This window comes from Lupinus angustifolius, unplaced genomic scaffold, assembly GCF_001865875.1.
Source record: "Lupinus angustifolius cultivar Tanjil unplaced genomic scaffold, LupAngTanjil_v1.0 Scaffold_24_2, whole genome shotgun sequence".
In the NCBI taxonomy this organism is placed as follows: Eukaryota; Viridiplantae; Streptophyta; class Magnoliopsida; order Fabales; family Fabaceae; genus Lupinus; species Lupinus angustifolius.
In genome coordinates, this window is record NW_017719921.1 from 1 (window position 1) to 52684 (window position 52684).

General features: G+C 33.4%; 6 protein-coding genes across 9 annotated transcripts; 1 reads left to right on the forward strand and 5 right to left on the reverse strand.

Moving 5' to 3' along the window:
- Positions 1–383: 383 nt before the first annotated feature.
- LOC109338385 (pleiotropic drug resistance protein 3-like) lies at positions 384–4886 on the reverse strand. Its single transcript, XM_019575605.1, has 9 exons — positions 4763–4886; positions 4612–4685; positions 4186–4518; positions 3811–4101; positions 2242–2375; positions 1861–2088; positions 1574–1745; positions 1226–1480; positions 384–650 (listed from the first exon to the last, which is right to left on the reverse strand). The coding sequence occupies exons 1-9, from the start codon at positions 4884–4886 to the stop codon at positions 384–386; spliced, it is 1878 nt and encodes a 625-aa protein (XP_019431150.1).
- Positions 4887–4989: 103 nt separating this feature from the next.
- Positions 4990–16905, reverse strand: LOC109338388 (S-adenosylmethionine synthase). Of its 2 annotated transcripts, XM_019575612.1 has the most exons (4): positions 16813–16905; positions 15069–16253; positions 14512–14514; positions 4990–5001 (listed from the first exon to the last, which is right to left on the reverse strand). In XM_019575612.1, the coding sequence occupies exons 2-4, from the start codon at positions 16242–16244 to the stop codon at positions 4996–4998; spliced, it is 1185 nt and encodes a 394-aa protein (XP_019431157.1). In that variant the 5' UTR covers positions 16245–16253; positions 16813–16905; the 3' UTR covers positions 4990–4995. The 2 variants fall into 2 exon arrangements, with proteins under 2 accessions (XP_019431157.1, XP_019431156.1); XM_019575611.1 differs by lacking the exons at positions 4990–5001; positions 14512–14514 and adding an exon at positions 10511–10538.
- Positions 6647–9260, reverse strand: LOC109338389 (pleiotropic drug resistance protein 3-like). Its single transcript, XM_019575613.1, has 8 exons — positions 8747–9260; positions 8351–8474; positions 8160–8245; positions 7868–7952; positions 7516–7675; positions 7337–7413; positions 7204–7257; positions 6647–6764 (listed from the first exon to the last, which is right to left on the reverse strand). The coding sequence occupies exons 1-8, from the start codon at positions 9079–9081 to the stop codon at positions 6756–6758; spliced, it is 930 nt and encodes a 309-aa protein (XP_019431158.1). The 5' UTR covers positions 9082–9260; the 3' UTR covers positions 6647–6755.
- A 4872-nt stretch (positions 16906–21777) lies between the features above and the next one.
- On the forward strand, positions 21778–29230 carry LOC109338387 (calmodulin-binding transcription activator 3-like). Of its 2 annotated transcripts, XM_019575609.1 has the most exons (12): positions 21779–22072; positions 22510–22629; positions 23247–23362; positions 23571–23659; positions 23765–23810; positions 24122–24398; positions 25019–25287; positions 25972–26370; positions 26500–27188; positions 27454–28024; positions 28379–28675; positions 28768–29230. In XM_019575609.1, exons 1-12 carry the CDS (start codon positions 22027–22029, stop codon positions 28807–28809), a joined length of 2961 nt encoding a protein of 986 aa, XP_019431154.1. In that variant the 5' UTR covers positions 21779–22026; the 3' UTR covers positions 28810–29230. The 2 variants fall into 2 exon arrangements, with proteins under 2 accessions (XP_019431155.1, XP_019431154.1); XM_019575610.1 differs by lacking the exon at positions 23571–23659 and having other exon boundaries at positions 21778–22072; positions 23247–23385.
- Positions 29231–30197: 967 nt separating this feature from the next.
- LOC109338386 (kinesin-like protein KIN-12C) lies at positions 30198–42645 on the reverse strand. Of its 2 annotated transcripts, none has more exons than XM_019575607.1 (34): positions 42098–42645; positions 41867–42022; positions 41310–41393; positions 41085–41204; positions 40865–40978; positions 40671–40763; positions 40403–40563; positions 40235–40309; positions 40033–40120; positions 39857–39915; positions 39704–39767; positions 39500–39565; positions 39242–39403; positions 39011–39115; positions 38607–38842; positions 38451–38520; positions 38287–38340; positions 38144–38202; positions 37770–37821; positions 37606–37665; positions 35472–37155; positions 35267–35340; positions 33809–35101; positions 33609–33716; positions 33249–33409; positions 32812–32887; positions 32635–32709; positions 32301–32525; positions 31929–32027; positions 31767–31841; positions 31632–31690; positions 30808–30919; positions 30614–30721; positions 30198–30530 (listed from the first exon to the last, which is right to left on the reverse strand). In XM_019575607.1, exons 1-34 carry the CDS (start codon positions 42572–42574, stop codon positions 30402–30404), a joined length of 6633 nt encoding a protein of 2210 aa, XP_019431152.1. In that variant the 5' UTR covers positions 42575–42645; the 3' UTR covers positions 30198–30401. The 2 variants fall into 2 exon arrangements, with proteins under 2 accessions (XP_019431152.1, XP_019431153.1); XM_019575608.1 differs by having other exon boundaries at positions 30198–30514; positions 30613–30721; positions 42098–42644.
- A 1528-nt stretch (positions 42646–44173) lies between these two features.
- LOC109338384 lies at positions 44174–45726 on the reverse strand. Its single transcript, XM_019575604.1, is given in 3 exon segments — positions 44174–44288; positions 44913–45077; positions 45079–45726. Coding segments are annotated over 3 exon segments (795 nt in total). The 5' UTR covers positions 45694–45726; the 3' UTR covers positions 44174–44273.
- Positions 45727–52684: the final 6958 nt, after the last annotated feature.

The window sequence follows — 52684 nt, forward strand, 5'->3', positions numbered from 1 at the left end:
TATTACTCTGTGCCATGTTAATGAAATTATGGGTTTCTAACCTTTCCATTTTTATAACCCAATCTTCAATTTTTTAAATGTCAAAATTAGGCTAGTTACTCACTTTTCTCCTTGGGAGTTGGGATTAGTCATGGGCAAAAATACAAAAAAATAGTGTCTCATTTTTATTGCTCTATTAACTTGTACAACTTGCATACTCTTCATCACAATATACAGCTTAAAAAATCAAATCAAACAGAAGGAAGTAAAAAATTTGTAAAACAAAAAATATATTAACATCTTAGAAGAGAGGTCTTGCTCATTGTTGTAGCCATGCACTTGTATATTTCTATACATGAAAATTGTAGCCACCAACCATACTACAGAAGAAACAATTTGTATGTCTATCTCTTTTGGAAATTCATTTTCCCTATGCAATAAGCAAAGAGAGATGCATAAACAATTGGATAAGCAATAAGCACCACAGCCACAAGGCTTAATCTGTCATGCCTGAAACCATAGTAATCTTTTAGGAATATACCAACTTCTTTTTTCTCTCCAAATATGAGTATCTCTTTGTCCATGTCTCCATATTGTGAAGTTAGCAAACCATTCAAGGACCAAGCTGTTGGTGTAATCCAATAGCACCAAACCCACCATTTAGGAATTTTCTGCATGTAAAAAACATAGTCACACCTCACCAACCATATAAATTATGCTACTGGTATTATTTAAGATGAAGTTATGATCATGTTTGGAAGGCTTTAAGATGAAGTTATGATCATATAAATAATGTTTGGAAGTTATGATCAGACATATAAATAATGCTACTAGTTTGGATGGATTGCTGGTAAAAAAAAATCAAGCAATACTTATACATGGATATCCATTGGATATAATGGATGGATATCGGTGAATTATGTTTCGATCGAAAGTTGTTTGCTTTTGAATTTTAACGTTGATAGCAAGTATGATCCTTTATAGATGGAAGGGCAATAGTACTTTTGGGAAGTTTTTAACAGTAGATATTTATTTGATAGGGAATGGATTACTCAACAGATTTTTGTTCCCTCAATGATGAATGTAACTATTTCAAATCACTGGTCTTTGCATCAGTGTATGTTTTTCTCGACATACCAACTTTCGATCGAAACATAATTCAACTACAAATTCAAGCAGGCCTTTCAAGTGTTATGCTATGAAGACTAAACAACCAGAGAAAATCTTTCGGAGATGTGGAACTTACCGGTCCTGGCATGAGGAATCCAGAAAAGAGATTGAATATGGTGTAGACTGCAGTTGACAATACAGCAGCTATATCCAGATTTATGCTCAATGACATTATCAGCATACCGAGATATACAAAGTACAAGAATGTACAGAATGTGGAGTAGAAGTACCAAAACACTTTCTGAACTGACCAATGAAAACCTATCATTGGATATGTGATGGCCACATACAAAATTGATTGTAATAAGATATATGGTACTTCAATAGTCACCTACAACAACAAAATAATATGGATGAGTTCATAGTTTTACTGGTTTTCCAATCTAACTAATACCACTTGATTATGATTGAAGTAACCTCAAACCTGTGCAAATGAATAGGCCATGGAAGAATACATTCCAGCAAATTTTTCTCGGTACAAGACACTGCGTTCGGTTGACACATATGGTAGAATTGTTGAACAGTAATTTACACCCAGGAATATTACAGAAATATACATTGATCCAAGCACATTGAACAAATCCTGCTGATTGTTTCTTTAACAATAGAAAAAGTAAATGTCAGTACTTTCATCGGTACAACTTTGAGTTTAACACTACACTAGAATCATTGTTGAATGAAATATATGCAAGTATACGAAAGCGAACTTACATTTTGTCCCCTTTTTGCCAAAATACTGCCCCAAATATTACTGCTGCAGCAACCATGAATATGAAACGTGTTAAGTTATACTCGGGACTTCTCCAATAGGACAAGTGTTGCTTCCATAGGCATGCCATAAACTGTCCCAAGATATTTTGAGGGAACCGGGTTGAAAAGTGTAAGTCGCTTGAACCTGGCCATGGTTGACTTAATTCTCTCACCAACTCAAAGGTTTCCCTAGAATAAGAAATAGCAACTCAAAACTTGGAATAAGTGCTCTTTCAAATGTATGACTAAGTGCTCTTACAACTGAAACTAGTTAGTTATGCATGTAGAAATGGCAAAACTAAGTTGATATATTTGTTTGAAAATGAAATGCAGATTACTCACTGGTAAAGATTTGAGTCTTTATAGATTTTTGCAAAATCTACTTGAAGTTCTTCTTCTATTGATGCAGAGGTAGCTTCCAACATCCATGTTGCAGGATTATAATTGTCTTTGATCTTTGGAACTCCAGGTATACTCTGATAACAGTGAAATCACTTAGATACAAATTTAAAATACTTAAATGAAGAAGTGAGAGACAAAGGTAACACCAAAGAGCAGTGTTGATAATTTTGAGGCTTGAACAGTTTTTATTCTTTCTTTCTTTTTTGTATTTTTATATACTCCATTGTTAAGAAAATAAAATATGTATGTTATGATATTTATATGTTTCGGAATCATTTTCAATTTCATAAATGTGTTAAGCACTAAAATCTGAAGTAATTTGCTCTAACTAAAATATCGACGAATCTTCTATTCCCAACTGCCTGAATAAATAGAGATAACCAAACTTTGAAGGGAAGATCTACCAAGAATTATCTTCATTTACACATCATTGTTGCCTTTATCTTCCTCATACAATGTATATATCACTCATTTGATGCCAATTTATCAGTCACTCTCATCCTTAAGACTATTGTAAGCATAAGAAATTTGAAAATAAGATGAACATTGGTCTGTCCAGTTCTAGAATCTATAATGCTAAGTACTTTGTTTGATGGTTTGAGCATACCTGAAAATATTCAATCAGTTTGCTTGATTGATAGCCTAGCATTCCACTATAAATTATCCATCCTCCGGATTTCATTAGAATCAACTGCGTGAAAAATAAACTCATGCTTAGTTGTATGTTATCATTTATCAATATGACAAGGAAGATAACAGCACACATTTTATTTGATGATTTGCAAAAACAGGAAGTCAATTTTTGCTTCTTTCTGCTTACTTGTGATTCTAGAAGCGAGAAATCACGATATTTACTGAATCACAAAAAGCAGATGCAAACATGGATTAATTTCTAAGGTTTTAAAGTTCAGTTGTAAAATCATTTTGTAGTATCTTTATCTTATTATAGATGAAAGATAATAGTTAATAGTAGTATTCACCTCAATGAAATTTGAAAAGCATGTATCTAATAGTGGTTATACTTTATAAGTCTAGGATATAGTAAAAGTGACTTCTCCATTATTGACATCAATAATCCCTTCAGAGAAGATTGCTTACAATAGAAGTAAATGCTACTATGTTTACTAGAGTATTGCCAATATGACACTGATCTTCATAGTTACATTGGTAAAATAGGTTTCATGATGGGCAAAAAGTAGGTCTTATGAACCAACAATATGTTTAGTAAGACAATGGATAAAATAACACAAGAAAAACAGTACATGGGCAGCAAAATTTGAAGTCAAATGTTTGTGATACAAATAAAAATGACATGTCCCGTAGATATAATATCCCTATGGTCATTTCTGATATCAAATACTACTGATATTATTTTAGAAACAGACTCTCCGCTTGTGGGAGTAAAGTTATGTACATCTAGCCTCTCAAACCCTACTAGGTGGAGTCTCGTTTACTGGACTGTCATTTTTAGACTTATTATATGTTTTAAAATGCTGCAATTTTGAATACCTCATCAAAAGTCTCAAATATGTCAATGCTTGGTTGATGTATAGTGCAAACTGTGGTCCTTCCAGTGCCGACAACATTCTTCACTGCACGCATAACAACTGCAGCTGCTCGTGCATCCAAGCCTGATGTAGGTTCATCCATAAAGATTATTGATGGATTGGAAACAAGCTCCACTGCAATGGTTAGTCTTTTACGTTGTTCGGTAGATAAGCCACTTTGGCCAGGAATCCCAACTAAACAATCCTTTATATCATCAAGTTCAATTGTTTCAAGGACTTCATCAACAAATTTCTGCAATAGACATACAGAAAAAGTTAAAATACTTGTGGTGTCTGAGAAATAAATATCATGGTGCATGTGATAAGGATGTCATACCTTTTTCGTGACCGAATCAATCTCCCTTGGCAACCGCAACCAAGCTGAGTATGTGACAGATTCTTCAACTGTTATATATGGAGAATGTATGTCATTCTGCTCACAGTAACCTGAAACTCTTTCAAATGTCTTCTGCACTTTTGGGTATCCTGCAATTCTTATATCCCCTTCAATGACACCTCCAGTTTTTCTCCCGGAAAGGACATCCATGAGAGTTGTCTTTCCTGCTCCACTCACTCCCATCAGTGCAGTAAGAATTCCTGGCCTAAAGGCTCCCGTGATATCGCAGAGTAATTGTAGTTTTTTCTCATTTGAACCGTGTTTTCTCATCTCCTGTTCAGGAGGAAAAACTTTTAACATTATTAACTGACAACCATGTCAACAATATACTCGTAAAAATAATTACAATACAGTTGTGCCTATTACCGGAGGGGTGTCAACAAAGTACTGGACATCCTTAAATGCTATTGTCAGTGGCTCAAAGGGCAATACCATTTTCCCTGTATGGCAAATTACAGTTTGTTTAAAAGTAAGAACTCATCTTTAAGACAATTTATCATGAAATAGTTTTGTTCACCTGTGCTTTGAGTTCCCCTCGGTGTGTGCTTAATATCAACTTCAATTGATTTTAGTTCCACATTATTGCCTTTTTCTCCCCTCAGCTGAGAGAGCCTCTTTTTCGAAATTAAAGCTCGAGACATCTTAGGCTCTGAATGCATTTACCATCAATCAGTAATTGAGCAAAATACGATATTAGTTTGATGTTTTTTCCTTGCAAATTACTTCGATAGGACTTACGTTTCAAATAAGTTAAGGCTAAGATAAATCCAAAGTCAAAAAGTACTGTGAAAGTAAGTAAGGCTCCAACTGATATCCAATAGAAGCTAGCATGGAAGTCTAAACCATGATTAATTAGAACCTTCCTTCCAATGGTGATGCCTCCCTCTTCGATCTGCAAAGAATATAAAGCTTTAGATATATATAAAATATCGTATTGTTGTGACCTATCATGAAGCCAAAAAAATTATATTGTAAAGACACCTTTCGCCAGCGAGGAGCAAGAAATTCATTTAGTGTTATTCCTATTTCCCCATATGACATAGGAGAAAGCCAAAAACCCCACCTCAACCATGATGGTAGTGATGCTGCAATGAATGAACTCCATGAGTAACTTTGTAAATAGTATTATATCCTATCGAAAGATTAAAGACTGGCTTACGTCGAGGAAGAATGAAGCCTCCAAACAAGAACATCAATACTAACACTAAGGAACCAACAGTCGAAGCTGTAACATCAGTTTTGAAAATGGAGGCAAGGCAACGACACATGGAGGTTGATGACATATGCAAAACAACAAGTAAAAGAAACTGCCGGAAGAACCTAGTTCCATGTTAAGAAAAATAAAAGATCAGAGAAAAGCTTATAAAATAAACAGAGAAGTTGCCTATTTTTTGTGCATGGAACTAAAAAAGTTACTAACTGCTTGCCTTGATATTTCCGGGCTGTAGCCTATAACATAATATGTTACTGATGTCCATACAATACTATCAAGAACTGAGAATGGAATCTTCAGAATTGAAGCTGGAAGACAATAAGCCCATGCTGGATAAAGATAGAATGCTTTCTGCTTATCAACGACCGGGAGTCTGGTAATAGTCATGATAAGCTCAGCAACTCCATTAGTCATGAGGCGGACGAGCGTATAATACAATGAACCTAACAAATAGTTTGCGCTTATCAAGTCTACAGAAAATTGAGTACGTATGAAGACGGTCATTGTTATGATTGCAGTGATTGTAAGCTGCAGAATAAGATAAAAAGAAAAGAAAAAATAAGAATGAATCAATTGATTGAAGTGTTCAAGTTATAACTTAGCTAAGTTGAACATAACACAAACCTGTACAGTTTTGAATACGTAGATAAATGAGTTTCGTTTCATGAGAAGAACCTCCCTCTTCATACAAGCATTAAACAAATCCCACTTACCCAAGGAGTACTTGCTAAATGATAAAGCATTTTTATGGAATTGAGATTTATCAGATGGCTGTGAGAGCTCATCATATAACATTCTTCCCCAATAACTTTCTTTGAAGATCTCGGAGAACTGATCCACTGAAACATAGTTGTAAGGAATATCCATCCGGTACCAGTATTGGCTTTGATCCTTCTTCGAGATTACCTGAACATTGTTGAAATTTGAGACCGGAGAGTTGGGAGACTGTGAGCCTATGAGACTGGACTAAACTAAACAACGGCGAAATTCATTTGTTATCTTACCTCTTGAAGAAAGTCTGCCACTCCTTTTCTTTCTGGGCACCAGAAACCACAATCATTGAAGAATTGGAGTGCTTGGCTGCGGGGGCCGTGGTATACTATCTTCCCCTCTGCCATCAGTATAAGATCATCAAACAATTCAAAGGTTTCTGGTGCTGGTTGAAGGAGTGAAAGCACTGCAGTTGCGTCTGTGATATGCGCCAATTGCTGGAGACAGGTAACTATTTGAAAGGTTGTGGAGCTGTCTAAGCCGGTCGATATTTCATCCATGAAAAGAGCTTTAATGGGACCAACAATCATCTCTCCTGCATACGATTTGTAAAAACATTAGAATGAAGAGTTTGTTTTCAGCCCAAGCAGAAGTCTCATTACCCTTTAATTTGTCACTTGCCACTGTCTAGGAATATTGTTCGGCTTCTTATATACTTTCATCCAATCCATGACACATTCTTACAAGTAGAAATATAATATTTGATGCTTTGATTATTTTTTTAATTGCAACAATATGACAAAAAAACATTACTTGTTTTTCTGCATACCTGTAGTTAACCTTTTCTTTTGTCCACCTGAAATGCCTATTTCTAATGCATCACCAACCAGTGTGTCAGCACACATATCCAGTCCGAGAATCTATGATGTAAATAGTTTGTATTAACTTGTCAGAAACAATAGAAACATCTTAAGTGGGACACTAAATAACTACATACCCTAACTTAGCCCTGCAAGAAGTGGATGTGTATGTACCTTTAAAACATATTCTGTTTGAAGATTTTCGCTTTGCCCTTCAACTGAAATTGCCTGCAAAAGGTCTTGTTATTTTCTTTGTTAACTGTTTGCTTTCTCATTATGACATATAAGTCATCTTTACTAAGTTTACCTTCATATAGGTGTCAATATCTGGGTCAGGGATGATTCCGGCTTCTTTTTCTTTCCTGGTGATTTCAGCAACTATATCTACAATACAACCGACGAAAGTATATATGTGAATACCTATTGGTATTGTATTTGTTACAAAAATTGTTGATAATAAAGGCTTGAAAGGGTAAGAAACCTTACCAGCTCTACTTCCAACCCCCTGACAGCGTGCCGAAAAGTCAATTGTTTCCCTCACTGTCATCTCAGGAACATGCAGGTCATACTGGCTTATATAGGCTGATGATTTTTGAGGAACAAATTCATCTAGCTTGTAACCATTGTAAGAGATTTCTCCAGAAACCTGAAGACAATTAAAAGCAGCATGACATCACAAGGGCTATTGTATAGGGCAATTCAGCTGCTACTGCTAGTCATAGTGATCTTGATTACGTTGTGCTCAACCATATGTTCTATATGATTGTCACAAATCGAGAGACAAAAATTCACTTGAACTCAGTGATTTTGTCTAGTAAGTTCAATCTATATTACTGACCTTTAGAGATTGATCTAGTTTTCCAGCCAGTGCCATTAAGAAGGTTGTTTTCCCACAGCCAGGTGGACCAAGAAGAAGAGTAAGCCTACATTAGAACCATCTTTGATGACTTAGAAAATTGATCTCTTTTATTGTAAAAGTTACACATAGCATTGGTCCTAATTAGTTTCCCTTGATAGCTAGTCATGCACTCATATGCAAATGAATACTTAATTAATAATCATGCCAGTAACTATCTAAAAAACTTATCAACTCTTATTTAGTGCTACATAGATATAACATTTTCACTCACCTTGATGGTTTTATGATGCCACTAACATCATTCAGAATGCTTACATTGGCTCCTTGTGTATTACATGATACAGTCTTCACGAAACCCTGTTCGAGTGATACATTTAGCACATTTTTTCAAGAATAGGTGCCAATATCTCATGTTTTTGCATGATATTGGCATGTTTAGGTTCATGGAGGAAGCATACTTACTGAAAATGAGCTAGTAAAAGAGTTCCATAGAGTAGGTAGTGGCTTCCCTTGAACAACCTCACATTCTGCTTCTACATGCAGGTTCTTGTACTTCACCTCCACAGTAGGTAACTTCACATTCACTCTGAAAAACAACCACTTTGTCAATTCTTGAAAATAAAGTACCAAGGTTTCTACACTTTCAAAACTGAATGACAAGAATAAAGTGACCATGGTAAAAAAAAACTAGAGAAAACAAGGCTTCATGATTCATCCATCAAATTGAAAACAAGTCAAAAGAAATCTTAATTCAGAATTTGAAGGGTTGTCAAAAGTCCACTCTACAAATTGCTCTAACAATTTTGTAACATATAGAACATGAACTTTTGCAGCATGATCAAGTCTAGTGAAAGTTACCTTTCCATTCTTTCCCTGAGTTTCTGCAGCAACTGAAGGTTATCATTTTGAATGTGTTTGATGAGCTTATCGATAAACAAACGCTTTTCGACAGCACCAAGCTTAGTAACATCAACAACCCTTTTTCTATCTACTTCTTTGCTAGTACTTCCACCTTCCTCATCTTGATCAACAAAAGAAGTTTGAATCCTTTTGAAAGTTGGTAATTTCTCAATTGCAGCCCATTTTGATTGAAGCTCCTTATCTTCCTCCACATATGAATCTGCATCTCTATCAAAGGTTAACACATGGCCTTGAGTTCTTCCTCTTGGAGTTAACTTTGGAGTTAACTCCATTGTTATAGTTGTTGAACTGAGTTGTCCTTGAAACTTTTACAACTCCTAGCTTTTTCTAATGATTGTTACAAATATTGAGGGTTGCATGAAATGAAAAAGACCAATATCACACACAGAAAACTGTTATGTACTTTATTTTCTCCTTTACAACATGGAACAGGAAAGCACTTATGAAATTCCTAAAGCAGCCAGCTTTTGACTTTAGTGGCAGTGGCCCCTTAAGGGGGACACAATTTACAATCCACTCTGGTCAAATGATTGTCAAAGGTTCATTCAATATAAACATACATTTGATGTCTCATTTTAATAATAATAATAAAAAAATTAAGTTTTTAATTGATGATATGTTTTTATTAGCACACGACAACGTACATACAGAATTTGGGACAGCAGATTATTGCTCCACGCACATGTTTTGTTACAACAAGAGTAATAAGGGTAACTCTTGGTGACTATTTTGTCATCTCTTTACTCCTTCATTGACCAACACAGAAAGTCCTTGTGGAAGTTGATTTATTCTACATATAACCTTTTTTAAAATCAACATCTTTGAATAAAAGATTATTAAGGTAAGTGAATGTCTTTTACTTTCTAACATACATGTGAGTTGTTAGGTTGTCAAGTTATAGAGCAAGTCTTGCTCTTTTTTCATGTTTGTTGTCCTAAGCTTTTACCTACCATAGGATAGACATTACAATTTATGATACCAAGCTATAAACACTTTTGGCTTTATTATTGTGATGGAGTGGAGCCATGGATTTTAGATAAAGTTGATCAAGAAAGAGGAAGCAAAAAATCATGCATCTAAAAGAGAAAAATATTTGGTTTATTTTGACTAAGTACATTATATATTAAATCCTAATAAATAAAATTAACCAAGTGATGTTACAAATACAAAGTGATGAACTGAGATCATCTGTCCATGTCTCATTTTATTCTGGACCAATCAAATATTGTCTCATAAATAAAAGAAATTTTTAAATAAAAAAAAATTATATTACTTACTAAAATTTGATTGAACCGGGACGGAAAATGGAAACAACTTTTGAGATAACTTTTGAGATAGTTGATTTATTTTCAAAAGTGACATTAATATTTTTCAGATTTCCATAATGAAAACATGACTCGGACATCGTAATTAAATTAAAGACAGTTGATGCTTAACTTTGCATAATCACTATCTCTATAGAAGAAAAAGATTGAAACAATTATTTTTAGTTAGCCCAATAAATATTTATAAAAACTTTTGTGTCTGTGTTTTCTTGGACCACATTACCACTTGAGTAAAAATATAATTAGATGATCCCATAAGTCTAACCCTTTCATATTTTTTCAGCAAACAAAAATTCATGACCAAATGCATCGTAAATTGTTGAATGGCTATTTGATTATTATGCATGTGGAATTTCATAGTCCTAAGGTGGCTGGTTGAAATAAAAATATAGTACTTAATTAGGCTGTACTTTTTTGTTTCTTTATTTAAAAACAATGTACTCATCCTTCATATGGAATATGTTTGACGTAACATGAAATATGAAAAGTACGTGTTGTATACAACCTTTAAATTCAGCTCCATATTTGTCATCAACACACAAAATTCTAAATTCCTATTAAATCAATATCAAGTTGGATGAAGAAGATTTGATAATTTAATAGTAAACTCACATCATTGACATGCACATTTGAGGGGAAGATAGAATAGACGTAATAAATTTTCTTTTTTATGCTTACACAAACACTTCTTAACTTCTATATATTAAGAAATGATCATAAAGGCAATGACCTTAGTAAAATGTTTTAAATAGAATTGGTTAGTATTAAACATAATTTTATTATATGACCTCAATGTAATGTTTTAAATTATTATATGATTTAGTTACTTTGATTACAATTAAACATAATTTTGGTAACAAACAATTTATATTTAACTACGTGCCCTAGCCATTATTATTCCGTACACAAAAAAGTGCAGGCTATTATTAGTTTGTAATGATTAAATTTAACCAATGTTGTAATGAGGTTAAATAAAATAATTTATTTCACTTAATTTCAATGTCATATAGGATTATGATATGGGCCATCACTGCACCTAAGTATATGGATGTCCTTTTCATGTCTACTCTGTTTTTTGCATTTTTTTAATGTCTACTTGTTCCACACTTCTTATTAAAGTCAATTAATTTTATTTCAACATTATCACAATGCATGTGGGAAAAATATAATTGAACAAAGATTCTATAAATTGGCTTTGTGGCATGGAGAAATTCAATATGATTCCCTATTTCCCTCCTTCAAAACAGGAAGTTTATAGAAATTGTGTATTTGATATTTCAGTTTTAAAATCTCAAGTTTAAATTAAGAATTAACCGGGAGTTAGAAGATGTTTATTGGAAATTATAAATACAATAATATACCTTAATTGTGAGGAAATTTTAAAGATTTAAATTTAATATTAGTACTCTATCAATAATCAATATTCAACTGCCAATCTCATACTTATATAATTAAACTCTATAACTTAGCAAAGAAATGTAGGTCAATCGACAATTTCATAGTACATAAATTTAAAAAATGGGGACGAAGTTATCATCACAATAAATAGAAGGATTAAAATTGTACAATCACAAAAGATAAAAAAGCCTAAAAATACAACGGAGCCTCCTTTTTCCTTTAACAACCAAATATTAAATAAAAATATTTCTAAAAGATAAACCTTTCTGAAAATGTTTATTAAAAACTTTTTTTAACACTTTTGAAAACAATTCTAGATTCAACAATACCATTCCAAAAATAGGGCAGATACTAAAAATTGCATAACAAACATTTGCGGGATTGAAAATAAAATTAAATTGCACCGAAATCCAAGAAATCAAACATGAGACTATGAGAGTGGGTAGTGATGGATGGGAAGAAAAGGTAAGTTTTGACGTAATAGTAAAACAAAATTTAGATAAAAAAATGTGTAGTTCTGAAATTTTAATTAAAGAAAAATGAGATATGGTATTAAATGAAATATATGTGCTTACAAAAAAATTGTTTCTTAGAGCATCATCCAAAGTGGTATTTCTATGAGAGACATTTTTCATTTTTTTAATGTTGTCTCAACTATAAGAATGGTGCTTATTTTGTTCACTGTTGTGAAATAAGCAAAGAAAAGTTCTTCTCCAATGGTGAAATTGGAAGAATAACGTTTTTATTTGGCTATAAACTTAGTTTTTCACCATTATGGGTGTTCTTAACAATCATCTTCATTAATGGAGAGATAAAATCGTATAATAATAAACAAAAAACAACCTATAATAACATTTTTATATTTTTATTTACCACAAAATTATTTTTTCACCATAAAAACATAAGAAGAATAAGCATTTATCTCTCTATTATGGGAGATGGTCTTTCTTCATCAAAACTCAGGTTTACTATTTGAAATTTATTGGCCTAACCTTTAATTTTTCATAAAAAGGTACAATAATTTTTTTGGTACTAATAAAAGTAATCAATCTATTTTATAATATTATTTGTCTCTCCAATAAATATAGTTTTTATAAATCAAATCATTATTTTTCTGGTTTTTTTGTGAAACTAACTAATCTTACACTGTTGTGTTGATTGGGTAGCCAATAATATGATTAGATGTGTTTTGGGCCTTAGTTGAATATCAATAGCTCTATCAGGAAGCCCATCAATCACTTGATATGTCTAACTTTAGGTTACGTAGATCAGACATCTCAACAGTGATTTTATTGAATTTATATATTATTTTTTTAATACTAAAGAGTCCAGTATTAATGAGATTGCGACACACGGTAAAAAAAATTCTTTAACAATCAAGATTTCATGTAATCTTTTAATATAAAAATTAAAAAAGAATTCATCCTCGTGTACAAAACGTGACTGAAGTTTGGATGTTGGACTTAAAATCTATTTTAACACCTTGAGTGCACGCAAGTCCTTTGAATTTTAGTATGAAGTTAAGATTTAGAGATAAAGTTATGGTATTAAATTTTCATCAATGGAAGTCTTCTTAAAATTCGTGACACAATTTCGAATGTCAATTCCATATAAAATATAAGTAATAATCTAACCAATAATAGGAATTTTTTATAGTGAAAATGAACCACAGTTTTAGGAGTTCAAATTCTGGAATCATTGTGTTAAGAAGTACTTTACTTAATCACCATTCAACCTAAATTAGATCATAACTATGCATGAAGGGATACTCACTCAAAACAAAACAAGGTAACAAAATATTTGCAACCACCAACCCGAATTCTATTTCTCTGGATTGAACATAGGCCTATAATAACTCTACATGCTAGTTTTTCTCTATTTAAGAAACCTAAACATATGATTGAAAGCAAGCTTTTGACCAAATCTAATTCTAACATAATTGCGTTTGAAATTAAAATGCTAATCTAAACCATTACTCACCTGGATATCATATCTTCAACATGTTATGTAGGGCACACACTACAAAAACCTTGAAATAATTTGAGTTTGGGAAAGTTAAAAAAAAATTATTTCATGTCTTAATCATTCATTCTATAAAAATCTAATTGTTTGAATAAGTTAGTAACCATTAAATTTTTATACAATGAATAGTTAAAATATGGAAGAATTTTTTTTAACTTACTCTTAAAATAAGTAGATATGAACTATTAAATTTTTACATATGAATAGTTAATATGTGAAATAAGCATATGTCTTTCCAATTTGGTTTATGTTTGAATATGTGTAAAAACCATTATTCAACATCAAGCAATAATTGTCGACATCGTGCGTTATTCCTCATTTTATTTGTTTCATACTGATCCACGAAAGGGTCTGCAACAACAACGGCACCGCACACCTGGCCATTGGCCAAGACCAAGTCAAAGTCCCCAATGTGATCTCTAAAATTTGGATTTATTTACAAAGGCCAATTTGAGCATCAAAATCAACCCAGTATCCATTGGCTATTATTCTCATATCATTTAATCACTGTAATAATATTCATATAAAAAACTCTTATAATATAAACATGTTATACAAATTAAACCAATTCTTCTACTAACAAGATATTAGTCTAGTGTTGTAAGACTCTACTAAATTTTTAGGATGACTAAACCAAAAGAGATTAGTTCCTTAACCAAAAGATGGAGAGATATCATTAGCATTACAAAAAACTCAATCATCCACCTACCGTGTGAGTTGTTTTTTAACAAACACAATAACTTTTTGATTTTAACCTGAATTATTAATATGTACTTTATTAAAGGGACCATTACACATTTGGATCCTCCAATTATATTACTTATTACCTTCGAAATGAATGGATATGCAATCCAAACAATGATACATGTAGTATTCAGTACCAGATATGAGAGTCCATTAAAAAGCAAAATAAAAATCATAAGAATACAACCTTATTATCCTTCAAGGAGAAGGTACCTTCTAACTAAAAACAGTGTTCTTCAGTCTCTACAAGAATGATGCGTTATTTAATTGATAGCGGTCCAATCTGGAGTTGCTTACAAGTGGCCCATGATTATGGGAATATACAAAATCATTGTATATCTTTGTTGCTAACTTCTTGCGATCACTTTCTATTTGGATTGTTATTATATTTTATAATCTCTATATATAATTATTATTAATAATAACATATTAAAATCAAAATGCACCTTTTGAAGCATCCGTTTTGACATTTGGGATTTGGGGAAGCTACGGACTTAAAAATTAAAAAAAAAACACATGAGCTCACTGAAACAAGTACAACAGTTCACATTTTAAACTGCATACTCTATTTGATTTGATATTATGGCATACATTGGGGCATACAAACTGAGTACAATTTTTTCAATCAAGTAAAAAATTACAAAAAAAAAAACAGAAGGGAGGACAGAGAGAGATACACAGAGACAGACAAAGGATTTAAAGATTAGATAATATAAAGGCAAAGCAGCAAAACTAGTCCCAGGCCTAGAGCTGTGGAATCTCTCTTAGACCTTTTCCCACTTGAGGGGCTTCACCACTTCCCATGTGAAGTCAGCATCATCTCTTCCAAAATGTCCATAGGCAGCAGTCTTCAAGAACCTGTTATTGCCACCCCTCTTGAGGTCAAGGTTGATAGAGATCATGCCTGGCCTGAAATCAAAGTTCTCCTTCACTATCTTGAGGATCTCCTTATCAGGGATCTTGCCAGTACCATATGTGTCAACAAAGACAGATAAAGGCTCCGGCACACCAATGGCATAGGACACTTGCACAATGGTCCTCCTTGCCAGTCCACTAGCAACAATGCTCTTAGCAGCTTGCCTCACAATGTAAGCTCCACTCCTGTCAACCTTAGTTGGATCCTTTCCTGAGAAGGCACCACCACCATGTGCACCCCATCCTCCATAGGTGTCAATGATGATCTTACGGCCGGTGAGACCAGCATCCCCATGAGGTCCACCGATGACAAATCGGCCGGAAGGGTTCAAGTGGAAAATGGTCTTCTCATCAAGGTACTTCTCGGGAATCACAGGCTTGATAACATGCTCTTTCAGATCAGCAGCAATTTCATCATTAGTGACAGTCTCATCATGCTGGGTGGAGATAAGCACAGTGTGGACTCGGATCGGAACCATGGCACCCTTGTCATTGTAATACTCAACTGTGACCTGGGTCTTGCCATCAGGCCTCAACCAGTGGCAGGTACCATTCTTGCGAACCTCAGTGAGACGAGCACCAAGCTTGGTGGCAAGAACGTGGCTCAAGGGCATCAACTCAGGTGTCTCATCGGTGGCATAGCCAAACATGTGACCCTGGTCACCGGCACCGATATCCTCAGGTCTTTTGGTGAGATGGCCATGCACACCCTGTGCAATATCAGGGCTCTGCTGCTCAATGTTGACAAGGACCTTGCAGTTATCAGCATCAAGACCAACATCATCGGAAACAAAACCAATGTTCCTGCAAGTGTTGCGGACAATCTTCTCATAGTCAATGTTGGCTTTGGTTGTGATCTCTCCAAAGACCATAACCAAGTTGGTCTTGGTACATGTTTCACAAGCAACCTTGCTGTCTGGGTCCTGCTCCAAGCAGGCATCTAGCACCGCATCGGAGATTTGGTCACAGAGCTTGTCAGGGTGTCCTTCGTTCACTGACTCAGAGGTAAATAGGAAAGTCTCCGCCGCCATGTTTAGTAACTGCAGAACAACATCAAACAAAAACCAAACACAAAGATACAGGGTTTATTTTGTTTAGGCTAAAAAAATTGATTCTCTAATAGGTGAAAAGCTAAAACCTAAAGCCGAATCTCATTCTCATTTTTCAGTTAAACGGTTTCAATTAATAATAAAAAACACGAAGAAACCCTAAACAAACATGATAGCCAAACCTTAGATTTGGATCAAATGTAAATAACTAAGTCTCATTTTCACACTATGCATACAGCAATTACACAACTACAAACCTAATTAAGAAACAAATTACAACAGTTCAAGCAAGGTCAAAGTTGAATCATTAGTCAAACGTAGTAAACTAGAAGTAAAAGTTCAAATTCGCCGTAAGCTAGCTGAAACAAACACCATGAACATATGAATTCCACTAGATCTTAAATCAAAAAGACCAAATCTAGCATAACAGCATAAATTAACAACACGTGGAGCAGTTAAAATTGAGATTGAAAAATACGAAATCGTATAGCGAGATCTACAACACATTGCGAATTTAAATATCCAATAATTAAGAACGAGAGAAAGATACCTTGTTGGAAGATAGAGAAGAGAGAAACTGTGCGACGAAGAAGAGTAGTTTCTTTCCTCACTATAATAACTTGAGATTTCATCTATTTATTGTAGCGGAGATTGGGAATGACGGAAATGACCCTAAGTAACATGATTATGTTTTGGGTTAGATTCATCCATTTGTATATAATATATTAAGATAATAAAGTATTCTATGTTATAAATAGTTAAGTTATTTCATAATACTATTGACATTTGTCTTATTTAATTATTTTCTAAAATAATATTTTTAAAATTAAACAAAACAGTACATATGTTATATTTTTACTGACCAGAAAATATATATTTCAGATCACGTTTCGAGTTTAGATGAATCTTGACTGTCCATTTGGAATGGGGTTAGTTCAGATCAACGCTTAAAAAGTTAAAACAGTTAAGACTCTTACCAACCACCGACTGACAATTTTACAACCACAAATGTTAATTTGGACTGATGAGTGTAATATTAGAGTAAAATGTATTAGTTTTATACATTTTCATTGCATCATTTATTATTCATGTTTAATTATTATAGATTATATCAAAAATAATTTAAATGAATGATAAATGACATATTATTGTGTATAAATATTTACACTGACAAATATTTCACTCTATATTTAATATTCAATAATTATAATCAAAGATGAGTAGTGAATTATGAGTTCAAGAATTTTTTTAGTATAAATATTACAATAAAAAATTAGTTTCTCAATTTTAGTTTCTTTTTCAAATAATTTTTTATTTATATTAAAGACGCAAACTAAAAAGTAAAAAGTTTGCTGGTGAACAGTTTAAATTATAATATTATTAATGAATTTATAAAAAAAATTGTCCAAATTCATATAGATTACCCTATAAAACTAAGGAGTATATCTTTTGTTTGGTATAAGTTATGATTGATTAAAAAATACTTAATAATTAAATTTTAACTTAAATATATTTTTTCAACTAATTACAAAATCATAATACATTAAGAGTGACATTTATTATGAGACGGCATGTCTACATCCATAAAACTAATATGTGGAGCTCTCCATTTATATTGTCATTATATTAGTTACCATAATAATTTCAGCCAATAAAATTGCATCACCACAATTAAAACCCACAAAAAATAATAAACAATAAAATAAGAAAAATGTTCACACTGACAATATAACACTATTATTACATCTTCTACCAATTCATATAATTATTATTAACTTTTCAAAAAATTAATACAAATAAGTTATAAATAATATATTGAATATGTATAAATTATTATACTAACACTATATAAATATTGTATTATAGTTTTATTTCCTTAAGATAACATCATTTGGGTGTGTCGGAATGAATGGTGGGTCAAATGGGTAAGCAAACTCAATCATTTTGAACATGGACGTGTTTAAATTTCATAGAAGCACATCTTGCATGAAGAACGCTTAACTCTTCTACTTCCTCATTTGACCAGAGATTAGTCTCATATACTATCCAAATAGATCCAACTTGTAAAATAATAAGTGAAAAAATGCATTTTTATATATTGTTATTGTATTATTTATTATTAATATTTAATAATTATTGAATCTTTAAAAAACAATGCAAATAAATTATGAATAACATATTAAATATATATAAATCACTATACTAACAAACACATATATATTACACTCTAATAATAATATTCATGATATGAAAACAATAAATTATTGAAACGTGAGAGAGCTTACTCTTTTTCATGAAATTTTTGGTATTAGTAAGGATGTTATTCAAGTTTTTGGATAAAAAATTAATCTATTTTGAATTGTGTAATTATCATTTCTAATAATTATTACTTAAAAAAATTAAATTGTTATTATTTTAGTTTTTATGTGAATCTAACGGATCTTATATTACTAAATAAACAATTTTATAGACTTTCTTGATGAACTTTGGGAAGGCTTATCTAATACTCTCATGTAGGAAGGAAAAAATAAACTTGGTAGACCCACCTAATTATAAAAATTGGTAAGGTGGAATCAAATCAAATAAGTGCTATTTTTAGCTACGCTCACAATTATCGAAAGTGGATAAATAATTAAGAGTATATCCCTTTAAATTAGTTAAAGGAGAGTATTAACTATTAAGTAGTTAGTAAATAATAAATCAAAAATAGGAACTTCACACGAGTTTAAAAGTTGTGCTTTTTAATACAAAATTTCATTTCATTTTTAACAGTTTTTTTACCTTATTTGAATAAGCTTATCCATAAATTGATTACTTCGTAAACGGAATAAAACTATACGAAATTAATAGTGTTTTTTATAGTCACATTTAATAGTGTTTTTTTAACACGAGCCTAAAGAGATGGCAGGAAGAAATTAATAGCCAAAATGCATTGGGAAGTAAGTCAAAAGTTCCTCAGTATTAAACTTGTCATTCTCAATATGAAAGTAATTTTTTGAGCTTCGTATTCTCTTGCCATTCTATTTAATATGAGAATAAAATATCTCATGATATAAGAAGATAAATTATCTCTTACCATTATTAAAATTATGATATATGTGTGAGATTTAATCATTTTCTATAAAAATATTTCTAAAAAAAACAGTACACATATCATACTTTTATCGTTGGGAGGAAATAAGTTATCTTTTGGTATGATGAAATATTTTATTCTCATTTAATATTTTCATTTACACTCTGTTTGGTTCTGAAAAGAAAATGAAAGAAAAGAAAAAAGAAGGAAAGAAAGTTCAAGGAAGGAAAAGAACTAGAAATTGAGTTGAAAAATTAGTTGTCTAGTTTAAAAGAAAAAAGAAGGAAAAAAGTGATAGTCTTGTTTGGTTATGCAAAAGGTGAAAGCAAAAGAAAATGTATATTGTGAAATTACATAAATACTCCCATATAAAAAATGCCACATTTAAAACATTATTATTGTTCCTATTTTGTTTTTAGCATGTACAAAATGTAGGAGGTGCATACATTATTTGACCAAATTAACTCCAAGAAATATAAATATCAAACAAACATTTTTACAAACAAATCATTATGTAGAAAAAGATTTAAATATACTAATTTGTGTATGACGTGAGTAATAAAAATATCGATTAAAGAAAAAACACTTCAAAAAAGAATAATACAAATATATCACTTAACAAATCATAAGTTTTCCAAAAATAATTAAAAATGGAAATGAGTTAAAAAATAAATGTATTTTGTTATTGTAAAAAAATTAATATTCTTCTACAAAAAATGACTTTCACATTGGAATAAATAAAAAATAAAATAAAAAGATAAAAAATTAAATGAGGTTGCATGAATTAGAACAATTAATAAATGAAATATCTGTTACATTTAGAATTAGAAAAGTAAAAGAGTGAATTAGATTATAAAAATTATACTTGTCTTTGTTGTTGTACTAACAAATTTGTTTGAAGAGAAAGTGAATTTGAGGAGAGAAAAAATAAATAAGAAAATGAGTTTAGGGAGAGAATAAGAGAAGAGTGAGAGTTTAGAGATAAAATAAGAGTATTATGGTCATTTCAACAAAAATCTTCTTTTCCATGAGTTTTCCTCTCATTTGGGAAGAAAATATTTTAGCATGGGGCCCACATATTTTTTCTTTTCCTCCTTTTTTCTCTTGTCAACCAAACAAGAAAAAAACCATTTTTCCTCCCTTTTTTCCTCCATCCCTTTTCATTCATCCTATTTTCTCTAGAACCAAACACAACCTTAGTATTTAATCATAATTTATATTCTTTTAAAACAATAACAATAGCATGAATTATGTTAAGAAATAAATATAAAGTAATATTATGCTCAAACACTAAAACCAACAAGATGTTAATTTAGTTGTATAAGGTCCTGCTAGATTTCATGATGACTAACATGGCATGAGTTCGATTCTTATGAGCGACAATTGTTGAGAAATACAGTCATGCCCAAAAGAGATTGGTTCCTTAATCAGGTGATAGAATATTCTTGATAGTACAAAAAATACTTAAACACTAAACTAACAATGCGTTGTCTAATGTATTAGTCTATTAGATCCCCAAATAGATTTGAAGTTAAGATTTAATTCTTGAGAGCAACATTTGTTGAATGTTCACACATTTTAAAAAATATTAATACTTTACCATAAAGTAAAACAGTATTATTAGTTACACAAAAAAATATAAATCACTAAGTTTATCACTTCTAGAAAACTGATAATACCCTTAAATGTGATATTGTCCTTACATTTAAGAATCATTTTAATTATAGTGTGTGTTTTTTTTATGTATTTAGTCATTCTATTTCCTATTCAAGTTAATACATGATATTTAAGGTATACTAAAATTAAATACTGTTTTGATAAAAAAAAAGCCATTAGGGTTGTGGTAAATATCACATAAAACGATAACTTTTATTGGAAAATTAATTTTACAAGTTTTTCATTATTTGAATAGAGTATTTTTCACAAAATTTTATCCTCAACTACAATGACATACTTTAAGTAACTTAGAAAATTAATAATAATGCATATTAACTTTAGTACTTAGAATTTTCTCTGTATAAATTTGGTACTTAAAAAAATAAAACAAGTGATTCTTAAAAAATATATATATATACAAGTCAAAATAGTGTAAAATGAGATCAAGGACTAAAGTATTTAAGTAAATTAGTAATAAAAAATACTACAAATATAATTTGAGAAACGCTTGACGGCTTGAGATTCTTAAAAACCATTTTCGATATTCCAATTTTAAAGATGATAAATTATACAAGTAAAAGATGTTGAAAGTTGAAAATGGATATTTGGTGAAATAATAAAATGGATGGCGTGATACAAATGGGTAGACATTTTCTATAATAAAAAATGTATATTCAATGTACTATTTGTGTAACAATAAATATGCACAGTATACATATACACGTATGAAGGCGCATGAAAAGCTTTTAGCTTACCATGAAAGCAACAAGTGCCACGTCAGACATGTGTGAATACAACATCCTTATTTTGACTTTTATTCTCTCCTTCTCTCTTTAAAATGTGACATTCACGCGCCACCTCTCTCTGCCTCGTCTTCTTTCTCACCTCTTCCTCTTTCTAACCCACACTACAAGCTTTTACCTTTTTCTCCTCTCTGAAACACCCTTCTCTACCGTTTCCCCGGTTACGTTTTTTTCGTTGCTCTTTCTCTCTATCCATTTCAATTCTCTACAATCGCTTTTTGCATGGTGCTGAATGATCATGGCTCACACCAAAAAACTCATTCCAAATCAACACTTAGGTTTTGTTTCTCGCCCCTTTTTCGTTGTAAAACTCGTGTTTTCGTTTCTCATTGTTATCAACATTGTGGTCTATTTGAATTAACGTTTTTCCTTTCTTCTGCATGCCCCGGATTGTCTAAGAATTTCGACGTGTATATATAACAAATTATAGTGTTACATTCTTTGCTTGCCAATTGGATTCTCATTTTTTTCCTATATGGTTTACTTGTTCTTGAATCAGTGATTACTATTATTGGTTCATGCTTACAATTTTAATGCAATCTAATAGGCAAGAAAAACTGATTTATGTGCCAATTGAATCAATACATTGTATGTGTCTTTACTTAATACACAAACAACAGTTTCTCATGAAATTCACTATTCAAATAGAGTAATGTGCTTGTGTTTGATTCTGATATCATATACTAGCATTTGATTGTTTCATGTACTCTAATAGAGCTTGATGAGATACTACGAGAAGCAGAGCGTCGTTGGTTTCGGCCTGCTGAAATATGCGAGATACTTCGCAATTATCAGAAGTTTAAGTTATCATCAAATCCTCCCATTAGGCCTCCAGGTATTGATTAACTTTTCCCTGCAACCTCACTTGGCTAGGAATACATTTTGCCAGGTTCGGAGCTTGAATCCTTGACATGGAAATTCCCACACTTGAAAGACTTTGTGGGTAAGGGTAACCAATGGGTAACAAGATCATACCCTATGATCTTGTAATTCATTTACTGAAGGCATTTCCTTGTCAGTATGCAGTCCATAAAAAGGATGAGATTCATCTGAAACGAGTTTGTCTCAAAAGTCAAAAGTAGGCAAGTAAAGATGTATTCACATTAGATTTTAGTGGGTTAAGATCATGATATATTTTAGATTAAATTATTAAGGGTGGATATATGCTTACTTGCCTGTTTTAGAAACATTCACTTTAGAGGAGCTTTTTTAAAATAAAAATATATTTAAACAAGACATGCTTGACAATTTGGAACCTTTTTTTCCTCCATGAATTCCATGCAAGACAGAGAAAAGTGATAGTAGAGTTTAACTAGAAAGGTTTTATCTTAGCACCACCAACCCCTCTATAGGAAGGCCATAACCTGTACATATGCATTTAATTACAGTATATATGCTGTGTACAAAGACGGGGGTACTAATTTAGCAATATCTGTTGTTCCCCTTTTCCAGCTGGATCACTATTCTTGTTTGATCGAAAAGCACTTCGTTACTTTCGCAAGGATGGACATCGGTGGAGGAAGAAAAAAGATGGGAAGGCTGTGAGAGAAGCTCATGAAAAGTTGAAGGTGTGCTGTTCATTTTATTTGTTGTAAGTTTCACTTTTTTGAATCATTATTTAATTGAACCTCTTACACTAGCAAAATGTTGTGTTGAAGTAGCCTAATGGTAATAACCACTTTAAAAGGTTAGCTTTTATTTGTTGTATGGTGCCATTTTCTTATTTTATTTTGGTCACATGAGCTGCCTAATTAATTTCCCCAACGTTGAGTATAGGCTGGTAGCGTGGATGTCTTGCATTGTTACTATGCTCATGGGGAGGATAACGAGAACTTTCAACGCAGATGTTATTGGATGCTTGACGAGTGAGTCTCTGTCATTCTTGGCCCGTGGACTCAGGCCTAATTTAAGCACTTGTATTGAATTATTTTATTTTTTGCTGTCATCTTGAACATTGTTCTGTTTTTCAGGCAATTGGAGCACATTGTCCTTGTGCATTATCGAGAAATTAAAGAGGTATGCCTTTGCTCCACTCTTTAGCAGTTTTCCTTTTGTGTTACTTAATGTTAATTTGGATAGGATGCTGTTATTGAAATCAGAGTCCAGGTTAATATGGTTTTAGGCACGACTATATTGCGATTTTCTTTTTGTATCTGTCTTCTGAACTTGTTGTAATGAGTGGCTTTTATGGGTGATATGATCAATTAATTGTGATTGACCTATGATTGATCCATCAAAGGATGTTCTGTCTTTATTTTTGTTCCTTAAATTTGCTTGCTTTGCACATTTTAAGTGGTCTATTGTTCTATTATGTCATTCCTCTACAGGGATACAAATCTGGTATCTCACATTTGCCTGTAGTTCCAGAAACCTTGGCTGGTAGCTCTCGAAGTAGTTCAGCACCTTCCGACGTCAAAACAAATTCACCTATATCTGTTGTTCAAACATCTTTCACATCAAGTGCATATAGAGTTGGTCAGAATGGACGCATTTCCGAGTATGAGGATGCGGACTCAGAGAGTGGTCCTCGAGCTTCGTCCCATGCTCAATTTACCAGTAATTCAATAGCTCACACTGCACCTCTGCTTGCAAATGAAGCCATTGGTAAGCTGCATGAGAGTATAGGTGTATAATTCATGAAGTGCATATCCAGTGCATGCTTGTTGTTACCTCAAAAAGTATTAGTAGTGCAGATTTTCAATATTTTGGTTTTATATGCTACTGATCTTTCACAATTTACTTATACAGAATTGTGTATATCATTATATTTTTTCAATTATTTTGATTATGCTATTTTGATATCGGGTCATGATAACTGCTGCCCTAGTGAAGGAATCTACAAAAAGATAGATTATCTTGGGAAGCTAAGTGTATCACTTTTCAATATAATTAATACACCATTTCCCCGCACAAACGTTTCTTATTTGATTCCTTAAGCATTCTCCTCTGATATTAGTATCACTTTCCATAAAGTTATAGTAAATTTCACCCACAAAACTGTTGAGTTGTTATAATTCGTCTTGAGACATATTTGTCATTTTATGTTGTTAATAGTCAAGTAAGATTTTAGCAACAAAGACAGCCTATTGCCTCAGTCCTTTCTTCACTCTCATGCCTTTAACTGTATTTGGCCCCGAGGATGGTACTTTTTGGTTACCGAGTCAATCCATTATAGCAGTTCTCTTTGGATTTCTGAATATGTGAATTAGCTTTCTGTGGTTCAGGATTTTCTGAGTTATCTGGGAACCCTTTAATTCATTTGCCATCTCTCCAGAGCTTTTATCCTGGTACTGGCTTGTCTCCATGGCCATCAGCTCAGAACTCTAGCAGAAACACAATTAATATGCATGATAGAGAACTTCTTCTTGAACGATCCACTGAAGGCACTGAGGATAAAAGGTTTGATTCAGATGATGGCATTGTTTTCAGTGATAGTCTCGTCAGTGACATATACATCCAGCCAGTTGCAGAAATGTCACAGAATGTAAATCAGGTACATTAATTGCAATTATCATGAAATGTTATACTCTGATGCCCCATCTCCAATTTCCTTTATGAATATGTATCTCAAATAGACGCCCATTACTAAAGTGTGTGCTATAAGGAAGGGGATAGGAAGTTGAGGATCAACACACACATGGGTAAGGATGACAGAATAGGAAATAAAAGAATAATCATGCCGATAGTCTATGGTTCTGCGCATAAGTGAAGGCTGAGCTTGAAAATAGTGGTGGGAGAATAAAGGAGCATAGTTGTGGTAAATTAGAATATAAGGGGGATATGAAGTGCGCGGTAGGGCAAGAATTCAGAAGTTAGTCTGCTTATTGTACTCTATTTCTGTAATTCTAGGTTTTAACCCTAGTTTCTGTAATTGATTAGAGCCATTCCTGATTATTTTATAGCCCAAAGTTTGGGCAGAGCTATGAATTTGTGTGTGAAGCAAAAAACCTAAAGAGCACTAAGAAATTATTAGTCAGTACATATAATAGTATATGACATGATCTTGAGATACATGCACAGATGCACTTGTGCATACCTTTTATGCCTGATAAGTTGACTCACTTATATACTGTTATCTTCTGGATTTTCCTATTGCAAACTTGTTGCTCTGTTCTTTTTATAGTTTACTTCATGAAACATGATGCTTTCCCCATGGGACTTTTTTACATTGTGGCAGGTGCAAAAGGAGCGTGATTTAGATTCATTTCATGCCCATTCTAATCATACAGTTGTTGCAACTACTACAACCCTAATTGAGCAAAAACTCCAAGATGGCTGTACTCGTACCGACAATGATGAACCACAACATGTTGAATATTTGGAATTGAAGCAGCTTGGTAGTTTTGGAAGGTGGATGGATAACGATATCGGTGGAGACTGTAATAATTCCTTCACGGCTTCAGATTCTGCCAATTGTTGGAATATGCTTGAGGCTCATAATGAGGATAAGGAGGTGTCCAGTTTACACCAGATGCAGTTGGATATGGATTCATTAGGCCCTTCTCTTTCCCAAGAACAACTATTTAGCATCCATGACTTCTCTCCAGATTGGGCATACGCAGGGGTCAGAACAAAGGTGTGTATTTTTTTTTTCATGTAACATCAAATTCTCTCTTAGACATGCCTGGATTCTTAATGAATTTGTATGTTCGTGAGTTCACAATATAAAAATCATTATTTTACTTGTTTCTTCCTTCTGTGAAAGGTTTTAATAGTTGGCACATTTTTGGGAAGTAAAAAGCTTTCTAATGAGATCAAGTGGGGATGCATGTTTGGTGAAATCGAAGTTTCTGCTGAAGTTTTGTCAGAGAATGTCATACGGTGTTATACTCCTTTGCATTCACCTGGTCGGGTTCCCTTCTATGTTACCTGCAGTAATAGGTTAGCCTGCAGTGAGGTCAGGGAATTTAAATATTGTGAAAACCCAACCAACTTTGTAGGTCCTGTGGGTATTAAAATCACACCAGAAGAAGAATTACAATTTCAAATGCGATTACTTAAACTAATAGACCTGGGTCCTGACAAGAAGTGGTTGAAGTGCTCTGTCGTTGAATGTGAAGGATGTAAACTTAAAGGAGCATTGTATTCTATAAGAGATGATAGTGGAGTATCTCAAGAAAGTTTCCAGATTGATGGAGGTGATCACATGAACCCGAGAGATGTATTATTTCAGAGGTTAACAAGGGACAAGCTTTATGAGTGGTTGGTATTTAAGGTTCATGAAGGAGGAAAAGGACCACATGTGTTGGATAATGAAGGCCTAGGAGTAATACATTTGGCATCTGCTCTTGGTTATGTTTGGGCTATGAGTTCGTTAGTTGCTGCTGGTATCAGTCCTAACTTTAGAGATGCTCAAGGAAGAACAGGACTTCACTGGGCCTCATGTTTTGGGAGGTAAGATCCTATCAGAGACTCCTCAATTTAAGAACTTTCTTCCTATATAACCTCTTTTATCAGTGTTCTGTATTCAACTTAAATGTGTACTAGTATATAATTTTTATTTCATTTCTTTATCACCATGTCTCCATTTGTTTTAGCCCTTTGACTCAAGTTTTAAGTTCTCTGTTTTCTTAATTGTTGACATAGTATTTTATGGGATAGATATATTAGTTTCATGTAATGACTGTGCATCTGTGCTCTGTTCGATTTGTCTCTCCAGAGAGGAAACTGCGATTGCACTTCTCAAATTAGGTGCAACCCCAAGTGCTGTTGAGGATCCAACATCAGCATTTCCTCAAGGACAAACAGCAGCTGATTTAGCTTCAAGTAGAGGACATAAAGGCATTGCTGGATATTTGGCTGAGGCAGATCTGACAAGTCAATTATCTACATTGACTGTCAATGAAAATGTGATAGACAATGTGGCCACAACCGTAGCAGCCGACAGTGATTTTGAGTCTACTGGAGCTGACTCATCTTATATGACAATGGATGAGCAGCACCATCTAAAAGAATCACTTGCTGCTTTTCGAAAATCAGCTCTTGCAGCTGCTTCAATCCAAGCAGCCTTTAGAGCAAGATCATTCCGTCAAAGACAATTATCCAAAAGTAGCAATGATACATCTGAAGCAGCATTTGACCTAGTTGCTGATGCTTCGGACAAGGTTCAGAAGATGGCTCATTTTGAAGATTATTTACATTCTGCAGCTTTAAGTATTCAAAAAAGATACCGAGGGTGGAAGAGAAGAAAAGATTTCTTGAAAATACGCAATCGCATTGTAAAAATTCAGGTACTTGTGCACATAAAGCATTCTAATAGCATCATATCATGATCATGGCAGCTTTTCTTGATAAGTTTTATAATATGCTGTTGTCCATTGCCCCCTAAAAGAGTTCTTGTTTTAACAAAAATCTTGAGGTGCACCGTTTGAAATATTATGTTGTTACTGGAGCTTTTTATTAGGTGTAATGTATTGTGATTTCATTTTGCATTTGCCATTTCCTTGAATGTCCATGCTGTGTCTAATTTTACTACCTGTGTCCTTTGTGTCAATTTTCAGTTTCATCAGCCTTGACATTTGCCGTACATGCATTTGCAATGGAGGTGATATTGTATCCTCATTTAACTTGACTCTTGTGTATAGGCACATATTAGAGGACACCAAGTTCGTAAGCAGTACAAAAAAGTTGTTTGGTCTGTCAGCATTGTGGAAAAGGTGATTTTGCGCTGGAGAAGGAAAGGAGCTGGCCTGCGAGGATTCCGGGTTGAACAGCCAGTTGGCGTTGTGGCTAAAGATGCTGAGTATGAATTTCTAAGCATCGGGCGGAGGCAGAAATCAGATAATGTTAATAAAGCTCTAGATAGAGTCAAGTCCATGGTTCGTAACCCAGAGGCGCGTGATCAGTATATGAGGCTTGTCATGAAATATCAGAATCTTAAGGTAGTTCTCTCTATTCTCTTTTATTTATTTAAAGCAAATGTATTTGGCTAATTCTACTTTGTTGCTTGTTCTGGCATCATACCATTTAAAAGATTGGTGAAGATGGAAGCAGTGAATCACAGCATGTTGATTAGAATCTCAAGGGAAGAGAAAAGGAACACTGATGACTCAATTTTTGTTGATACTAAAAGCTTTACAGATATACCTTTATATGTAAGTAATGTCTAGCATAGTTTATATGAAAGTTCTGTTAATTTGAAAGGTAATAGAACATTCAGAAAAAAGATTGGGTAAATAATCTGGATATATTATAATTGATAATGTACAAACTCTAATTGAAATATTTAAGTAGAATATTGTTGGTCGGAATTCTGTCTGCTAATAATATTATTTTTGTTATAAAACATGTGTAAAATGTGGATGTCTATGACATTATTCTTTTTATGAAAGATTACATAAGGCCTCTAAAATAGGTATAACTGTACTCTATAAATAGGTGTTGTCTTGCATTATACTTATTAAAGTGGAATGCAAATAATTCATTCTCGTTTTGTCCATCTATTCCTTTTTGCTTAAACAATCTTTGATCTTATTTTATATTCACTTTTATAAAATTGTATCATCACGAGACTCTAACATATGAGTGATAAGTTTATCAGCTTGGAGATTCTATTGCAAGAACTATTTTCTTCTCATTCTCTTTAGTAACTTTGTTTCTCTATATTGTTTAAGGGTCGCTTGGGACTTGGTAGACAATAAATAATAATACATCATAAACTCGTTCTTATGCAAACTTTGTTTTAGGACTAAACATATTATATTAAAAAACAAAACATACCCTCATTCACTTCTTCTAATACAATCCTTGTCTACCTAGATCGTTTAAAGGTCGCTTAGAATTAAGCAAACTACAAATAATAAAAATAATAGTCGCCTCCGATATACACTTTCTTCGACAATTCTTGTCTACATAAATCATTGAAGGATCGGTTAGGACAGAGTATAATGTCATCCGGTATCCTCCTGCTTAAAAAATACACAATAGCCAATGCCTCATATCTTACTTTGATTCTAAGAATGTTTAGGGCTGGATTAAGCTGGTTAGAAATCCAACACTGTTTTCTGGAAAATGATATTCCATTCCTAATACTAATCAAATATGTTTTTTTGGGTCGCAAGTACAAAGGTTTCCATATCATTTATCGATTTCATGCATCGAGGTGTTTGACCTGGAAGTTCAATTAGCATCACCAGTGCAATGTTCCATCTTCCAAACAGCAATAATTCCTTATTCCACAAATCACTGTTACAAGGATGTATGTATGTACCTTAATTCATATTTTATACAGTAACATTTAACAATGAGGAAGGAGAGGGCCAAGTAGTGTAACATTAAACAATAACAAAATGTATACTATTAATCAAGTGGATAAGTTTTATCCATGCTAGCTTCTCAAAAACCATGATCACAATCCACAACCTCACACTAATATAACACAAATACAAAGCAAGGGGAACAAGGGAAGTGGTCATATATTCAAAAAGTAAAGAATTACCCATTGCAGGTGGATATAACACAAATAGGCATGTGCTAAGTCTTTCTTTTCTTTGGTTTTGGATGAAATATATGTTTTCATCATTTTTTTTCTTTTTATAGCACAAGACAACTCAAGGAATGAAATGTACAGTTGAATATTATTTGTACAATTTAAATTGACTCCAGCTTTTAGCCATGTGAATTATTACCAGCTGAATTATAATACTGAGCAAGCTGATCATTAACACGAGAAAGTCGTTGAGATTGTGACAATCTCCTACTCACTCCAACGTTACCCATATTTAAAGCACCCTTATCCTGCAAACCAAAAAAACAAAAGGCTCATGATTAAGAAGAAACAAAACTTCATTATAGAATGACAAGTACTCAAGTAGACATGCCTTAGTCTTTGATGACTGTGGGACATGTTGGGTATTTCGTATCCCAGTAAGTTTTTTCACCATATCATCCAATTCTGCAACCTTCCTCAGGAGACTGGTCTTATCCATCTACAAGAAGAGGCAGCAAAAACCATAAAGACAAAATTTTGAATTCTTATATGAAAATTTGGGTCACAATTTTACATTATTCCTACCTTCAACATTTCATTTTGTGCAGAAAGCAATTGGTCTCGCTCTTGGAGTTGTTGCACTTCTATCTGAGTGGCAAGGATATCCGCCTCTTTAGTTTTCAGTTCCATTACACAGCTGAGTGACAAATTAAATGTAGTGAGAACAATGAAAATAACCTATTGAATAGTTCTAAACTTAAATAGGTGGATGAAGATTCCAAACAATAAAGACAGGACAATTGGAACAACAAGAATAATAGTAATTTAGCACATAAGCTATCTCTATTATGCTTGAATATATAGTTGGTACTTGAAGGCATCTCTTATTTGATTTATAACTCATTGCCTTTGCTGCAAGCTATGTCTCTTATTTGACAAATAAATTGTTTTCTTTTTTGAGTTAGCTAGAGGTTACCAAACAAGAGTAGCATTTTCCTTCTAGAATGTCACTTTATATGTTAATAGACATAATTTACTGTAGAACATTGTAACGTTGTTTGATCCATATAGCCAACTCCACCTGATGGTATTAAGACTGAGTTGTTATTTAGCGTCACTCCATCCATTTAAATAAACTTTGAACCCAATATGAAATATAGTGCTTAACATTGTGATGACCACGGAGGACTACAAAACTATTCATTTTATTGCAAGTCACAAAAACCAGCATAAAAGTTGTCTATGTTAGCCTTTTTCTTTTCAATGTTAGTGGGATAATTGAAAATGTGACAAGGAAACAAAGGTAATTCTAGAATCAACAGCTGCTCCAAATGGAAGACAATCAATTAGATTTTATAATCACATAGGAAGAACAGATTGGTCGCACATGATTCCGGAAGAATACTGACCTCTCTCTTTCTTCAAAGAGATCATTAATCCGTAGCCTTAGGTCGAGATTCTCCTTTTCCTATTGAGAAAGAAGTTATAATTAAGATAAACACACAGCAAAATATATAATAGACCATAATTTTGGCAGCAATTACCTTTGCGGAGAACTCCTCTCTTTGATGATGAGCATCCTCTACTAATTTCAGAATTTGATTTTGGTCTATCAATTCCTGGAACATATCATAAGCAAAAATTGCAAGGCAATGAGAAATAACAACCATGAAATCTCACAATTTAAAAATGAAATTGAAACTTACTGCATAGTTGGTGATGTCCAGTTTGACACCGAGAAGGTCCCGAATGACATCATGAGTCATGCTTTCAGCAGCACCCAGCCTTGCTTGTAGCATGCATAACTGATCCAATAAAAAACTTTTAATATATTAGGAACTGACAAGCTGTTGTACTAATTATCATCACCATGGTTATAGAATTTATTTGAGAAGATATTCAACCTAAAACAAATGAGGATATAAGGATTAGGTTTTGACTATCATTCTTCAAGAAACAATCATATGATATGATGTATCATCATCATCTAATCCATTTGTAACAATCATATGACAATGAAATTATGTGTACTCTATAAGCATCTACATTTAAGACCGTAACAAAAAATGGTTAAAGACCTCCTTTTGCCGGCCAGCTGCAAGTGCTTCTAGTTCTTCCACACGGAGCCTTGCTGCTGACAATTCTTGATCTTTCTCCTGATTCATCTGTTGAACAATATTTGAAATGCATCTGAATGGTGAGCTAGAACCTCTTGTCCTTGTTGAGCTTTTCTCGAATTTCTCTGATGCTGAATATGACATTTCTGTTTTCACTTCGCGAAACATGGACTCCAGGCACTTGTACTAACCACAAAAAACATGGAAGCAAAAGATATGGCAACGTAAGAATGACAGATGATGTCAACTTCAAGGTTTCTCAAATAAAAATATTGTTAAGACTTGAAGTGTGTACCTTCTGTTGATACTGCGATGCTTGGGCTTCAGCATGCAATACAATTTCAGAGATATATTCTTTGCACTTTTTTATCTTCCAAAATATAAACAAAATGTTAGACTTCAAGAAAAAAGTGAGATACCCATGTTATTTAATTGCTATCAAATGAAATATCTAGGATGTCAAGGACGGCACCTCTTTATCTTGTTCAGCATTTTCCTTTTCAAGATGCTTTATCCGATTTAGTGCTTCATGAGGTTCCAGCATTTTACTGTGTAGTGGCCATCATCAGTTTTTTGTATGACGGGGAATGGAGAAGTTAAATAAGAAACAAATGGCAACAAAATATTTTCCCTATTAAGTATGGTGGGCTACATGGATAATGCAAAAACCAATAATGCAAAGACATTCATTTTGATCAAATTTTGGTGAGTTTCTTTCACAGTACAATCTAATCATGTGCCTCGACATCATTTAAAGACTCTGACTTATTAGGTTGTATCATTTATCATAGTCAAATTCCTTCAAAGATATGATAGTACGTTATTAGATGATACATGATACTGTGTAGTTCTACACATGCCATTGAGCAATATTAAACTACAATATGGATCAAGGATAGCAGCTTTAACCTAGATATCTGTTCTCCAGTTTGAACACTCATTCTATCGGAATCTGCATTCTGGGATAAGTTGCTAACTAATAATAGTCTCTCTTTCACAGCATGGAGTTCCATTTCAAGTGAACCACACATTAAACGATGCCCTTCCACCTCCTCATCCATTTCATGGACCTTGAGAACAACACAGTTTAGTTAGTAAAAAACTAACAAGTAAAACACCAGTGGAATTATTATACTGAGCAATTTTTAGCAATCAAGCATGTCCATGCTACTAGTATTGAACATTAAAATATTGCCCAACCTCAACTTGCTTTGAATTAATTCTCTCAGCCTGTCCATATACAAAGCATAAATCATACATGCAACTAACCTTTTTCTCTAAAACATTAACGGTAGACTCAAGCTCCTCAACAGAATGTTCCAAAATCCTGACTTCCTCTTCCTTTTGTTCAGCATAAAGCTTGCTGGACTCTGACTCCTATAGAAGAGATTTCATTTCCACAAAAAATTATTCCACCAATGGTAATTATTTGAAAGGAGAAGGAACCAGAACAATCAGCAGATAGGTACCTGACGCGCTTCAATGGCAATAGCTTCCTTCTCATCAACAAAAGAATAAGCCATCTCAAGCTTATCATTCAATGCACAAACTTCTTCTTGGAGTTGGTTTCTTTCATTTATAACAATTCTTAGCTCATCGTCAATGTTTTCGAACAAGGAAAGTGATTGGTTTTCCAGTAAAGCTGTCAAATTAGCGATTTCTTTTTCCAAACCTTTAATCACCTCTTTATGTTCATCCAGCTGCCCTTCAGCTTCGGATTTCTTTCCATAGAATTCTTTCAAAAGCTCCCTTAACTCTGTATTTTGATCAGACAGTTTGTCGGTTGATTCTTTAGCAAGTTCAAGCTCATAATTTGATGCAGTCAAAGCCTTTTCAATATCAGCAAGAGAACCTTCGAGAGTTCTGTTTTTGACCAGCATATCATCAAGCTGACTTTGTTTAATCTCCAGCTCATACTGAACTTGGCTTAAAGAAAATATTAACTTCTCAGTGTGGTCCTTGATGTCCTTACTGTTAGAAGTGGATTCCTGTAACAGCCTAAAGTCGAAAAGTAAACCCTCTAATAACTCTTGTTTCCTCTCTAACTCCTTTCTAAGAGCTGTATTTTCATATTTTACTCCAACATTGGACAAGTCTGGTTCCTCTTGCACATTCCCATATTGATCTTTTTTCCATGTGCCTTCATTACCAATACTCTTGACAGGCTCTGCACCACTTGAGCAATTTTTTGGATAACTATGCAATCCCCCTTGTCTGTTTGTTTTGAAATCATGTTTTACACAAATGCTGGTACATTTACTGACATGCTCTATTATACGAGAATTGGATACAACAAAAGATACAAACCCTTCCCCCACAATCTGAGAGCAAATATCTTCGACCGATGATCTTAGGCTATTGATAAAGTATAGCATCTCCTGCCCCGCCACAAGAACATCAGGGTACATCATCATGAATCTCTTCTCAACATCGGTTTGCACTTGCAAGAAACACTCTTCTAGCATAGAAACTGAGTTTGTCATCTCTGTTAAACTGACATGGATGTATTCCTTCAGCAATTGATTCTCCTCCTCTTTCTGACATATCGTCAATTTGAGTTTTTGAATGTCATCTGCCAAGCTTGCTCTCTCAACCATCAAGTTTTCACCAGCCTGCTTCCACATAACAGTCACCTGTTTTGAATCTTCAAATGCTTCTGTTAATGCATGTAGCATAAGATCTGCTTCCTTCACCGTTGCATTAGCTTCCATAAAATTGGTTAAGAAGCCATCAGCAGGCTGAACATCTCTAAAACCAAATACCTGAATCATATGTATAGAATTAAAGAATATAAGAGAAAAATGCATTTATCCCCCCCCCCCCCGCCACACACAGTGAAACCTTTGATGACTGTAAAACAAGCAGTTGTTGTAATACTCAGTGCATTTGTTTCATGGAGTTTGGCCACTAAATGATATGTTACATACCTCTGTGTCATACTCAAAGTGCGCTTCATCTTTCTGCATCTTCAATGGGAAAGGTACAGCCTCTTTGTTCAGTTCTGTTATTCATCATTACACGATTTAGACTAAGCAGTAAATTTCAGATGACTAGATACAAGACAGAAATGGTCTTTAAAAAAATAAAACATATATTTTTGGATGGAAATGAAAAGTTGGTAGAGAAAGATACCATTGGGGTAAGAACAGGATCCATCGTCCAATTTTTCGAGGAGTGCAGACAAGTGAACAAAAACCTTTCGAAAACTAGTGTATGTGCAATGTAATTCTTTACTAACGCATGATATGGCTGTTATTTTTCCAGGAAATTTAAGGTTACAAGTATATCTGGATCCATGCAATTTGCTTTCAGAAGAAATACTCTCAGTTTCAGTTGAAAAGCCAGAGATCGAAGAACTATCAGCACTGAATTCATCAGCATCTATGAGATCCACGTCCACCATTGGTAAGCTAGATGTATGTACTTCTGCACTAACATCATTCTCTATGATATTCAGTCTTCTATTCATTTCAACAAGTTGCTCTTTTATCTGACACAGTGTGAGATGGCAGTCTGCAAACACCTGATATTTGTTTTCATTTGATATTAGGGAGTCAACTGTATAACAATCCGAACTTCCATGAACCATCATCCGTAAATCCCTTACTTCTTTCCTCATTTCCTGGGTATATTTGACCAAGTCCTGAATCAGGTCCCTGTAAGCAGAAGAAATACCCAAGGCACCAGTTTGGGAAGCTGCAATCTGAGTTTCTGTATCTATAAAGAAGTCTTTTACAGCATTCTCCATCTCCAGTACTTCTAGTTTTGTTAAGTCAACTTGAGCCAAAAGATCATTCAGTATCAGATTATTTCCAACATCTTGACTCTCATAAATTGTACAACAGCCTTGCCTAGCTTGCACATTTTGTCCAGGGACGGAAATATATTCCTCAACACCATTTTTCTGAAGTGGAACATAATTATGAGAAAGCCACTTCGCTACTACAAATGCAGCATCAGATTGCTTGGCTGCTTTACACAGTTGAATGTTTTTATAGTTTAGATCATTTTCCACCACCCTTACCATTTTGGTGTTCTCATTCAAAAACACTTTTAATTGAGTTGCCTCTTCAACGCCTTCATTGTTGTCTAGTTGTTCAAATGCACTTAAGGCTACAGCTGCTTCTTTTAAGGTGCTTATTTTCAACTCCATGTCCAATACCATCTTTTGTGCATCTTCTAAGCTATTCCGTAGCTGCTGAATTGTTTCCTCCTTCTCAATATACTTTTTGACAGCCGTGCCGACCTGTTCAGTAATCCAAGCATTGACATACGGAAATGAACAAGATATGCTTTTTACTTCGCCACATGCATCTTTGAGAGATCTGGAACCATCTATAAGGAAGGTCGTCAGTTCCAAGATTCCTTTTTCCCATTCCAAACTCAGTCTTCTGACCTCCTCTTCTTTTGCTGCCACCACATTTCTTAGCTCTGTATTTTCTTGAGCAATGGAGCATAACCTCCCTTCTAGCTCTGATTGAATACTGGCAACCTCATCCTGCAAATGAAGAATTGTTCTGGTTGTTTCCATCTCAACCTCTTGACAGACCATTTCAATCTGCTGTTTTTCAGATAACTGTGATGCCCATTTCTCTTGATATTGGTCATTAAGTAACTTTACTTCTTCAAGATTCTTACTCATTTTCTCTAATTTGGACTCCATCACTTTGCTGTTGTTGTCTTCATTATCTTTAGCAAGCAATATTGAAGAACCCAAAGCATTTCCATCAATTATATTTGCTAAAGCATCACCCGCTTCCCATGTAAAGGATGGCATCTCATCCCCAGAATCACTTCTCATGTATATTGTCTCAACCTGCAAAGTCTAACTGATTATGATGAACTTGTAACACAAGGAAATACAAGCATATAATTTGATTCGTTGAAATAATGAGCATAAGGACATGCTAATCGATTAAATTATTTTCAAATACGGATTCAGTATGGTCCCCCATTCCAGGTCCAGGGGTGTTTTTGTTAATGAACGATGTTTTATTTAATGTTTGAGAATTCTTGTGTAATTCATAAGAACATTTTTTTTAGATGATCATACATCAATTGCAAGTATACTTTTTTGCTTTTCTTCAAGAAACTTCATTTAGGTGCTTTCCATCTTTCATTTCAAGTTATGGAATTACTATAGCTTTTAGTCATATTGAAATCTGGTACTTGCAATAAAGATGCAACACTTCTAGGATATGCAGCGAAATGCGTTTATGTTAAAGAAACTATTTTAAGCTGAAAACTAATTTGTATCTTTGCTCACCCATGAACATTTATTTGTCTTCAAGAATTCATCAGGATACTCATATGAAGAGTTCAGGGCCTGCAAGGATGGAGAGGGATTAAACATCATGAAAAAAGGTTCAGCCACATGTTAACAAGAATTGTTGGTATTTCATACAAAACTCTCAAAGAATCAGAGTTTACTTGATTATAGTTTAAACAATTTCCCAGTTCGGTTTGTAGTTTATCTACTTCTCTGCAGCACAAATAATGAAGAAAAAGGGTAGAAATCTGTCAGCAATCTACAGTAAAATAGTGTTTAGGGTCACAACATATTGATATCACACCGATACCCATAATTTTGATATGGAAAAAGAAAATAAACAGTCATTTTAAACACCCATATCATCATGTACCACGATCTACATGCTTCTACTTCACAAAATATCTAACAATAATATTTTTTAATTAAACACAGCATCAGTAAACGGGCATAAAAAATGTAGCTTAGAATACAGTGGAGCCCAAGCTTAAAAACATTGTTCAACAATACTAAATGATTATTTGCCAACTTCTACCTGATCAATTTGGAATTCATATTCCGGCAATCTTCCAACTCTTGATCAGTATTGATGTCCTGAAATATCAAAATGCATGCCAAGTGAAAACAGGAACTTCTGATGGCATAACTAAAATTGCATAAGTAATGAAAGATTTTCACCTGCTCTTCATTTTTCATTGACAATGTAAAATTTTCTTCAAGTGTGACAAGGAGCTGCACATGAAAAACAAAATAGCAAATATCCATAATTTGGAGTCTGTACCACATGGAAGTTGAGTTTTACTTTCAGGAGAGAGTAGGATAGGTTCTAGGATCTAGACAACCTGTTCACGCAATTCATCAAGTTCTGTCAGCAATCTTTCCCGCTCTCCATGCTCACAAAAGTTCTGCAATCTGGTAGTAAACAATGATACAAAATGAGTCATTGGCATCATGGAATAGATTAGGACTTAATAACATTGACTGTCCATTTAACGTACAGTTGCAGTTGTTGCAAGAGTTTATCATTCTCCAAAGCAAGTTTGGATGATTCTGCATTTTTATCAACACTCGCTTGCAGCAATTTAATCTCTTCCTGTAATGACCTATTTTCTTCCATGAGATACTTCTCAGCTGTAAGTTTATCATCTACTAATAATTCAAGTTCTTTGATCTTCTTCTCACTATGCCTTAGCAAAATTGTAGTATGCTGAGCATCCTTTTCCCTTTGTTGAACCTGCAGTGAAATCCATATAAGTATTAAGCTCGTGATAATAATGACGCCTGTTCACATAATTAACCTCAATTACTTTTTGGGTTCAGACATTTGATTAAACAAAATTATTGCAAGGCTTTCAAATACATGGAAACATGAAAGCTAACTTTTTGTCAAAATCATACACACCAAGCAGTTCATGCCTTCAATTTCAGCCTGTAAATTCTGGATTGTAGTCTGAGCCATTTTTTCTCTCCTAAAGGCACCAAGCAGAGCAACCTTCATGGATTTCATCTGCCAGATATAGTAGCTTTAACTTTTCTTGAATCTTATTGTGACAACTATTATTGGATAAAATCCTATTCCTTGATAATCTAATGTGAAACAAAAAGCCGCATCATAACTTGCCATAAGACTCACCTCTTTGTTTGGAAAATGTAGTTTGTGACCAACTGTTACTCTTTCTCCTAAAGAGTCATATCTCTCTGACACGTCACTCAACCTACCGTTTTTAGTAGTTGGCTCCAAATTTGATACAGGAATTGGAAAATATTTATTTTTCATCAGAAAGGACAGCTGGCCCTGTTCAAGTTCAGAAAATGTCTCAGCTGACTAGCTCTATGATGCCATAAAATATGTGGAAAACCTCCCACAGTTTTGAAACACTAAATAAAACACCTTTAACTGTTCAATTTGCCATTGCAGAGCACTTATGTCACCGGAAGCATCTTCATTCACTTTTGCCTATTTAACATTAGGGGGAAGAAAATAAATTAACTTATATCTTATTTATGAATAAAAAATATTACAAAGCATGCATTGAGGCATGTTTCGTTGTTTTTGAAAAGAAAAAAAGCAATACGTGTTTAAACAGGCGAATACATTGTTTTGGATGAGCTTGGCACGTTGGGCAAACTTCAGAGTGCTGAGTGTTTCATTAGCAGAGCTAAACCAATATCAAAATCAATATTAAGTATACAAGAGGAAAAATGGTAAAGACCATTATTTAATTCCAAGCAACAAGTTTACACAAACCAAATGGATGGGCTGACATTTGCAATAATCATTGTTTTTGAGTTTCCACCTAAAGAATCCTGTATATAAAGTTTGGAGAGTACAAACATATTACTCCATAAAACAATGTAATAAAGATTGTGCAAGCCATTACCAAGAGAAGATCATCCTTATTTTTTGAGCTTCATGTATCTAACCTGAAGGAGAAAAGTAAGCCTCGAATCTCTATAAGGGACATGCCTAGGCTTCCCATGTGCTAAGTCCACCAGAGTCATTATGACCAGGCTAATCAGACCAAAGAACAAAATAATAAAATGTCAGACAATTGAACATGACCTCCCTTCCACATTGAACCAAAAACATATCAGCAGCAAATGAACATGTCCTTAATAAAGTTACCCAAGAGTTGACAATGATTTATTTATATTTGCTGCTTCTTTCAAACGTTCACTATCTGTTCCGGAGCTTTTCTGCCTGAAAGAATATGCAAGGCCAAGTTAACCAAGCTTGAAAAAGAAATAGCATCAATATATATAGAAGATTCTGTGTCATAAAATTTACAACTACCTTTCAGAACCAGCCAAATCTACCAAGTTTAATCTTGCAAACCTAAAGTGAGTCTTAGAATCTTTCTCCCAGTGACTTTCAATGATACAAGTAAAAACACTGTGAGACCGACTGCTCTCACAATTCATATGAGTTGCAGCTACTTTTCTATTTGCAGTGCCCTGCATAAGTGTATAAGAGAATAAGATCATGCCAAAGACAATCATGCACTAGTACATAAACTAAGGTAAATTCTATTTAATATTTAATTTTGGCCACAAAGCCTCACCTGTAACAAAAGTCTGAGAACATCATTAACAGTTTCCACACTATGTTCAGTAAGGTTTTCAACATATACCCCCTTCTTCAGATCTTCTCTGAGCTACAGAGAGAATATTGAGTTATAAACACTGCTCTACTATATACAGAGCATTACATTACCAATAGTTTAAAACAAATTACATATATGAAATTGAGATTTACTTGCAGATTAGTCGATGAAGGTTCTAGAAGATCTGTTATTTGCTCATTGTATATCTCCAAAAAGGAACACTTGCAACTGTATTTCAGCTTATGATCCCACCGGCTCTCTTGTTCCTACATAACACGAATAGCAGTTGAAAGAATGACCATCTGAGAAACCCCTTTAAACTGACAAGAACAATCTATGCATATTAACACATGAGCACTCTAAATATCTCACTGCTTTAATCCTCATAAATAAGTAGTCAAAAACTCTTGGCGTTATCCCACTATCTTCTGTAAGGTTTCCTTCCGTTTCTTTGAGCTCACCCATCATGGTATATGTCTTGCCACTACCCGTCTGCAGAAATTCAGCCACAGCTTTAGCAGCCAAGACAAAAAACAACAATAAAACTATAAATAGCTCGTCGCAAAGATCAAGAAAGGAAAATCATGCCATTCATACCTGACCATAAGCAAACATACAACTGTTGTAACCAGATAGGCAATTCTCTACCATAGGCACTCCAGCAACTCTGAACAGGTTTTCCTAAACCAATTTAGGCATTAACGATAAGCATTTGAAGTATGTCCTTCTCAATATGCTCATCTCGTAAAAAAATATTAATTAAAACTGTAAACAAGTTCACCCACGACTTATAAAGCACATGTACTTCAAAATAGTCAGCATATATGTGTGAGACACGCAATTGTATTGGATAGTTCCCAAGTCTCGTAATTGTATTATACAATTTTTCACTTTTGCAGTTTCTATTTTTATATCATTATAGATTGGAATGTCACAATAATTAGATGAACATTCACACTTAATCCATGATCACTCGTGCTCATTTTTAAAACGTTAATTCTCTATTCCAATTTAAGATTTGTAGTTTTATACTAATTTTATACCTCATATTGTAGTCATGAAATATCCTATCAATTTCTCACACCCATGTCCTATGATATAACCGTAGCTCCTAGCCCAGCCCATAATAGTTGAAGTAAAAGAACAAATGATACCTGAGACAAGGTCTCACAAGCTATGTGATCAAAGGTGAATCTAGTTTCAGGATGACCAAGCCAAACCAAACTTTGAGCACTTTCCTGTTTCAAACACCTTCCATATCCTTGTGAAAGATTCTCCATAGTATTCAACGGTCGAATCCTTATCATCACCTGAACATAACAACACAATCTTTAACAAATGCTAAAATAGCCGAAACAAGAATTACCAATTCCATAAAACTGTACCTGCACATTATGATCCATCCAGAACGAAGGATCGTCTTTGAGCTCAAAATGTGGAACACTCATACTCAATTCAGTGTTATTTGAAAACAAAACTCCTTTCAACAATGAACACGAGCTCGTTACTCTTCCTTTGCTTCCTCCTCCGATTGAAACCCTGGAACCCGTCCTCGCCGGCGTATTCTGCGCCGAGTTAGGCTCCGATAGTGACTTTCCATTCCGAGCCGAACCTCGGTGATAACCGTTTCCAACCCTATCAGACCGAGCTGGTCGAGTCGGTTCGAATTTGAAGTGAGATTCAGCATCAGATTCGTGAGGTTCGGATTGATACTGAGAAGGATCGGGTATGGAATTAAAAGGAGTTCGAGGAGGTGGATAATTGATTGTGTTTTGCAATGATGATTCGAAATCGTTCTCGTTTGATTCAATTTCATTGTTTCTTCGATTCAACATTTTGTTGTCGATTTGAATTTGATTCATCAATGAGTTTTGAAAGAGAGAGAGAGAAGTATAAGAGTGTTAGAAATGCGTTCATTCAGGATAGAATAAGAGAACGCGCCTGAATTCAAATTCTATTTTGAGAAATTGTGGATCTGACATTTAACTTTTTCTTAATTGCAATGTGGTCCCCCAAACACTTTATTTAAATTTTAAACCTGTTTTGGAGGTATGATTTGTGATTTGCGGAAGGAAAGTAGTATTAAATCTTTACCTAAGATGTTATATTTGCCAAGTTCCAAGAGACAAGGATGACAGCAAGGCAATTTATTTATTACAAAGTACAAAGATTAATTAATTGATTAATTAATTAATTAAAGAATTGATATTTATTTATCATACTTTATATATTTAATGAGTTTCTATGTCTAAAGTTAAGTTTATTTGCTTATTCAGACTAACTCACTTTTGAGGAACTTTTTTAAAGAAATTATGATGTTTCTGTTTTTGGTTTTAGAGCAAGAAAAAAGAGCTGTGGATGAATATTTATCGTAAGACTCACTTCGATGCTAAATAGATATAACATGTTTTATGGATATTATGTCACAATTTTACCCTATCTTTGGTTTCACACTTGACACTTCCTGGTAAGAGATTAGCTTTTGGTCTTCTTCTTTTTTTAAAATGGATAAAGTTACTTCATCCTTCCTTACACATATTCTATAACAAAATGTGAATTTTGGCATTTCCAAATAAGAATCATTGCATTCATTGACTTGCCCCTTTTGTTTAAATGAGTGAAGCATCCAAGTCCTAGATTAATTATGTGAAAATTGATTTATTTTAGTTTAGATTTTATTTCTCCTCATAGGTTCAAGATTTGTATATTAACGTGTTTAACCTTTGTTAGTGGTAGAATAGATAACTTTTGGATTTTACACATTATTAAATGTAAAGTTTTTATACATTGTTATATGGGAATAAAGTATCTCCTGATATAAGAAAATAAGTTATCTCCTCCTGCCAGTGAAATCATGACATGTGTCATGTTTCATCATTTTCTATAAAAATATTTTTAAAAATAAACAAAATAGTACACATATTACATTTTTACTAGTTAGAGGAGATAAATTATTTCCTAATATATTAGAGATACATTATTTTCTTCTTATATTATGTAATTTGTTGAAATATCATTTGATATGAGTTGATTATGTTTAATTTTTTTAGGAAAGGCTAGCATGCCATCATATTCCTTATCACACTCTTTTCAACACACCTTTCATCATGACTCATGAGTCCACATCATCAAGGAGGGAAAAGATAAGAAGAAATGTGTGGTAGTAATTCCATATTACGTTAACATTTTATTTTAGATCTAATCTCAACCATTTAGTTTCATCCAACCATGTTATCATAAGCAACTCCTCTAATTATCAAGTTACAACAATTTTTAAAGCTATGATTCCTAATTATATTAACCATTTTGTCCTATATTTTGTCCTACTATACAGAGGCAGTTAATTCATGCTGTTGAACATTAATTCAGGTCATAGCAATTCAATGAAGAACATTACAAACATACAACTACACCAGTTCTATCTACCTTACTAATGGAAGAACTTAAAGACACTTAAACTTAAAAACTATGAAAGGATCCTCATCACTGTGTGAAGGAAAGTTACAACAAATAAAACCAATTGGTAGTGTTTCCAAGGAAAATTGCTTTGTCCCTTTGATATTACGCTTCCAGCACCTGATGACATACAATACAGAAACAGAATCACTAAATCAAACAGAGTATATAGTTCGAAAGAATTGATAGGTAACTCATTTGGGCTTACTTTTATCATATAAACACTTATGTAGGTGATTCAAAGAGTCTACAAATATTAACTAGTCATATTTCTATAAGCTCCTAGGAGGCATTAGGAAGAGTTTATTTCAGCTCATGAAAACTACTTATAAATGACTTACAATCTATAAAAAAATTATAATTTGTTTCATTAAGCTTATTAAAGAAAGATTATGAAAATTAGTTTTTTAGCTTGCTTGTGCCTTTTTAGCTTATTTCAATAAGTTAGGACACAAGTTTATGAAATAAGCTAAAAAAAAGCTTATAAGAATATCATAAGCTCTTATATGATAGCCACTTCATAAATAACTAATAAGGTATTATTCTAATGGTGTAAGACACACTAGATTCATGTAGACCAAAATATCAAATGTTTGATTTCTGAGAATACTAGGATGTACAATTATGCACCTCGCGAAAGATTAGTTCATTAGCCACATGGTAAAGTGATATTCTTCGTTATACAAAAATAACCCTTCATAAATAAAAGCATTTACTAGTGAATTCAAATCTAGTCCTACTTACCACATTGCCTGGTGGAATTGTTGGAAGTTGAACAGAGACAAAGAAGACCTTCAGTATCAGTATCAAACCCACAAGTGCCACCAGATTGTTTACAAATTTCACATCCAGTATCTGGCACACTGAAAGACATCTTAATACCATAAAACCAATCCAAAGGTCCAACACCCTTCAAATTATTAGTATTAAACACACTAGTATAGTGTGTGCAATCCAATATATTCATGCTCATAAACTTCACAGTATTATAGCTAGTGAAACAACAAGGTGGGGAACTATTTGAAAACAAATGGAACACCCTAAAGGCATTGCAAGAACCATAGAGTTCATCACAAGTGTGACCCTCAAAGTTGAAACAAAGATATTTATAATGGTTCAGAACAGGAGAATCTATAGAGCAATTTAGTAGCACAAAAACAGTGTCCTGTGATGGTGGGATTATAGCAGATTGAATATCAGTCATGACAAAATCATGGTGAGGTTGAAGAATAGAGCAAGTGGACATTGCAGGGTCATAGATTGTCATTGATTTTTTGTCATAGTCAATGGATTGGACTTTGTAAGCACCTGAAGGTGTTTGAAAGAACAAGTCATTTGTGCAGTTTAGCATGTGCCTGAACTGTGGTGCACCACACCCATCTTCTATGCCAAATGGGTAGTTAATGGGAATGTTACCACATGAGTTTTTGCATGGAGAAAGTGTTAGAGTTATGGGAATGGCTTGGAGTTGTAATGTGAGAAGGGCTAGTTTGAAGATGGTGAAGGGTGCTAGTAGTGGAAACATGGTAGAAGGGAAAGTGAAAATAATATGAGTGAAAATAATATGAGTGACTTTGGGATACTGGAAAAAAAGTATGCAAATATCCGTAATTTACTCTCATAGGTTTGAATAGCTTTTTGAACGTTGGGGTGCTGGGATCCACTTTGTTGAAAAATTGAACAAAAGTGAACTGGTTTGCATTGTGAACAGTGGTCTAGCTTCATTGGAATGCGTTTCGGTTCAATACTTCAATTAATATATATGCACTGCAAAAGCTTGTGCCATTTGTAAAAGTTTATGTACTGTGTCAGATAATTTTATAGACCATGTGAGATTGGCTGCAACATACTTGCACTGGACACGACCTTACTGCTGCTTGAAACTTGGAATATTTGATCAGCACTAACATAAGTTAATATTATGTTATACTTTGTGAAACATAGTTAATTAGTTCATATTATTAGAACATGTTATTAGCTCATATCTACACATTATTGTTACGATTTACAAGTCTGCTTTTATTAAGCACGGCTTATGAGTGAGTTTTGTTAATGAGATTTATATGTGAGCGCACCAAGACATATATAATTAGTTCAGTCTATATTGGAGATGAGCACATAACCCTTGTTTTGATTGCCATTATAAGCTGGTCGTTTTTTTTTTATTCTTTGTTCTTGCAGGTTGCTTTCTTTGGACCTTTTAGGCTTGCCCATCGGATAAAACCTTATAGTTTAGAAAGAATGATTAAATAATCAATATATGTAAGGAATATTTTTGGCCCTTACAAGAAGCCGTCCACACATTTTTATATGAAAAAAAAAATGTATTCAATTATTTATATTTAAAAGAAAAATATGTATGCATCGATATTGTAAAAGTTTTTTCATCATCAGTACATCATTAATCATTCATTTTTAATTATTATTAACTCTTAAGTGAAGGTAATACAAATGAATGGTGAATAATGTACTGACTATGTATAAATTTTTACATTATCAATCCATGAATATTACACTCTATATTTAATTATTATTAACTCTTAAATATAGATGATGCAAATGAATAATATATGATGTAGTGTTTTTTCCAGATAAATAATCAAACATGACTTTCTTCCCGTATTCTCTAAATAATCGATATTGTAAAAGTTTTTTCATCGTCAGTACATCATTAATCATTCATTTTTAATTATTATTAACTCTTAAGTGAAGGTAATACAAATGAATGGTGAATAATGTACTGACTATGTATAAATTTTTACATTATCAATCCATGAATATTACACTCTATATTTAATTATTATTAACTCTTAAATATAGATGATGCAAATGAATAATATATGATGTAGTGTTTTTTCCAGATAAATAATCAAACATGACTTTCTTCCCGTATTCTCTATATGACTCGTGTTATACATCTTAGTCAATTGGAGCTTCCAACTTGTTGTTCTTTTTGTATTTCAATTAAAAGATTTGGGATTTGCTCATCAGTGTCATTATTCATTTTGTTCATCATTAGTAGGGGTGTAAGCGGTTCTAGTTTAAACCATAAAACCGATTGAACCGAACCAAATCGCAAAATGTGGTTCGGTTCGGTTATTTTTTTAAGGAACCGTTTATGTTCGGTTCGGTTTATGGTTTTAGAAATTTAGGAACCGTTGGAACCGAACCACATATTAAAGAAATATATACTAGGGATTAGAGAATAATGTTTTCTTATTGTTTAAATTCTTCAACCAATTTTTTAGCTTAAATTATCAAGTTTTGTGTTAATTGTAGTGTTACATATGTTACTAAATTGTTATTAAGTTAATATTATATATGTTATTAGTTACTAAATTGTTTCTTAGTGTCTTATGATTTGGAACCTATTTTCCAACTTATGTGATATATATATATATATATATATATATTATTAATCATGAATTGTATTGTTATATATGATTCATAATTTTTTATAATAATAGTAGTAATGTTTATCCTTTTATGGATAAATAATATCTCTTGTAATACATTTTGAATTTCAATTGATGCGAGATTTTTTAGAAAAAAGTAAATGGAAAAACCGTGGAACCGAACCGAACCATTTAAGAGCGGTTCGGTTCGGTTCAGTTCTTATAGTTAAATTTGCGGTTAATTGAGTAGAACCGAACCATATGTTTTTGATCAATTCGGTCACTAAAATGCACCAAAAACCGAACCAAACCGAATTTTTACACCCCTAATTATTAGTCATTCTATGTTGTTTTTCACATTGGAGTGTCTGGTAGGATCTACTATAGAAAATACTGAATGAGAAGAAAAAATATAAAACATGAATGAGAATATTATTTTGTGCTTTATTTGTGAATGTTAAGAGTATTTATAGAATTTATTCAATAATGGTTGGTTTGAATAAAAGTTTTTGTAGTGGGTAGTTTGAAAAATGGTATGAGCCATGTAAGAAATAGACTTTTTGATGAATCAAGAAGTATGAGAAATAAAATCTTGAATAAGGAGGAAGGAGAAAAATATAATATTTCTCATTATTTCTCATTGTATTGAATTAAATTACAAGGAATAAGGAAAACTCTTTATATATTATATTGTGTAACTAACAGCTAAATAGTTAATCGATTAACTATATTGTTAATCGATTAACGAATATAGAATTACCCATATAATTGATTAAGCATATTGTTGATCAATTACATATAAAACAGAATACACAACTTTAACATCCATATAATAGATTAATCATAGTGTTAATCAATTATCATATACAGAATCTCATCCATTCTAACATAAAGCTAGTTTGAATAACGATTCTTTTAAATATCAATCACTTTTTATAATGGTCAGTTTGAATATCATCCACATTTTATAACAACTACTTTTGAATATCGATCAATTACAATAATGACTACTTTTAAAAATAAAAAAATCACTACTTTAAAACATATCACAAACTCATACAATAGTTCACTCAATTCCATTTTTTTAATTATATTGCACATGTCATGAGTCCATACTTGCATTAATTTATAGTGGATGTATCTTTAAAAAGTATATATGTCTCACTCAAACTCAACGTTTTCCACATCTAACTCGAGCCTTTTCTTCTTGTACTCTCTTTTATCATCATCAACATGTTTAAATTCTGAAAGCACACCAATTCTTGCATCAACTACTTCTTTTATTATATCCAATTTAGAAATAATGTTTGAAGACGCTTCAATTTTCTTCTCTTTTCCCTTCATCTTATATGCAATTTGTCCAATTGGATGTTGCAAAAAAACCATTGATGGCTTGCAATCGTCATTAGTTGGTGTGGATGATGGTATTCATCGGAAGCATAATTATTTGTTCTCTGGAATCTTGAGATAACCCACTTTGTCATTTCATATTATCTTTCAACATATGTCATGCATGCTCATAATTGAACTTTTCTTCATTATATTGACAAAATATTATTAACTCATTACACATGACATCATGTTTAGAGCTCCCACTTGTTTTGCTCTCTAAAACTTGTTTGTAGCACCCTACAAACTTAGAAATTGCATTGTTAAAGTATTGCCCTCGAGTTTTTAAGTGAGCCAACATCATGATACATATATCCTTTCCTAGATACTTATTGTATGATTTTGTCACCCTTTTCAAAAAAAATAGCTTGTTGAGATATGATTGAATAAGATGTTTATCCTCCTCTAATAACTATCATTCTCTACCCATGGACTTCTTATGTGTGGCAAAACCTCCATCTTCATCTAGATCAATGGATTCCAAGCCATATTGAGAACAAAATGCCGATGAATCCTCAAACTCATGCATTTACACGACCGATATTTACGGGTCTTTGTCACTAGATTGAATACCACTAGCACTCATGATGGAGTTAGTTGTTGGTGGTGGTGAGTGCATTAGATATTGAAACTGTTATTACCGTAGCTTGCAACAATTCTAAATGGCACGAAATAATACTTAGTGGCTGAGTCACGACCAGGTCGCTCTCTTTAAGACGTTTTGTGGCACTGCCCAAAATGTGCAAGCAGACTATCAATCACGCCGTCCCTAGGATAAAACAACCCAGATCTCTGTTATTGAATTCTTACTGCACTGTAAGAATCGATCTCGAATACACCCACCACAATATGGCTACCAGTGTCAATTCTCGAAATTACCCACAATATGACTACCCGTGTCAATTCTCTCCCCACAATATTGACTACCAGTGTCAGTTCTCAAAATCTCACTTTGGTTGTCTGTGCCAATTCTTAAGTGCCATGAAAAGAAAGGGGGAGAAGGTTGCCGGAAATGCGTCAGCGGAGTATTAGGGGGGAGAAAGAAATGTTGAGAGGAAATGTCTTCAACTTGGTACAAGTTATAATGAGGGGAGAAATCCTTTATTTATAACATGAGATTTTTTCCATGTTCCTCATTTCTCCAACATGGGACTTGGGATATGTTTTTTTTCAAAACTTTTATATGTGAGACTTGGGAGATGTTTTTTTCAAAACTTTTCTATGTGGGACTTGAATGTTTTTTATATTTCACACCACCATGTTCCAACAATCCCTCACTTGAAATTAAAAAACGATATCCGAGAATATTTGTGGTCTTAATAAGATTGTGCAGAAACAAAGGTGTCATGCGACTTGAACCTTTGCATAGTGAGTAAGATCTATATTTTACTAGAGTGACTCGTAGTCTTGAACTCTATCTCCAACATCAAACCATACATAACTTTTTCAAAGGTGTATTCTGTAAAGCCCTTGCGTTAAAGGTCATGCACGTCTATCCCAGTATAGTGAACGCTCTAGAAATTTATGCCCCTAAATTTCATAGGAAGTGGTCCCCACTTCCACATTCACATCAGTGAGTCTATCAAACGTACTCATGTAGCCTAGGTACTCCACTCTAATTGGAGTATAGATCTCATTAAGAGTTTAACTCATCCTTACATAAGCTGCACGAATCATGTTTCTCATAATTTTATAGCATGTTCATTCTCATATCACTTCACAACTTGTTATTACCCATTGAACATATTTCTTGGGATCTCCAGACAGTTAGGTTGGGTTACCATCACGAGTGATTATCGTTCTAAGAGCAATAATCTCATACTCTTAGAAGTATTATGGACTTTCTCTCTAACTAGTCCTTTCATTAAAGGATCTGCTAAGTTATTCTCAATGCGTACATGATCAACTTTAACAGCTCATATAGAGAGTAACTCTCTAATGGTGTTGTGCTTACGACGAATTTGTCGTTTCTTACCGTTATAAAAGCGGTTCTCAATTTTTCAATAGTCGCGGTACTATCACAATTGATCAACACAGCTGGAATCAGTTTTTCCCATAGGGAAATCTCTGCAAGCAAGCTTCTCAGCCAACTTGCTTCTTCACTAGCTGTTGCTAGTGCTATCATATTAGCTTTCATAGTGGATTGAGCCAAAATAGTCTGTTTCTTTGACTTCCAAGAAACAGCCTCACCAGGTATGCTAAATATATAGCCAATGGTTACTTTGGAATCATCTGAAAGAGTATTCTAATCAGCATCGCTGAATCCTTCTGAGACAGCTGGAAACCTTCGGTAGTGTAATCCAAGGTTCATTGTTTCTTAAGGTATCTCATTACCCTTTTTATAGCATGCCAATGCTCCATACTAGGTCTACTGGTAAACCTGCATAATAATCCCACAACATAGGCAATGTCGGGTCTAGTGCAATCAATGTCATAGCGAAGACTATCAATGATAGTAGCATACTCAACTTGTCTTATACCTTCACCATTGTTCTTAAAAAGTTTTACACTAGGATCATATAGTGTGCTAGCCGACTTACAGTCAAAGTATTTATATTTCTTTAGGATCTTTTCCACATAGTGAGATTGATCCAAAGAAATTCCTTCTTTTGACCTAGTAATTTTTATACCAAGGATTACACTTGCCTCTCCAAAGTTTTTCATATCAAAGTTGTTACTCAAAAATGATTTTATATTATTCACAACATGAATGTTGGAACCAAATATGAGTAGGTCGTCTACATAGAGACATATGATAGTGTAAATGTTATTTTCTGATTTATAATATATGCATTTGTCACTTTCATTCATGTTAAACTCATTCGAGACCATTAAGTCGTTAAACTTTTCATGCCACTGTTTAGGTGCTTGCTTAAGACCATACAATGACTTATCTAACTTGCAGACCTTATTTTCTTGCCCATGAATTACAAAACCTTCAGGTCCATATAGATTTCTTCTTCCAACTCACCATTTAAAAAGGCAGTCTTAACATTCATTTGATGTACTAATAAATTATGTATCACAACGATCAATATTAGTACTCTAATGAATGTTATTATAGTAACATGTGAAAATGTATCGAAGAAATCTACATTTTCTCTTTGCCTGAAACCCTTAGTTACAAGGCGAACCTTGTATTTATCCACTGTGCCATTATGTTTCAGTTTTTTTTTCAATATCCACTTACAACCAATAGGTTTGCAGCCAGGAGGCAAATCAACTAAGTGTCAAGTCTTGTTAGACTCTAGAGAGTCCATCTTATCATTTATGGCTTCTTGCCACAAATCAACATCCAAAGAAGTCAAAGCTTCTTGGAGTGTTGATGGATCCTCTTCCAATGTATAAACCATATAATCAGGTCCATACTCTCTAGCAGTCTTTGCTCTCTTACTTCTTCTAGGTTTTATTTCTAACTCATCGTTATTATCATTATTCCTAATCATAGGTATGTGACTAGTTATTGTGCCTCCACTATTCCTCAATTTAAAAGGGAATTTCATTTCATTGAAGTGAACATCGTTAGACTTAATGATCACATTTGCATTAAGGTTATAAAATCTATACGGTTTGCTGTTTACAACATACCTAATGAATACACATTCATAGGCTCTACTTGCGAGTTTAACTCTCTTGGCGTCTGGTATCCGGACATAAGTCAGACAACCCTAAGTTCTGAAATAAGACAAGTTTGGTTGTCTATTCTTAATAATTTCATATGGGAAAATTTTG

What these genes read in the sequence shown, in the direction of transcription:
- LOC109338387 (XM_019575609.1), top strand. Translation starts at nt 22,027, where the DNA reads ATGATCATGGCTCACACCAAAAAACTCATTCCAAATCAACACTTAG. An exon ending in TGTTATTGGATGCTTGACGA is followed by an intron (nt 23,660 to 23,764) that starts GTGAGTCTCTGT and finishes TCTGTTTTTCAG; the next exon opens with GCAATTGGAGCACATTGTCC. An exon ending in TGTCACAGAATGTAAATCAG is followed by an intron (nt 25,288 to 25,971) that starts GTACATTAATTG and finishes ACATTGTGGCAG; the next exon opens with GTGCAAAAGGAGCGTGATTT.
- LOC109338385 (XM_019575605.1), bottom strand. Translation starts at nt 4,886, where the DNA reads ATGTCTCGAGCTTTAATTTCGAAAAAGAGGCTCTCTCAGCTGAGGGGA. An exon ending in AAAGACTCAAATCTTTACCA is followed by an intron (nt 2,089 to 2,241) that starts GTGAGTAATCTG and finishes TTCTTATTCTAG; the next exon opens with GGAAACCTTTGAGTTGGTGA. An exon ending in TGGCCTATTCATTTGCACAG is followed by an intron (nt 1,481 to 1,573) that starts GTTTGAGGTTAC and finishes TTGTTGTTGTAG; the next exon opens with GTGACTATTGAAGTACCATA.
- LOC109338389 (XM_019575613.1), bottom strand. Translation starts at nt 9,081, where the DNA reads ATGGAGTTAACTCCAAAGTTAACTCCAAGAGGAAGAACTCAAGGCCAT. An exon ending in GGCATCATAAAACCATCAAG is followed by an intron (nt 7,953 to 8,159) that starts GTGAGTGAAAAT and finishes GTTCTAATGTAG; the next exon opens with GCTTACTCTTCTTCTTGGTC. An exon ending in AACTAGATCAATCTCTAAAG is followed by an intron (nt 7,676 to 7,867) that starts GTCAGTAATATA and finishes AATTGTCTTCAG; the next exon opens with GTTTCTGGAGAAATCTCTTA.
- LOC109338388 (XM_019575612.1), bottom strand. Translation starts at nt 16,244, where the DNA reads ATGGCGGCGGAGACTTTCCTATTTACCTCTGAGTCAGTGAACGAAGGA.
- LOC109338386 (XM_019575607.1), bottom strand. Translation starts at nt 42,574, where the DNA reads ATGAATCAAATTCAAATCGACAACAAAATGTTGAATCGAAGAAACAAT. An exon ending in TTCTCAGACTTTTGTTACAG is followed by an intron (nt 40,564 to 40,670) that starts GTGAGGCTTTGT and finishes ACACTTATGCAG; the next exon opens with GGCACTGCAAATAGAAAAGT. An exon ending in GAGAGGAGTTCTCCGCAAAG is followed by an intron (nt 31,691 to 31,766) that starts GTAATTGCTGCC and finishes CTTTCTCAATAG; the next exon opens with GAAAAGGAGAATCTCGACCT.